The following is a 70,662-nucleotide window of genomic DNA, read 5'->3' on the forward strand; positions in this document are numbered from 1 at the left end:
TTCCAGGCCCCGGATAGCAGGCAGCGAGACATGGCTCAGAGATCCGGTCCCTGTGCTTTTTATCCTGCCAACCTGGAAGGATGGATCATGCAAAGGAGGAGTTTTCTTCGCCCTCTCGGGGACTGGCACGGGGACTCGCTGAGCTCCCAGCAATGTCTGGCCCCCGGGCGAGAAGTGGCGTCTGGATAGGGGGACCAGATCCACGCGAGGGCTCTCAGTCCTTCCGCCTCGTCTTTCCTTGGTTCTGCCCGCAGGCCTTCTGTTGACCTGGGTTTGCAACCTGAGACTCCTCATTTCCAGATCCGGACTACAAGGGTCTTCCTTTGGGGGCACAGGTCCCTCAGAGGAAGGACCGGCCCCTGCTGTAGCGGCCGCCCTAGAAGAAAGCACGCCTTTTTTATCCTGAAATTTGTCGTTAGTTAAAACGCTCATCAGAGCTTCCCTGGTGGCGCAGCGGTTAAGAACCCGCCTGCCAATGCAGTGGACACGGGTTCAAGCCCTGCTCTGGGAAGATCCCACATGCCGCGGAGCAATTAAGCCCGTGCGCCACAACTACTGAGCCTGTGCTCTAGAGCACGCAAGCCACAACTACTGAGCCCACGTGCCACAACTACTGAAGCCCGCGCGCCTAGAGCCCGTGCTCTGCAACAAGGGAAGCCACCGCAATGAGAAGCCCGCGCACCGCAATGGAGAGTAGCCCCCGCTCGCCACAAGTAGAGAAAGCCCACGCACAGCAACACCCAATGCAGCCAAACTTAATTAAATAAATAAATAATTTTTAAAAAACAACCGCTCCTCAAGGACAGTATTTAAACGAAGTGCTAACTGCAACACAATGAGAACTAGAAAGTAATTTACAACACCATAGTGAGAACTTCGACATGTCCCAGCCGAGGAAGATCGCCCGGAAGGCGCAGGGGCGAGCCGAGCTGCAGTCGGGGTGGGAGCTGGCATTTCCGGGAAAGTCCGCGAAGGTTTCCCCGCAGAAGTACTCTGCTCGTTAGTGCAGCGCAGGGAAGTGATGGCTCAGACCCTCATTCACAGGCTCTCCACTTTCGGGAGGGTCGCGAGCTCCTCGCAACCATGCGCCCCATGAGCCCCCAATCTCGCCCGCGGTGACCGATGTGTCCCGGAGGAGCGCACCCGGCTGAGAACACGGAGATGGGGGGGGGGGGGCTTGGGCGTAGGAGGGTGCAGGCGCGGCTCCGGGTACAGTTGCCTCTGAGGGGCGAAGGGAGGGCGCTCGTGGAGCCCCCAGAACTGACCGGGAGGAGGAAGCCCCTTCCCCGGGTCTCCGGAACCGGGAGAACGCCGCTCAGGCGCAAATCAGGTCCTGTGTTACACATGCCAGCTTGGGCGCACCTGTTTCTTTAGAAAACGTATTTTGAGCTCCATTCGAGTTAAGACACACCAGAGCCCATTCATTCATGATTTGGGCATTGTCTGAATGTTATCTTTGTATTGTGAAAAGTACCTGCTCATTGTGAAACAGTTCAAAAGCATAGGAAGAGGTAAAAGTCACCCGTAATCAATCCCTACACCCTTAGAAGATCACTGTAAATATTTTGGAATTCACCCTTTGAAACTTTTTTCCTAAGCATATTTCCTGGGTAGTATATACACACAACACGTAACACAGTGGTATTAAACCATAGCATGCTTTTGTAACCTGTTCCCCCCCCCTTAATATATTATGGTCTATTTTCCATGTTGATGTAGATTTACACATTCTATTTTTTATATATACAGTATATTTGTATGTTTTTATAGGTGTGTGATGACTAAAACATGAGTGTAAGATTTATGTAGTGATATGATTATTTTTGGTAAACATACTGGAAATACGCGGGTGCACCACAAGACTTACGAAAACTTTATGGTTTGTGTATCATTTAAAAATATCTTCACACAGGCTTCCCTGGTGGCACAGTGGTTGAGAGTCCGCCTGCCGATGCAGGGGACACGGGTTCGTGCCCCGGTCCGGGAAAATCCCACATGTCGCGGAGCGGCTGGGCCCGTGAGCCATGGCTGCTGAGCCTGCGCGTCCGGAGCCTGTGCTCCGCAACGGGAGAGGCCACAACAGTGAGAGGCCCGCGTACTGCGGGGGAAAAAAAAAAAAAAGTAAGTTTGGAACTTCAGTCATGGTCAGCCAGAAGACGATCTTTCTTTCCCCCTCCACGATTAGATTAAATACATCAGTATTTTTGGAAGTACTGTCCAAATTGTTTGACGTCCCTTCTGCATTGACCCTGGATAAGGAAGCGTGAAACTTGATTGTCTTTCAGCAGAAGGACTTTAATTGGTAATTATGGAGAGATCATTACTTCCTTTTCTCTTTGGATAGCTGACACAGGACAGGAAGGAAGGTTGGGGTTCTTTCTGAGACTCTAAAGATCCTTTTCAAAAAGCCCATTCCGTTGGCATTTCTTAGCAAATCACAAGCTCATCCGGTCTCCACACTTTATAAAGTTCTCTTTAACACACCCATCTTATCACCTGAGTCACCCGGTAGATTTAGGATTCTTATTCCCAAGCGGCTAGTAAGGCCTCAGGTGGTCTTTGGGTGCTGTCTGGTTTTTTCATGAGAGTCACTTTGATAGGAGAAAGGGGTTGGGGAAAGACACCTGAGTCTGGTGAGGCACGTTAAGGATGCTGACCACACACCTCACCTGCTGTACTGAGACAGAGGGGACCTGGGATCTTTGCTGCAGTGCTTGCACCTGCACAAACATTTCCTCCGCAACAGAATACAAAGAAACTATAAGGAGCTAAAAATAACTACATGCATGTGGCACTTGAGGCAAATTATAAACAACAAGATACAAAAAGACCAAAAACCCAACTGCCACTTGTGAGGTGTCCCAGCAAAAGCAGGGTCCTGGGCAAGATTCCTGCAAAGGGCACCACCAAGGGGGTGGGCAGACCACCCAAGCCCCCCCTCACCAGACCCCTGGACCTGCCCCTACCCTCACCCCATTTAAAAAACCAGCTCCCCCCACACCCTCAGGGAATGAACAAGGGAAACTGTTGCTTGTTTTCTCTCTCTCCTGCTGCAGCAGGAGTCCCAATAAAGCCTTGCCTGAATTTCTCATCCGGCCTTTTACAAATTTCTATTGATTAAAGAGTCCAAGGATCCCGGTTGGGAACTACCATTTTGCGCAGGGCCAGCCTGAAGTGGGAATGACGGTCCCCCCATGCTTTCTTGGTTATGCCCCCATCATCCTCACTGTAAGTGTATTCTAAAATCCCATTAAGTGTATTCTCCATTGAACCCAGCTGAGTGAAGCTGACAGCCGGCCCTGCAGTGCCCCCTTGCGCGACTCTAGGGAAGCTGATCGCCTGCGGCGTGAGCGCCCCTCAGAGCGAGTCTGTGGCCACAGCCCCCTCCGCAGGGCCTTGGGAGGCAAAGCGGCGGACACACGGCGCTCGCTGACGAGGAAGGTCACCCGGCCCCAGGGTTGGACTCCTGCTGCGCGCTCGCTGTATGGCGGGGATTTGGGTGGGCGGGGCTGGGCGGGGTTGGGCGGAGCCTGGACCGCGGGAGAGCGTTGTCCGGCTGGCGCCCTCGGAGCGGCGCGCGGCACCTTGGGGTCTCGGGGCCCGCCGCTCACGGACAATCGGACCCTTGGATAAACATGGTGTGCTCCCCGGGAGAGGGGAGCGGGGCCACGTCCGCGGGCGGACCCGGCGAGGAACCCGGAGCCCCCACCGTGCGGGGGAGAAGGCGGGGACGGTCAGGCCGCGCGGGCTCTTTAAGACCGTGTTTGTGCTAACGCCGATGGTGAGTAACCTGGTCCCAGGTCCCGGGAGAAACGAGTTGGCTTGGTCTAAATAGGCGGATGAGAGTTCAGATCTCTAGGCGTGGAATTAAGGGAAGTTATGAATGGGGGGTGGGGGTGGGGGTGGGGAGGCACATGGCTTTGAGCCAAAGCCCCCAGGTACGTTGTAAATTTTAACAGGGCTGCTGGAGAGGGCGGTGAGACTAAGCAAGGACGAGTTCCAAAGGGAGGAGAGTCCCCCACCTGGCTTCAGCGCCCACGCGGCTGGTCCTTCATGATCCCGGTAAGCCCAGTAGCTTGTGAACAGGTGGGGTGAGTGCAGGAAGCTTCAGCCCTTTGTGGTGGATGGGTAGGCAGAGGAACCCACTCCTGCGGGCTCTCAGGAGGCCTTGGGCATCCGGTTCTTCACGAAGCTTCCTGGGCCAAGAGGTGGAGCTGTGCCTGCCTTTCGGCCTGGCCCACCAATGGGGTATCCGGCAGCCCCGGTAGGACCTCAGAGAGCACAGCAGCAGGAGTGGAGAAGTGGCTGGTGGCACTGTGCCTCCTTGGCCGCCCCCCCCCGGGGGGTTGGCCCACTGGGCACGGGGGTGGAGGAGCTGCTGAGTGGTCTGATGACACAGGGCTGAGCAGAATGAGGCTTGTGAAGTCCCAGAGGAAGTAGGATGCTACATAATCCCGCTTGGCGATGGGCTGACGGCCTGGCAAGAAGAAAGGTGTTGCTCAGGCAGACCAGTGCTTTCTGCCCATGGAAGGGAGCCTCTGGGATCAGCAGGGCACACCTGGTGCCCATGGTGGACTGATGAGTTGGGTGAGGCCACCCTGGAACAGGGTCCCCCTCCCCATCCTAGGAATGAAGAGAGTCCCATGTCCACATTCTGAAAGCCTAAATACCACCCGCACCACGTGGAAGGAAAGCAGTAGAGAGGCTGGGTGGCCCATCCTGCTGCCCCCCTTTTTCCCCAAATCCTCCCAGGCAGGCCGCCCTTGCTCTCTCCAACCCCAGCTCTGTGAGCTTTCTGTTCCTCCTGAGTAGCTGACTTCCAGGATTTGGGGTTCCAGCGCTATGGGGAATACACGCTGGAGAGCAGATGAATCCGGAAGATCACCGCTGACTCCCACCCTCCTACTTCTCTAGATGCAGAGGCCTCCATGGCTGTGATAAGCCTTCTGTTCTTGGCAGTGATGTATGTTGTGCACCACCCCTTGATGGTCAGTGACCGGATGGACCTGGACACACTAGCCAGAAGTCGGCAGCTGGAGAAGCGGATGAGCGAGGAGATGCGCCAGTTAGAACTAGAGTTTGAAGAGAGGAAGCGAGCAGCTGAGGAGAAGCAGAAGGCAGAGAACCTCTGGAGAGGAGACACATCCAGTGACCAGTTAGTGCTGGGGCAGAAAGACAGGGGGTGGCCGTTCCAGGCGGATGGCCAGGAGGGGCCGCTGGGCTGGATGCTGGGAAACCTGTGGAACGCTGGCCTCTTTTGCTTTTTTCTCATCTTTGAGCTCCTGCGACAGAACATGCAGCACGAGCCGGCCTTTGATTCCAGCAGCGATGAGGAGGCGGAGGAGGTCCGTGTCGTGCCTGTCACCTCCTACAACTGGCTTACCGACTTCCCCACGACAGAGGTCCTGGAATCCTTTCACAAACAACACATCCAGAACGTCACCCGGGACCTGCCCTGCACCTGCGAGTTCGTGGAGAGCTTTGTGGACGACCTCATCAAGGCCTGTCAGGTGCTCAGCCGCCGGGAGGCTCACCCACAGTTGGAGGACTGCCTGGGCATCGGGGCTGCCTTCGAGAAATGGGGAACCCTCCACGAGACCCAGAAATTTGACATCCTGGTGCCCATTGTTCCCCCCCAGGGCACTATGTTTGTGCTGGAGATGAGGGATCTGGCCCTAGGCCGCCGCTGTGGCTGTGTGCTGGTCGAGTCGGAATGCGTGTGCAAGCGCGAGAAGCTTCTGGGGGACGTGTTGTGCCTGGTGCACCACCACAGGGACCACTCAGCCCTCCTGGGCAAGTGTAACAGCTCCATCAAGGCGGCTCTCTGCACCGGCTCCTACCTGGATGTGTGTAAGACCGTGCAGTGGTTCCGGAACATGGTGGGCAATGCCTGGGCCCTCGTGGCCCATAAGTATGACTTCAAGCTCAGCCTGCCGCCGTCCACCACCTCCTGCAAACTCAGGCTGGACTACCGCTCAGGCCGCTTTCTCTCAATCCGCCTGGTCCTGGGTGTGCAACGGGAAGACACCTTGGTCTACCTGGTGAGTCAGGCCCCTGACCAGGAACAGCTCACCAGCGTGGACTGGCCCGAGTCCTTTGCAGCCTGTGAGCACTTGTTCCTAAAGCTGGTCGGGCGTTTTGCTCCCGAGAACACCTGTCACCTCAAGTGCCTCCAGATCATTTTGAGTCTCTGGGACCTTCAGAGTTTACCCCAGGGAGCATCCCGCCCCATCCTCACCTCTTACTACTTCAAAACAGCCCTCATGCACCTGCTGCTGCAGCTGCCCCTAACAGACTGGCAGCATGGCATGCTCTCCCAGCGGCTCCAGGACATCCTCTGGTTCTTGGGCCAAGGCCTCCAGAGAAGGTCTCTCCATCATTTCCTCATTGGTAACACCTTCCTGCCCCTGACCATCCCTGTCCCTAAGACATTTCGGAATGCTGAGCCCGTCAATCTCTTCCAACACCTGGTGCTAAACCCCATGGCACATTCACAGGCAGTGGAAGAGTTCCACAACCTCCTGACCCAGGTGAAAGCTCTGCCCTGTGCCTCGCTGGCTGGGGCACATTAAATGTACAGGCCACTAAAAAGGGGGAGAAAGTATTTCTGATTCTCAGGCTGCAAAAGAGTTTATTTTTCAGACACATCAGCAGATACGTGATCTTCGCCTTGCCAGGGGGGACTATGATAGATTAAGGCACTTAGGAGTACATGAAGTGGTCATGAGGAGGGGTCCAGTCTGCAGGGCCTAATCAAGGCTGGGTCTTTGAAGTTTTCTTCTGACTTAACTTTCATCATGACCCAAAGAGGGCTCAGGGTAACAGCTGTGATGGGAGGATCTTGCTGCTAAAGAGTGGAGATCCAGAAGAGGCTTGTGAAGTTGGGTTTTGTAGCAACACTGGAAGTCAGAGAACCAGAGAATACTTCCATTCCAGCTTATTCCTTCTTTTGTGAACGACTCCGAGCACGTCCCTTGTGAATTTGGGTTTTGTAGCAACACTGGAAGTCAGAGAACCAGAGAATACTTCCATTCCAGCTTATTCCTTCTTTTGCGAACGACTCCGAGCATGTCCCTTGTAAACTGGTTTCCTTATTGAACTCAGCCCAACTCATACCCAAGCTGGTAGCACTCCATTTTATCCCAAATACTGTGATGGTAGCTTCTCGTATTTTAGGATCGAATTTTTCAGATTGAAGGTATAACCAAGATGTTTATTTGCCATTTTCTTAATTTAGCCCTATTTTCATATGATATGTGCAATATAACACAGCTGTTTTATGCATCTGAAAAGAACTCAATACTACCCAAATAACTTGACTCACAGACAAATATTAAGTCAACAGTGGCCTGTCCCATATTTGAAATAACGTATTTACTAAAATTAATTACATCGTCAACATCTGATGACCTCCTCAGTGCCTGGAAACATTATAAAACCCTTAAGGAGGACAGTCTTTTGGGGGGCTCTGAGATGAACAATTACGGTTTCTGAGGGGAGCCGCTTATTTGTTAAGTGGAAAGAAGGTTTAGCTACCACGTGTAGCTGTGCTTTTTCTCAGTCTGGTGATGCCTTTGTATTCTCTTTTCAAAGAAGACAAAGGGATTATTTGAACTACGTCTGTGGGTTTGCAAAGCGGGGTCATCACAATCCAGGCCCACTGCCAGGGCTGGACAGGAAGGGACTGTGAAGCAGTTCAGCTCTAACAAAGTCATAATTCTGGAGATATGATTGGTATATTTCCCCCTCTTTCAAAACCCTGGGCATCCTGGGGAGGAGTGTTAAAAAATGTGACTCTAGTTGTGGGTGTGGTTGTTTTGGAAATACCAGTGCTGTTCCTACCCAGCACTGCCAGGAAGATCTTCGGGGGAGGAAAACCTTGCCCCACATTTAATGTGACCTCATTGGGGGTTTAGGTGCTGGCCTCGTAGCCTTTGGTTATAGAATCCACACCCTCCCCCCAGCAAAAATAAATTACAAGTGTCCCAGAAGCTGATGCCAGCCAATATTGGGGGCTCCCACTGCTGCACAAGAGCCGCTGTGTTCTCGCGTTGTCTGCTGATATCTGCCAGGTGCAGCTTTCAAGTGCAGATGCAGTGATGGTTGGTTCTATGCTGGTGGGATTTTGGTGTTTTAAAAACATCCACATGTTTTTTGGGATTTCCCTGGTGGTGCAGTGGTTGAGAATCTGTCTGCCAATGCAGAGGACATGGGTTCGAGCCCTGGTCTGGAAAGATCCCACATGCCGCGGAGCAACTAAGCCCGTGTGCCACAACTACTGAGCCTGCACTCTAGAGCCCGCGAGCCACAACTACTGAGCCCGCGTGCCACAACTACTGAAGCCCGCGCGCCTAGAGCCCGTGCTCCGCAACAAGAGAAGCCACTGCAGTGAGAAGCCCGCGCACCACAACAAAGAGTAGCCCCCCCTCACCGCAACTAGAGAAAGCCCACGTGCAGCAACAAAGACCCAACGCAGCCAAAAATATATTAATTAATTAATTTTAAAAAATACATATGCTTTTTGTTTAGAAAATAATTTGCTGGTGTTTTACTTCCAAATCAATAAAGAAGATTATTTTCTGTATCAGTTGGAATCTGCAATAACAGCAGATCAGCATTCTCACATGCCTGTTCCCAAGAAGTTCACGTTACCCTGATCGCTTCATCCAGTACATCCTGGTGTTTCTCAATGTACTTTGAACCAGTCTGCCCTGTGGTTTCCCAGTGGCATGGCCGGTAACCAGGAGAGAGTAATTCAGAATCTTAAGGAACACCTAAGTTATTCATTTTCATGGTGTCCAAACCAAAATAGCCAAATTAAAATGTCTTAATGTCTACAAACAACATATATAAACTCCAGAAGGCATAGGCCTGTCAGGTAGAAAGAAGGTGGTATGATCTAGGACTGGGTGGTTTCTAGTCTAGTACAAGACAAGGAAGAAAATGTAAAGTTATGAGTGGGCGGAAGAATACAAAGGGAACAGTCCGCAAAGCTTGGGTGGGGCAGAGAGTATAAGAAAGAGTATAGAAAAAACAAGTATTGATGGGAAGAACAGAGCTGTTGTGCTCTGGGAATACTCTTACAATGAAAGGGGAAGCTTCCAGATACTCAGGAAGCTCAATTTTATTCTAAACAATACCTGGCTGGCACCCAGGATATAACAGCGATTATAGTAATGGGAATACTTAGCATTCATTGAGCATTGCCAATGGTCCAGGCACTGTTCTGCACATCTGGTAACTCATTTAATCTTCACACTATAACCCCATGAAGTGGGTGCTTTAACGCCTCCATTTTGCCTACGAGGAAACTGAGGCTCAGAAGGCGTATACATGGCTCATAAGTGGCAGAGCCTGGAAGAAAGTACCCGTCCTAGCAACCTTCCAGCACGATCTTGGGAATAAGATGTAGGGGTTACAGTGCTTTGAAAAGCAAGAAGCATTATATTAATTTAAAGATAAACTATATTAATTTTAACATAAAGGGTGGTGTGTTATTGTTTGGGAATTCTGGAAGATAGAAATTGTTGGTTCTTAGTCCAGTCCTTACGAGGTCAGGAATTTTATATCACATACAAAAATTAAAGGCATTTGCTCAGAGGCCAAAACAAATGCAAAGCCATTTCAACTACATGCCCTGTTGAACCCCAGTGACTTGGTGGTTTATATCATGAACTACATTGATATAAGCCAGCTGCAGGCTGGAAGGTCGGGGCAAATTTCAGCCAAAAGACTGTTCAGGTAGCCAGCTGATGACACTGTTATTCCTCACCTAAACTAAGGCTGTTTGGCATCCATTTTGGGGAATTAGAATCTGGGTGAGTAGTGAAAAATAGGGAAGGGAAATGGCTCCAGCACTTTTCTGGCAGATGAGGGGTGGAGGAGGGGCCCCACTACTTTTGTAGACAGAAGAGTTGAGCTTTGCACGCCACTGATACCAGTGTTGAACGGATCTCTTGGCACCCGCTGTAGTCCTAATCCCCCCAGACAAAGAAGGCATTCAGAACGGGAGGTGAAAGACCTGCCTGCACCAGTCGGGCCTGGCCTACAGAAATGCAGGGGGTGCAGTTGGCACTGCACACGGAGTCCCAGGCACTCAGCTCAGGAGGCTCCACTACAACCACTAGACAGCTTCACACCTCAGCCAATGGCTGATGGGTCTCCTAGGAGCCTTCCTCTGCTAAGAGTTCCAAGCCAGTTCTTCAGAGGCTCTAGATTCAGTGCTACCTGCTACCCTCCCGGCCCCCACTTCTCTTAGATGGTGCATACACGGAATCCAGAGGATCACACCCGTTCCTACTCTCTCAAATGCACTTAGGGAACAATGACTGGCACCCTAGCATACACTGAGTCCGTGTGCTCACAGGATCTATTACCTAACTCCTCATAAAGCTCAGTGCGGGTGTGTGTGTGTGCGTGTCATCATCACTGTTTTATAAATAGGGAAGAAAATGGGGCCCAGAGAGGTTAAGATGCCCAATCCAGGATTAAGCTTTTCTTCCAACTTTGCTCATTCAATACATATTTAAGCACTTGCTGTATCCGGGGCTAGCATCAGGCCCTGGGGAAACAATGGTGAGCAAAGACACGCTTTGTCCTCATGGGGTTGACAGTCTATGGAGGAGACAGATATGAAATAGTCACCCCAGCAGATGTAAAAGGTGAACTATATGGGAAAAGAATCTAAAAAAAGTGGATATATGTATAACTGATACACTTTGCTGTACACCTGAAACGCACACAACATTGTAAATCAACTATACTCCACGGAAAATTAACAAAAAAAACAAGGGTGACAAGTTCCACTAAAGCCTCCAGTAAGGACACTTGAGCCTATCAGGGAAGGCCTCCCTGAGGAAGTGATATGAGCTGAAATCTGACAGGAGTTAACTGGGTGAAGATGAGGATGAAGAGGATCCTACACAGAGGACGTGGCACATGCAGAGGCCCCGTGGTGAGAGCTGGCACCGTGAGGGCTAGTCTGAAAGGAGGCCCAGTGACTGGAGGGCAAGGAGAAAATGGAGGCAAGGTGCAAAGTGAGGCCGGAAAGGCTGTGGGGACCAGGCCCAGGAGGCCCTTGTAGTTAATTTTAGAAGCTCCCTGAGCAATGGCACCTTTGAAGCGTTTTGGACTTTGGAAGGAAACGACAGGTCGGTTTTGTACTTAGCAACCACCACCCGGGGCCCAAGGAGAAGCGGGTCAGAGCAGGTTTTGGGCTGCTGCAGACGAGCGAAAAGGAAATATGGATGAAAAGAGATGCGGGATAGAAGAGATTTTTAGGAAGTAAAAAGAGCCCAGCAATGGATTGTGTGTCAAGAGTGAGGGAGAGGGAGGCGTCCAGGATGACCCCTGGGTGCTGATTTGGGTTCCTGGGTAAACTTGTTTTCTTTCTTCTATCCCACACTGCCTTACACTAAAGATTTGAAGGTGGTCACTGGGAGAACAACTTCGTGCAAAAAATAAATAGGCTTAAAAAGTCGTTTTCGGGCTTCCCTGGTGGCGCAGTGGTTGAGAGTCCGCCTGCCGATGCAGGGGATAAGGGTTCGTGCCCCTGTCCGGGAGGATCCCACATGCGGAGCGGCTGGGCCCATGAGCCATGGCCGCTGAGCCTGCGCTTCCGGAGCCTGTGCTCCGCAACGGGAGGGGCCACAACAGTGAGAGGGCCCGCGTACCGCAAAAAAAAAGAGTCGTTTTCAACAAGGTGGTACTTTTTTGGTTGCCAAAACGACTGAGGGGCGCCGTTGGCATTTAGCGAGAAAATCGTGTCAGGGACGCTGAGCAGGAGTCCCACAGGCCAAGCGTTGTTTCACCCTGAATGCCAATAGCACCCTTGAGAAGAAGCACTGTATAAAATGCCATACGTGTGTTAAGACACTATAGGATGTTCGAGGGATATTTGGGGAAACAGCCCTGGCCTTTTCTCCTGTAATACAGTTCTTGGGATGAGATGAAGCAGAATGAACAGATGGGTGGCACATTACACTCGTCTCACTTCCGACCGTAACCTTAGCTTTTTTGAAAGGGAGGATGATATCCAGGAATCTTTTCGCAAGAATCAATAAAAACGATGGTCTTCATTTAAAAAAAATGTACACACATTTTGCATCTGTTCTTCCCCTGCCTGGAACACTCCTCATTCCGGTGTCGGCTACCTCCCACCTCCGTCCCACACCCCATCATCACTTTCTACCTCCTAGTGTTTTGCTGCCCTTATAGCACAGGTCGCGATGGGAAAATCAAGCTTTGTTTCCTCGGTCACCTGCCTCCCCCATTAGTATATACATTCCTTGAAAGTAGAGCCCTTGCCGTTCTGCTCCACGCTGGGTGGGTCCTAGCGCCCAGTTCCGCGTCTAGCGCTCCAAAGGAGGGAGTTTTCATACTATTTCCGGGGAGGTGGCGGGCGGGGGGTGTCCATGGATCCATTACAGTCCACTCCCAGGACCCGAGCTCGGAGCGCTCAATCCCTGACGTCTTACTTCCACGCGGCGCGGCACGACCCTTTCGGCGCGGAGGACCAAGGCGGTCTGCGCAGGCGCGCCTCTGGCCCCACCCACGGTGGCGTCATCACGGCCGTTATTGCGCTCAGGCGTCTCGGCGCGCCATTTAAAACCAACTCTGGAAACGCGGAGGACAAGATGGGACCTCCCTGGCCCAGTAAGGCTGAGTGGGTGGGAGGCGTGGCGGGAAGGGCCCGGTGCGAAGAGGTGCTCCGGGTGGCGGGGCTGGCGGGCTGGCCTGAGCCGGGAGAGCGGCTATTCCCGGCCTTGTCGTTGGCCTTGTTCTCCGCCGGCTAGAGTAGAAGCAGGCGGGCTGGGGGAGAGGAGGGCCGGCGCAGGGTGGGCGGGCGGGTGCGTTCGGCCAATCAGGACACGGCTTCGGCCCGCGCCGCTCTTGCAGCTGCGAGCCGGATGTGGGACGCCTTGCCCCCTGGGCTCCTACACTTTGCGCGGTGTCTCTTCCTTTAAAAGGAGGTTTTCCTGGAATGCACGTTAGTTCAGGGCCATGGAAGTATTGTGGTTACTGCTGTATGCTTAATACGCATGCATTTATTTTTACATTCATTCAACTGGTGTTGAGTGCCCCCTTCGGGCCAGAACCTGTGTCATGCCTAGATATAGCAAAGAACAAAACAGATAAGATCCCACCCACCCTCTTAGAGCATGTGTTTTAGTTCGGGAGACAGACAGGAAACGAAATAATTACAGATGAGGCTGAGTACTCAGATTGAGAAAAGCAGAGTCGGGGGAGGGTCCCTTTAGATTAGGGAGTCAGGGAAGATCTTTAAGCAGATTCTGGGGAACGTGTTCAGGCAGAAGGAGCAAGTACAAAAAACGGGCAAAAGAGAAAGAGGCTGACCTGGGCGAGGACCAGGATTTTGTAAGTGAACAGTGAATGAGGTCGGGCAGGTAGTCAGGGCCTTTGTAGGTCTTGGTAAGAGGTTTGGAAATTTAGTTACATTTTGGACGTGGTAAGTGACTTACCTGAGTCAGGTGAAAGGGTCAATAATCACGTGGTTAAGAGCTTGACACTCAGGGCAGTGATATGGGCTGCTCAGGGAAGTGGCCTGTGGACTGAGAAGTAAATTTGGTCATCATCATCATATAGATGGCAAAACCATGGGAACAGGTGAGAACACTAGGAAGACCCTGTAGAGAAGATGCTTGAGACCAATATTTAGAAGCTGGTTAGAGAAGGAAGAGCTAGAAAAACGCAGAAAAGAGTGGTGTTGTAGAAGCCAAGAGTGTTTCAAGAAGCAGAGTGTTGTCAGCTGTTTCAAGCGCTGTTGACTCTCAAGAGGGATGAAGCCCGAAAAGTGACGAATGGGTTTGGCAACATGAAGCTGTGGTGGTGGGCGTGGGAGCCAGATCAGAGGGGTTGAAAAATGAGTAGGAGTTGAGGAAGTGGACCCCGGAAGTGTTTTTGAGTTCAGTAACCATCTGCTGAATGAATGGATGTATAATGGTAAAGGGAAGGAGAGAAATCAGGGAAAGACAATTCTGAGAAATAAGGCGTGCCTCTAATTCCCATTTTGAGTTCTCCTCTTAGACAAATTCCTCCTTTACTGCTTTCTCTTTCTGTTTTTCTCTTATCCCAAGGTCCAACTCCCTTCGTTACATTGGTTGCAGTGCCCACATTCAAGTAGTCACAAGTCCTCTTGATTCAGTCTCTAAAAATGTCTCTTGCCTCCTTCCTATTTTTACTTTCTTCTTTTTTGTTTGTTTTGACCTCAGCTGAGAGTTATGTTAATCATACTCTTTAGCTGGTGGGAAGCTATCAGGGAAACATGTGAAGTTGTTCTTGTATTTTTAATTCTCTTTTATCCCCACTCTTCATTCTTTCCCTTCCCCTTACATGGGCAACCTTGTAGCGTTTGTTGTGTGTCACTATTTTTAATGTGTTCCTATAAAATGTGTGTTATATTATGCATATTTTTTTCATATCACCAATTCTGAACCAGCTGAGATGTACATTCTTATTCTCCTTTGGAGGATGAAGGAGCAAACCCTTAGAGCACTTACTTAAAATTTCTCCAGTTAGTAAGTGAAGGAGCTGGAGTTTGAAGCCAAGCCTTCTGATTCTTAAATCTGGAGACTCTCCCCCCAGGTCTCTCAGTTCCTTCATCTCTCCCTTCCAAGGGTCTTGTTTCGTGGCCTACTCTCATAGGCCACAGCCACTCAGCACTGTGGTCACACCCTAGACCTTGTCGTTACCAACAGCTGCGCCCCTCTGTCATCTCAGTGCCCCCCGCCTCTCAATCACTCCTGTCTTTCCAGCTTACTCCCTCTTGTTCCCCGACTCCAACAATCCTCTGACCCAGCAGACCTGTATTCTTCTACTTCTCACTGTCTCTCACCTCTGTGCCCTTGTTCCCCTCCTTACTTAGCTTCCATTCAGTGGTCATTTGGTGTAATCACTCCCTTTCATGTGCCCAAAACCCCTTGCCCTCTTCTTGCCTCCTTACACTTGCTTGACAAAATCACAACTCTGGTTAATCCCAACTGTGCCTACTCGGCTTGCACCCAGTGGTCTCAAGGGGACCCTAAAGCTGCCCAGCATTCATGCTGTATCCCCTGGTTGATCCACTCTCCTTCTAGATGATGATTTCCTATCTTCCTTTCTCTCCTGAAATCTCCAGTACCTCCTCCCCAGCCCTCACCCTTACCTGCTGAGTTTTTGGTTTTTATCTGCTTCCTTTAATTTTAAAAAAATATATTTATTTATTTATTTGTTGTTTGTTTTGGCTGCTCCGGGTCTTAGTTGCAGCATGTGGACTTCTTAGTCGTGGCATGCATGAGGGCTAGTTCCCTGTCCAGGTATCAAACTCCGGCCCCCTGCATTGGGAGCGTGGAGTCTTACCCACTGGACAACCAGGGAAGTGCCTAGCGGCTTCCTATTTTACTAAGAAAATAAAAGCAATCCAAAGATATCCGCGGGCTTCCCTGGTGGCGCAGTGGTTGAGAGTCCACCTGCCGATGCAGGGGACACGGGTTCGTGCCCCGGTCCGGGAAGATCCCACATGCCGCGGAGCAGCTGGGCCCCTGAGCCATGGCCGCTTAGCCTGCGCGTCCGGAGCCTGTCCTCCGCAACGGGAGAGACCACAACAGTGAGAGGCCCGCGTACCGCAAAAAAAAAAATATATATATATATCCACAAGTCCACCAGTGCACCTTCTCCCCTACCTGCATCTTTGCCTGTGTTCTCAGTCTTCTTTCCTTTTGCTATGGATGGACTCTTTGCTCTCAGCAAGGCAGCCCCTTTACCTGCTTGAGTACATTGTTCAGCAACTTTTACCCTTTCTTCTGCATGATCTCTGTGAATAACGGCCCTCTCAAAGATATCTGGAACCTGTGAGTATGTTGTTTTACATGGTAAAAAGGACTTTGTGGATGTTTTTTTTAACATTTTTTAAATTAAATTTTATTGTAGTATAGTTGATTTACAATGTTGTGTTAGTTTCTGCTGTACAGCAAAGTGAATCAGTTATACATATACATATATCCACTCTTTTTTAGATTCTGTTCCTATGTAGGTCATTACAGAGTGTTGAGTAGAGTTCCCTGTGCTATACAGTAGGTTCTTATTAGTTATCTATTTTATATATAGTCGTGTGTATATGTCATTCCCAATCTCCCAGTTTATCCCTCCCCCCCACACTTCACCCTTGGTAACCATAAATTTGTTTTCTACATCTGTGATTATTTCTGTTCTGTAAGTAGGTTCATTTGTACCATATTTTTATTTTTATTTATTTATTTTTTTAAAGGACTCTTTATTTTTTTTTTATTTTTTAGTAATTTATTTATTTATTTTTGCTGTGTTGGGTCTTTGTTTCTGTGCGAGGGCTTTCTCTAGTTGCGGCAAGCGGGGGCCACTCTTCATCGCGGTGCGCGGGCCCCTCACTATCGCGGCCTCTCTTGTTGCGGAGCACAGGCTCCAGACGCGCAGGCTCAGTAGCTGTGGCTCACGGGCCCAGTTGCTCCGTGGCATGTGGGATCCTCCCAGACCAGGGCTCGAACCCGTGTCCCCTGCATCAGCAGGCAGACTCTCAACCACTGCGCCACCAGGGAAGCCCTGTACCATATTTTTAGATTCTACATATAAGCGATATCATACGATATTTGTCTTTCTCTGTATGACTTACTTCGCTCGGTATGACAGTCTCTAGGTCCATCCATGTCACTGCAAATGCCATTATTTCATTCTTTTTTATGGCTGAGTTCTGGTTTGGTATCAGGGTGATGGTGGCCTTTCAGAATGAGCTTGGGAGTGTTCCTTCCTCTGCAGTTTTTTGGAATAGTTTGAGAAGGAGAGGTGCTAACTCTTCTCTAAATGTTTGATAGAATTTGCCTGTGAAGCCATCTAGTCCTGGACTTTTGTTTGTTGGAAGTTTTTAAATCACAGTTTCAATTTCATTACTTGTGATTGGTCTGTTCATATTTTCTATTTCTTCCTGGTTCAGTCTTGGAAGGTTGTACCTTTCTAAGCATTTGTCCATTTCTTCTAGGTTGTCCATTTTATTGGCGTATAATTGCTTGTAGTAGTCTCTTATGATCCTTTGTATTTCTGTGGTGTCTGTTGTAACTTCTCCTTTTTCGCTTCTGATTTTATTGATTTGAGTCCTCTCCCTTTTTTTCTTGATGAGTCTGGCTAAAGGTTTATCGGTTTTGTTTATCTTCTCAAAGAACCAGCTTTTAGTTTTATTGATCTTTGCTCTTGTTTTCTTTGACTCTATTTCATTTATTTCTGCTCTGATCTTTATGATTTCTTTCCTTCTACTAACTTTAAGTTTTGTTTGTTCTTCTTTTTCTAGTTGCTTTAGGTGTAAGGTTAGGTTGTTTATTTGAGATTTTTCTTGTTTCCTGAGGTAAGATTGTATTGCTGCAAACTTCCCTCTTAGAACTGCTTTTGCTGTGTCCCATAGGTTTTGGATTGTCGTGTTTTCATTGTCATTTGTCTCTAGGTATTTTTTGATTTCCTCAGTGATCCATTTTTTTAATAACTTATTTCTTTTTATTGCTGAATAGTATTCAGTCTTATGGATAAACCACATTTTGTTTGTCCATTCACCGGTTGATGGGTATTTGGATTGTTTCCACTATTTGACTATTACAAGTAACACTGCTACAACATGCAGAGAGGGAGAAGGTAGTGTGAAGACAGAAACAGTGAGAGATTTGAAGACACTAAGCTGTTGGCTGGGAAGATGAAGGAAGGGGCCTATTTCTTACAAGATAAGAAATATAAGAAACGCACCCCTAGAAGCCAGAAAAGGCGTTCTGCCCTCAGAGCCTCAGGAAGGAACCAGCCCTACGAATACCTTGACAATATCCCAGAAACATTGGGATACACATTTCAGACTCTAGAATCCAGAACTGTAAGAGAATAAATTCATGTTTTTTTTTTTTTTTTTTTTTTTTTTCTCTGCGGCATGTGGGATCTTCCCGGACCAGGGCTCGAACCCGTGTCCCCTGCATTGGCAGGCAGATTCTTAACCACTGTGCCACCAGGGAAGCCCTTCATGTTGTTTTAAACCACTAAATTTGTGGTAATTTGTCCCAGCAGCAAAAGGAAACTACAGTAAGTCCCCTACATATGAACAAGTTCCGTTCTGAGAGCGCGTTCGAAAGTCCAACAAAATTAGCCTAGGTACCCAACTAACATAATCGGCTATATAGTACTGTACTGTAATAGGTTTATAATACTTTTTACACAAATAATACATAAAGAAAACAAAAAATAAAACATTTTTAGTCTTTTCTTACTTGAAAAGTATAGTAGTACAGTACAACAGCTGGCATACAGGGCTGGCATCGAGTGAACAGGCAAGAAGAGTTACTGACCGGAGGAGGGAGAGAAGGTGGGAGATGGTAGAGCTGCAGGATCATCAGCAATAGGAGACGGAGGGCGAGCTGCAATTTCACTCACACCTGACATTGATGGCACAGGTTCTTGTTCCTTGCTGTAACCAGATGCACGTTGGCATCTTTGAAAGTTCGCAACTTGAAGGTTCGTTTAGTAACATATTGTTTAGTCTCCATGTGTTTGTGTTTTTTACAGTTTTTTCCCCGTAATTGATTTCTAATCTCATAGCGTTGTGGTTGGAAAAGATGCTTGGTATGATTTCTGTTGTGGATTTGATTAAGTTAAGGATCTTGAGATGGGGAGATTAGCCTGGATTATCTGGACAGGCCCAATGTCATCACAATGGTCCTTATAAGAGGGATGCAGGGGGGCCAAAGTCAGAGAAGGAGAGGTGATGACAGAAGCAAGAGGTTGGAGTGATGGAAGGAAGGGACCATAAGCCAAGGATTGTAGGTGGCCTCTAGAACCTGAAAAAGGCAAAGAAACAGATTCTTCCGTAAAGCCTCTAGAGAAAATGCAGTCCTGCTGACACCTTGATTTTAGACTTCTGACTCATGAACTGCAAGAGAATACATTTATGTTCTATGTACCGTTAAGTGTGTGGTAATTTGTTATAGTAGCAGTAGGAGACTAATACAGTCTGTCTGCTTCATTTTTTTCTACCAAGCTGGGGTTTTTTTTATTTTAAAATTAGTTTCTTGACCTCACTTACCTTTCAACTGCCTTCCTCCCATTTCTCTTCTTCCTTTACAGCATGAGTCCTTGAAAACCGTCTCCATTTTCTCTCTCCAATTTCTCTTCTCCCATCTTCTCTCTTTTTTTGTCCCTCCTATCTTCTCTTGAATCTGTGCCTGTTTGACTTTCTCTTTGTCACCCTGCACTCAAGGAAAACTGCTCTTGTCAATAGCCTCTAGGTTGCTAAATCTAATGATCAATTCTCCGTCCTCATCTCATTTGACCTGTTAGCTGCATTTGACATAGTTCATTACTCCTTCCTCCCCTGAAATATTTTCTTCACCTACTTGTGGACTGCCACTCTCTCCTTCACTAGTTACACATTCCCCATCTCTTCACTGATTCCTCGTTTCCTTCTCTTTAAACTTTTGAAGTATTCTAGGACTCAGCCATCTGCTTTTTTCTATCTGTCCTCATTTTTTGGTCTTCTCATCTAGTCTTACGGCTTTGAATACCCTCTCTATGCTTACAACATCCACGTTCATATATCCAGCCCAGAACTTTCCCCTCAACTCTAGACTTAAATATCTGGCTCTCTACCCCAGTTGGATGACTAGTAAGTCTCTCAAATCCAGCAGGCCCCAAACTGAGCCCTGACCTTGCCTCCTTTCCCCACAAATATGCGTCTCCTGTAGTCTTCCTCTCTCAGGTCCTGGTGACTCCATTTCATCAGTTGTTCAGGGTAGTGCTGTAGTTATCCTTCATTCTTCTGTTTTTTCTCATGCCCCACATTTAATCCATCAGGAAATCACATTGGCTCTACCTTGAGACTATATCCGGTGTCTGACCACTGCTTACCACCTCCACTGCCCCCTCTCTGGTGTGAACCACCAGCATCCCTTATCCTGGTTGTTGGTAGTTGCCTTCTAATTGGTCTTCCTGCTTGTCCTTTCAGTTTTCAACATAACAGCCATAGGGATCTTCGTGAAGCATAAGTTAGATCACTTTATTTCTCTTCTCACCACCTTCCAACCACTTCCCTTCTCACTGCTCATGAAAGCCCAAGTCTTTACAGTGGCCCATAAGTAAGGCTCATACACCCCTACCGGTTGTCCCTCCCTTATTCTGACTGATTGGTGCTCCTGCCCTACCAGGCCCCGCAAGTCTGACACCCTGTGACCTCTCTCACTTCCGTGCTTCCCTCTCACTGCTTCCGCCACACGGGCCCCTCAGACGTGCCAGGCATGTTCCTGCCTCTGTACTTGCTGTTTCCCCTGCTTCCATGTAGCTTCCTGCAAATATCTGCACGGTCTTGATTCTGATGTTACCTTCTTGCTGAAACGTTTCCTTGACCACTATATTAAAAATGACCTCCCACCTCCATTCCCCAGTCCTCTTTATTCCCCTTCCATGCTTTACTTCTCCCCATGGCTTTTATCTCCATCTAACATGCCATCCATTTTCTAACTTCTTATTATGAAAGTGTTCAAACATACAGGGACATTGAAAGACTTAGTAAATAGCCTCACACTCACAACTTAAACCCAATTGTTAACATTTAGCCATATTTTTCCTCTCTGTCACACACACACACACACACAATGTTTTGACTGATTCATTTGAAAGTTGCACACACCATGTCATTATCACCCCTAAGTTGTTTCCTATGCATCTTCCAAAAGTAAGGATATTCTTCTACATACCATTATATCATTATCACACCTAAGAAAATAAAAATCAATTCCCTAATGTTCCCTGATATCCAGACTATATTCCAGATTTCGCTGTTTATCCCCAAAATGTTGTTTATAGTTAATTTTTTTGTTTGACCAAGGATTGGCTGAAAGTTCAGACATTGTTTTTGGTTTGTATGACTCTTTGGTTTCTTTTGCTCAAGAAGAATCCCCTACATTTTTTTTCTTTTTTTCTTTTTTTTTTTTGACATTGACTTTTTTAAGAGCTAACTGTCCCATATTCTGGATTTGTCTAAATATTTTCTTTTGATATCATTTAACTTGTTCCTCTAGCCCTTATATTTCTTATAAACTGGAAGTTAGGTTTAAAGTCTTGGTTAAGTTTAGGTTAAGCATATTTGGCAAAAGTATTTTACAGATGATGCTCTGAATTTCATATTTTGTCCCGTAAGGAGATGAGTAAGCTTCGAGTTGTCTCATTTTTAGAGAGGCTACGTCTGATTGTTTGGTTAACGTGGCGACTGCTAGATCTTTCGTTGTAAAAGACATTTTTTCCTTTGCAGTTAGTGAGTAATCTGTGGGCAGTTCTTTGGAATATTCTATTTAGTTTACATATTTGTGTTGCTTATTCTGTCTCCCTGCTGGGATTAGAACCTAGTCTGTCTGACATGATACCCCTTCCCTCACCCTTATGTCAGCATCTTATCTTTTCTCTCTTGCCTGTCATCATGGTTATATATATCTGTTGTTCTGCTGGTTTGTGAACTTATCAGAGGAAGCGACTTTTTCTTGCCCAGTGTTATATCCCATATAGTGCTTTAGGTTTACAGTAGCTGCATAGTGGATATTTGTCCAGATTGGCAGGAAGCATCAGAAACCCATCACCTCCCAAGAAACCCGAACTACAGAGGTTCTAGCCATAGAATATTAGACTTGGAAAAGATCTTGGTGGGAAATGTGCTGTGAACTTCCACCCTGGGACAGGTCCCAGCCCCTGTTTAGACGTAGGAAATGTCCTGCTGAAGGTTTACTGAGCAAGTGTTTTGTTCCACTGCTGTCAGCCACAATGAAGAACTCTCCTTCAGGGGCTCGTGGATGCCACCACAGCACCTCCTCACCCTCAGAGCAGGTGTTCTCCATGGCCCTGCCCAGGAAGGCCCCTCTCAATACTCCTGGCACCCCAGTCCTTGAAGACTTTCCTCAGAATGACGACGAGAAGGAGCGGCTGCAGCGGAGGCGCTCCAGGGTCTTTGACCTGCAGTTCAGCACAGACTCGCCTCATTTGCTGGCCTCCCCCTCCAGTAGGTGAGTGGGCGCTGGGCTGCCTTGTTGTGGTGGCCACCTTGACGTGGGTTACGTGAGTTTGCATCACCACAATACCTTGTGGATTCTGGGTCTGGATTTTGAAAAGATCCAGTGTCGTTGATCCTTGCCAGAGTTGTTTTTTGTTTTTGTTTTTCTTTCCTTTAGGAATGTTGATGTTTCAGCTACGATTCCTAAGTTTACAAACACACAGATTACTGAGCATTACTCCACCTGTATCAAACTGTCTGCTGAAAATGTGAGTATCTCCCGGTTTAATCAGTGAAGATTTTGCAGCTTGATCAGAGAAGAAATCTAGTCTTCTTGATTCTGTAGAGAATGCATGATCAGTGATTGTGCACTTTTATTCTCTAGTGACTCTTCTCCGTGCTGGTGTTTTCATTGTGGTTTTACTGTTTCTTACAGACCTTTGGTGCCCCTCTGACAAGTTGCCTGCCCCCTGCGGTGTGTCACAAGGCAGCACACTAGGGATTAATAGTGTAGTTCTGGAGCTAGATAGTGATAGATAGTAGGGTTGTGGGCTAACTGTGAGCCCTAGATCCAGCCTGAGTTGGAATCCTGTCACTTACAAAGCTGTGTGGCCTTGGCAAGTCACTCAGCCACTGTGCTGCAGGGTGGTCCTCCTCTGTAAATGGGAATGAGAATAGTCCCTGCCTGGGAGCTGTTCTGAGGGTCACTGAGCCCCTCTGTGTCAGTGCTGAGGACAGGACCTGCACACAGGAGCACTCAGGAATTGCGTGCTACCACTCCAGACCGTGAGAATGAGGAAGTACACACATGGATTTAGCTGTGTCACCAGATGTTTGTGGGAATGGGTATCTGTGCTGAGATGTGGGATATTCCTGTTTAAAAGCTGAGCTTCCCATGACAGGGTAGCATTGTTTATGTGAGCATAGGCTATAAATAACAAACCTTTCTAAAACTTTCTGTTTTCAGAAAATCACCACCAAGAATGCTTTTGGCTTGCACTTGATCGATTTTATGTCAGAGATTCTTAAACAGAAAGATGCCGAACCGACCAACTTTAAAGTAAGAAGGATGTTCACCTTCTCTTGCATCTGAATTAATGCTAGTGATTGCTAACCCTTAGCATAGCACAATAATTGAATTCTACAGATACATGAGAGCCTTCCTTGTTTAAGACATTTTATTAGCTACTTTACTTTCTTTCCTTAACTGATGAAATGTAGAGAAAATATCTTTCTGTTATGTTTTTTTTATTCCCTGTGTCATGTTTTTCTTAAGGGCAAGCACATGTTTTATGCAGATTGCTTTGTTTTGCCCGTTCAGCTGCTCCTTTTTTATGATCACCATGAGTACAGCTCTGCTTGTTTGACTAGGTGGCTGCCGGCACTCTGGATGCCAGCACCAAGATCTATGCTGTGCGCGTAGATGCCGTCCATGCTGATGTATACAAAGTCCTTGGTGGGCTGGGCAAGGATGCACCATCTCCGGAAGAAGAGGGCCATGGTGCAGGTACATGGGTTGGGATCTGGATGTAAGGGGCTTTTTTAAAGGGTGTAGCAGGTAGTTATTTGAGTAACATACTGAAATGAAGTCACAAGAAATCACTTCTCTCACTCTGTTGTAGACATGGATGTTTTCAGAATTATATTTGAGAAGATACTCAAACACTAGATTTGTTTTTCTTTGGAAAAGAGAAGGACCTTATAAAAGCTTTTAGATTTTATTTAGACAAGATTTAGTAAACATCACCAACTAGGGAGCTTCTGATTTGGGGGGGTCTTTGGAAATTGACTTGTATCAGAAACCAAATACTTAATCTAGTAGTTTGGTTTCTCCCTAAGCTGCGGATTAGACATGCCTGCTGCTTTGAGGGGATGGCATGTGTTTTAATTACGATCACTCTCTAGAGTTTTGAAGAACTTGAATTGATAAGTTCAGTTACATGCTCCAAAGCAGCCCCTGCAGTGCACCGTCTTACTCCTTGTAGACGGAAGTGCAACCGAAACAGGAACAACCAAGAAGGCTCCAAAGCCAAGGAAGAAGCACTTGTACAAAACCATCGAGCCGAATATAAACAACCTCAACGTCTCCGAAGCAGATCGAAAGTGTGAGGTGAGAAACTGTGTGCCCAGTGTAGTCTCTGACTAATTCAGAGGCTCAGTGGCAGAAACTTGATGCTATGTGCTTGTTCAGGCCTCCAGGGAGTAAAATATTCAACTGGTGTCTCTGCATTGTCATCCTTTAGCTTTACAGCGAAGACTGGCAGGGGTGGGTCCCTGCTTTTCCCTCAATATTTCAGAATGATTGAGTAGAACGAGATGGCAAATTACTGAGAAAACCAGTTGATGAAAATATTAATGTTCTTCTGTAGTACGTGCAGCAGTGTTGATGACAGCTGACATTTACTGTGTGTCTACCAGGCACACCATGCTGCCCAAGGCCCGTGACCTGTGTTAACCCATTCTGTCCCTACAACATCCTTGCTACATTTTATGAAGAGGTAATTGAGGTTCAGGGCTGTGGAGTAACTTGTCCAAGATGATGTAATTAGTAAGTAAACTGGGATTTGAAACTAAGTGGTCTGGCTCCAGAGTCCATGCTCCAAACAACCTTACATGATTTAGCAAATCCTGAGGAATCTACTTAAAGGAATGGTACCAGAGGCCTCTTTGTAAATTAGCAGTTAATTTAAAGCAAACAGATATTGCTACAATTTAAAAAAAAATTGCTATTAAAAACAATTTCAGTGAACATCCTTGTACCTGTTTGCATTCTTCTGGGAGTATATTTGTAAGAAAATTCTGAGACATGAAATTTCCATTGCCCTCACGAAAAGGTTATACCAACTTACTCTCCCACCAGCCATGGACTAGATTATTTCTTTCTCTTACCTTTCTCTTTCTTTCTCTTACCTTAGTAATTAAGGTCACGAGACTGGAATTGATCACCAAGGGAATAAGTGTATGTGGAAAAAGGACTGGGCCCGGATACCCCTGTCTTAACAGTTCAGAGAGCTGAATAAGAAACGTCCAGTAGGTGGGGGGAGACCAGGAGAGTGTGGTATTGAAATGAGTGTTTTAGGGAGGATGGAGTGGTCAACCGTGTCAAATATGGCAGCCTGAGGCCATGGTGAGCTTGGCGAAGGGGCCCTGGGGAGCTGCAGCTCAGACCTCCAAGGAAGGGGTGCTGCTTGGCTGATACTGGTGTCCCTGAGTTTGGAGGAGGGGCTTGGGGGCCCAGGACCCAGACGTCTGAGGAGGGAATGCCCACTGGTGCTGGTGTCTCTTGTTGGCACCCAGCGAGGTTGGTTCCGGGAGTATAAGGAAAAAGTACAAGTTAAATTCAGCTACTGCCCAGGTAGGACCTGCTGCTGCTGGGGTGGTGAATCACTGCTGGGTGACACTCCCAGGAACAGGAATCCTGCAGAAAGAAGTGGGTCCCTTCTCCTTCCTCCAGCCCTGCCATCTCCCTCTAGTGCCCCCTTTTGGTGGAGCCCAATAGGAAGCTGCTGGCACAGCTGAAGTGTGGTCTCCGACCCAGCATCACAGAACAAAGTATAGAAGGTAGGTTTGGAGCTGAGTGGCAATAGCTTACTAAGTGCCAGAGAGACAAAGTCTTATAATATCTACTTCCAAGAAGGTTGGAAGTTACTATGTGTAAAATAAATGAGCTACAAGAATATATTGTACAGCACAGGGAATAGAGCCATGTTACCTGTTACCTGTTACATGTTACCTGTTCCCAACAGGGAACATTTTTCATATTTGCTTTACAAATATGGGAGTACAGGGAGAAAGCAAATATGAAAAATGTACAGGGAGAAAGGGTACAGGGAGAAAGCAAATATGAAAAATGTTACCTGTTGTGAAATCTAGGTAAAAGTTACACAGAGATTCATATTACTATTTCAACATTCTTGTAGGTTTGAAATTTTTCAAAATGAATTGGGCAGGGGGAAATACATGGGAAGGGAGGCCGTTTTTTAGAAGAGTTCTGCTATAAATTGGGGCAGGGTAATGGAATGGCAAATGGAGGGGAAAGTAAGGTCCTGAGTTTTTGTGTTTTTTTGTTTTTGTTTTTTTAAAGAATGATGTAGTATTTATTGACATGGGAATATTTGCACAGTATATTCTTTTTTAATTTTTATTTATTTATTTATTTATTTATTTGGCTGTGTTGGGTCTTCATTTCTGTGCAGGAGCTTTCTCTAGTTGCGGCGAGCGGGGGCCACTCTTCATCGTGGTGCGCTGGCCTCTCACTGTCGTGGCCTCTCTTGTTGCAGAGCACGCGCAGGCTCAGTAGCTGTGGCTCACAGGCCCAGTTGCTCCGTGGCATGTGGGATCTTCCCAGATCAGGACTTGAACCCGTGTCCCCTGCATTGGCAGGCAGACTCTCAACCACTGCGCCACCAGGGAAGCCCTCTTTTTTAATTTTTAAAAATTATTTTTTTTTTTTTTTTTTTTTTTTTGCGGTAGGCGGGCCTCTCACTGTTGTGGCCTCTCCCCTTGCGGAGCACAGGCTCCGGACGCACAGGCTCAGCGGCCATGGCTCACGGGCCCAGCCGCTCCGCGGCATGTGGGATCCTCCCAGACCGGGGCACGAACCCGTGTCCCCTGCATCGGCAGGCGGACTCCCAACCACTGCGCCACCAGGGAAGCCCCTAAAAATTATTTTTGACGTGTAATTTAGTTACAATGTTATATTAGTTTCAGGTGTACAACATAGTGATTCAAAATTTTTATAGATTATACTTCATTTAAAGTTATAAAATATTGGCTCTATTCCCTGTGCTGTACAATATATTCTTGTAGCTTATTTATTTTATACATAGTAATTTGTACCTCTTAATCCCCTACCCCTATCTTGCCCCTTCCCTTTCCCTCTCCCCACTGGTAAACACTAGTTTGTTCTCTGTATCTTTGAGTCTGTTTCTATTTTGTTATATACATTCCTTTGTTTTATTTTTTAGATTTCACATATAAGTGATAACATACAGTATTTGTCTTTCTCTGTCTGGCTTATTTCACTAAGCGTAATAACCTCCAGCCATGTCGAGGTCTAGCCATGCTGTTGCAAACAGCAAAACATCATTTTTTTTATGGCTAAGTAGTATTCCATTGTGTGTGTGTGTGTGTGTGTATGTGTATGTATGTACACACACACATATACACAGCATCTTCTTTATCCATTCATCTGTTGATGGATACTTAAGTTGCTTCCATATCTCAGCTCTTGTAAATAATGCCTCTCTGAACATTGGGATGCATGTATCTTTTCAAATCAGTGTTTTCATTTTCTTCAGATATATACCCAGGAGTGGAATTGCTGGATCAAATGGTAGTTTTGTTTTTAGTGTTTTGGAAACCCTCCATAGTGGCTGCACTAATTTACATTCTCACCAACTATATACAAGGGTTTCCTTTTCTCCACATCCTTATCAGCATTTGTTATTTGTGGTCTTTTTTTTTAAATTTATTTATTTTATTTTTGGCTGCATTGGGTCTTTCTTGCTGAGCACAGGCTTTCTCTAGTTGCAGTGAGTGGGGGCTACTCTTCATTGCAGTTCACGGGCCTCTCATTGTAGTGGCTTCTCTTGTTGCGGAGCATGAGCTCTAGGTATGCAGGCTTCAGTAGTTGTGGCGCACAGACTTAGTTGCTCCACAGCATGTGGGATATTCCCAGACCAGGGCTTGAACCCGTGTCCCCTGCATTGGCAGGCAGATTCTTAACCACTGCGCCACCAGGGAAGTCCCTGTTTATCGTCTTTTGTTTTTTATTTTTTTTTGCGGTACGCGGGCCTCTCACTGTTGTGGCCTCTCCTGTTGCGGAGCACAGGCTCCGGACGTGCAGGCTCAGCGGCCATGGCTCACGGGCCCAGCCGCTCTGCGGCATGTGGGATCTTCCCGGACCGGGGCACGAACCCGTGTCCCCTGCATCAGCAGGCAGACTCTCAACCACTGCGCCACCAGGGAAGCCCATTCTGCCCATTTTTTGATTGGGTTGTTTGTTTTTTTTGATATTGAGTTGTATGGGCTGTTTATATATTTTGGATATTAACCCCTTATCGGTCATATCATTTGCAATTATTTCCTCCCAGTCAAGTAGGTTGTCTTTTCATTTTGTCGATGGTTTCCTTTGCTGTGCAAAAGCGTTTGAGTTTAATTAGGTCTCATTTGTTTATTTTTGCTTTTGTTTCCTTTGCCTTAGGAGACAGATCCAAAAAAATAACTGCTACAATTTATGTCAAAGAGTGTTCTGGCTGTGTATTCTTCTAGGAGTTTCATGGTTTCCAGTCTTACATTTAGGTCTTTAATCCATTTTGTGTTTATTTTTGTGTATGGTGTTAGAGAGCATTCTAACTTCATTCTTTTGCATGTAGCTGTCCAGTTTTCCCACCACCACTTATTGAAGAGGTCATTTTTTTCCCTATTGTTTATTCTTGCCTCCTTTGTCATAGATTAATTGACCATAAGCGTGTGGGTTTATTTCCGGGCTTTCTATCCTGTTCCACTGATCTATGTGTCTGTTTTTTGTGCCAGTACCATACTGTGTAGATTACTGTAGCTTTGTAGTATAGTCTGAAGTCTGGGAGTGTGAATCCTCCAGCTCTGTTCTTCTTTCTTACGATTGTTTTGGCTATTTGGGGTCTTTTGTGTTTCCATACAAATTTTATAATTATTTGTTCTAGTTCTATGAAAAATGCCTTTTTGTTGTTGTTGTTGTTGTTTTTTAATGGGAGAATTAACAGCATGTTTACTTGTTGATGGCAGCAGTCTAGTGGAGAAGGAATTATTGATGACGCAGAAAAGGAAGGGGAAATGCTAGGGTGGTGTTTGAGCGGGTGAGAAGGGCAAGGATTGGACGGCTTGGATGGGGCTTGTCTGAGGAGCACGGTGGCTGATGAGAGGTGGGGCTTGAGTGTGTGCACGTGGGAGCATTCTGGATATTCTCTTCTGGTTGTGCTTCCCCTTCCACCCCCCCACCCCCACCCCATCAGTAAAATAAGCCAGATCTTCAACTGACAGTGAGTATAGAGGAGAAAAGTGTTGGAGGTTTGAAGAGAGGATAAGGTAGTAGGGAGTCATCTAGGAGGATGGGAGAGTGGAGGGACTAGGGAAATGTAGTTTGATGGCTAGACAACACTTAGGGTTTCCCTGAGGGCACTGGAGGATGGATGTACAGTGAGGTCAGTCAGCATGACTTTGTGTCTTTTTTTTTTTTTTTTTTTTTTTTGGCTCTGTTGGGTTTTTGTTGCGGTACATGGGACCTTTGTTGCAGCATGCGGGTCTTTCGTTGAGGTGCGCAGGCTCTTCGTTGTGATGCGTGGGCTTCTCTCTAGTTGTGGCGCACAGGCTCCAAAACACATGGGCTCAGTAATTGTGGCACGCAGGCTTAGTTGCCCCGCAGCATGGGGGATCTTAGTTCCCCGACCAGGGATGGAACCTGCGTCCCCTGTATTGGAAGGTGGATTCTTAACCACTGGACCACCAGGGAAGTCCCATGACTTTGTGTCTTTCTCCAGCCATGACTGGCTGTGTGGGTGCAAGCATGGAGTAGGCAGAAAGTTAGATTTAACAAAGGATTGTGTTTAGCTGAGTGAATGTGACACAGCTGAAAGGGGTGCTGGAGCTGAGAGTGTGTGCAAGGGGGTGGTTGTGATCATTGCTTGTGGAATTTTAGCTGGGAAAAGAGGTGTGTGAAGGACAGTGTAAAGCCATGTGACCAGTAGACTGTAGGGCCTGATGGGACCAAAGGCTTCTTGGCGTTGGAGACGAGAAGGTGTAGTCTGGAAAGACAAGAGGTGGTTGTCAGAGAGGGGCACTTGGAATTGAGCATACAGAGAGGTTGCAGTCCTGGTTAGTGATTCAATTCAGAAAACAGGCCAGGGAGCAACAGGCAGAGGAGGCGGGGGGTCATGCTAGGATCCCATGAGTCCTGGGGTTCTTAGGATGAAGCACAAGACCACTGAAGGAGAGGATATCAAGGACTGAGAGGCCAGAATATCGGGTGGGTCTACAGGGATAGTGACAGTACCAGAAACCACGACAGCGGTAAAGTTGGAGAACAGGAGTGAGTCAGAGCTAATATTAAAATCTTCTAGGAAGGGGGTAGGGTTGTGACCTGGGGACTAGAAGGTGATTGCAACAGGATGGTAGAGTCTGATGTTACATTCAAAGGTGAGGGTTGTAGGAACTGGGGAGGAGAATAGTCTGGAAGCTGCGATGAGGAGCAAGGAAATCACCTGTCTGACGTCTAGGCCAGCGGTGTGAGCTGCGGGAGAGGAAGCAGCCGTGCTGGGGAGACGGTGTCCTCGGGCAATACCGTGTTTCCTTAGAGCAGTGCTTCCCAGGCTTTCGTCATGACACCCCCCCACACACACACACCACTGAGCCTTTTTAGATGTTTTGTTCCTATCCCTCTTCCTTGAAATTAATTCCAAAGGAATACAATTTTGCCAGGTAAGGTCAAGGTTGGAGAGGCACAAATTATTATAATTTCTAAGCTATTTCTCACCTTCCCCCAGGAACCAGTTTCCACCCCCTTGAGAGGATATCGTCTCAGGCAGATGGTAGTGGTGAGGCTGAGCGTGTGGTGGCTGGGAGTGAGGGGCCTGGCTGCGTTCACTCTGGCTGATGGGGTCCGGGCAGGACGGTTCTCCAGCCCGTGCTGGGGTGAGGACTGTGTGCCGATGGGGATGGCTGGGGCAGGGCCTCGAGGCCGAGGCCCAAGAGCCGGGGTAGAGGTGAGGGGGCCAGGCTTTTTAGGGGGGGAGTTGTATTCTTTTTTTCTATCTGTGGGTCAGCATTGGAGGCAGACCATGTAAAGTTCAGGTCCTGATTTTACTGTCTTAGTTGTGTGGCCTGGGAAAAGTCTCCGAATCTCACTTTGTCAAACTAAAAACAGATATCCCTGAGTTTTGTGTTAGTGGGTCAGTATTTGTCAGAGTGCTTTATCCATGGTAATATGTTGTACACATCTGAAGGCGAGCCATAAAATCCTCTCCCACCTAACCTTCCCTTCCCCAATTCTCCTTGTTTTTTCACCTTCCCAGGTAATCTGAATATTTACTTCACCATCATTCTCGCTTGTGCTTTTGGTTCTACACTGAAATGTTCAATTCAGCAGCATGGTTGGAAATTGTCTTTTCCTACCATCTTGTGTCTTCCCAGGTAGACCCAATTCTAGGGAGCCTGAGGAGGCTTGCACTGGCCTCTCCCATTGTTCTAAAGAGAGGACGAAAGAGCAGCAGTGCTGCTCCCTTCAGGCCTGCGGCTGTCGGGCTTTGGTCTGTTTATGCAAGTGAAGACAACAGAATCTTAAAGAAGCACCGAGAACCCCGATCCTGGGAAGCTTTGTTTGCTCTGTAATCTGTGGTAAACGTAGAATAACTGAAAGTTTGGAAGCTAAAAAAGAAGGGGGGGGGGTGGGCACAAACTTAAAATCTGAAGTTTCAGCTATTCATTGAACCTGCATTCTCTTGGTAATGGCGGGAGATTAGACCGCAGGTGTTCTGTGGGTGTGTCTGGACCAGCTGAGAACGCTTGTTTGTATATGAGCTGATCTGTTTTGGACACAGCTCTCTGCTGTGTGCAGAATTCTTGCTGTCACAGGGATTCCAGCCTGATTATGCTCCAGTCCTTCAGACCAGAAGGGTACAAATAGACACAGTGTAAGGAAAGTCAAGGCACATACTCAGGAGACCAGAGTGGGTGGAGGTCAGAGTTTCCGGAAGAGGTGAGACTTGAACTGGGCTGTGAAGGGAGGGTAGGTGTTTGTCAGGTGGTGACAAGAAGGTGATTCTAGGCAGAGGTGTAAGCAAAGGTCACGAAGCAGGAAAAGTTCTGGTTCCTTAGGAAGCTGGACAGTGTGCAAGTTGGGCTAGAGCTGTGGATTTTCTCATACGGCTGAAACAACCCTAGACTTTGTCATGTAGTCTGCTGTCTACCAAGGCCTTCTCTTACTGTTTCTCTTCCTTGCTGAGATCCTTGTTTCAAAAAGTTCATTTATCCAGACTGTACAGTCGGCAATAATTCATTTTCCCACAAATCACTCAAAGATGTAAGTCAAATCTAATTTACATGGAAGAACCATTGTTCTCACACTGACATGATCTAGTTCTAGGCAAAAGTGAGGAAAGTTATCTTAGCGTTTCAGCTTTAATGTGGGTCAGTGTACAGTTTCCGTGTTGACTCTTTGAAAGGCTGAGTTTCATTAACTACATGAGACCTCTAGGGGTGTTGGGGTCCAGGTGGGAAACCATTGCTCTGGTGAGCATTTGAGGAAGGGAATGGGAATAGCACCACTGGTATTTTTAGGGAAAGAAGTAGGAGAGACCAGAGACGGGTTAACTCAGGCGAGGGTTATATTGGTGGCTTTGGGGATGGGAAGAAGTGGTAGGTGGTAGAGACACGCTGGGAGGAAAACCCACCAGGCCATGTAACTGGCCGGGTGAGGGGTAAGGAGACAGGGAGAACGTGGAGGTGCCGTATGTGCTGCTCTGGGACTAGCTTATCGGGAGGCGAGAGAAGACTCTCAGTTCTGGTGAGGTTGGGCTCAGGGTTAAGGGGGCCGGAGAAGAGCCAGAGAGCAACACCTGTCCTCAGAATTAAGGGACCCTCTCTCCATAGTAGCCACATCCTGAGACATGAGGAAGGCCTATGAACCTGGTACCTGACCATTTTCCCTGTCACCGGGCCTCCTGTAGAGTCCCAGGTGGCTTCTGCCCTCTTGCCACACATGCATGTGCCTTGCCCTGTTCTCCTTTGGGGCTTGGTGACACATGGTTATGCCACTCCTGCTCCTTGACCCCAGCCTTGGGGGTCTTCTGACAACCTCTCCCATGTTTAACCTGGACATCTAACCCTGCTGACTCTGCCTGTCCTTTGCCCGGATCTCTTACTTGTGTTCTTCCAAATCTTTGAAAATATTTCTGTTCAGAGGAGTGATGGGATTCTGTGAACAGATCCATCACACAGGCTTTTTAAGTCAGCGGAATTTGTTGTGGTAGCATTCTACTAGAGATAGACGTTTAAAAACTGTGACTGTGGAAAGAGACCAGCAGAAGGATACTGTCCAGGTATATTGTAAATAACCAGATTTTTTTAAAATTAATTTTTATTGGAGTATAGTTGCTTTACAATGTTGTGTTAGTTTCTGCTGTACAGCAAAGTGAATCAGCTATATGTATACATATATCCCCTCTTTTATGGATTTCCTCCCCATTTAGGTCACCACAGAGCATTGAGTAGAGTTCCCTGTGCTGTATAGTATGTTCTCATTAGTTTTTTTTTTTTTTTTTTGCGGTACGTGGGCCTCTCACTATTGTGGCCTCTCCCGTTGCGGAGCACAGGCTCTGGATGCGCAGGCTCAGTGGCCGTGGCTCACGGGCCTAGCTGCTCCACAGCATGTGGGATCTTCCCAGACCGGGGCACAAACCCGTGTCCCCTGCATGGGCAGGTGGACTCTCAACCACTGCGCCACCAGGGAAGCCCTAGTTATCTATTTTATACATAGTATCAATAGTGTATATATGTCAATCCCAATCTCCTAATTCATCCCACACCCACTTCCCCCCAGTATCCAGACTTCTGTTCTCTACATTTGTGTCTCTATTTCTGCTTTGCAAATAAGTTCATCTATATCATTTTTCTAGATTCCACATATAAGTGCTAGTATACAATATTTTTCTCTTTCTGACTTCATTCTGTATGACAATCTGTAGGTCGATCCACGTCTCTGCAGATTGCACAGTTTCCTTCCTTTTTATGGCTCAGTAATATTCCATTGTATATATGTACCACATTTTCTTTATCCATTCTTCTGTTGATGGACATTTAGGTTGCTTCCATGTCCTGGCTATTGTAACTAGTGCTGCAATGAACATTGGGGTGTATGTATCTTTTTGAATTATGGTTTTCTCCGGGTTGCTGGGTCAAGCGGTAGTTCTATTTTTAGTTTTTTAAGGAACCTCCATTCTGTTCTCCATAGTGGCTGTATCAATTTACATTCCCACCAACAGTGCAAGAGGGTTCCCTTTTCTCCACACCCTCTCCAGCATTTGTTGTTTGTAGATTTTCTGATGATGCCCATTCTAACTGGTGTGAGGTGATACTTCACTGTAGTTTTGATTTGCATTTCTCTAATAATTAGATGTTGAGCATCTTTTCATGTGCTTGTTGGCCATCTATATGTCTTCTTTGGAGAAATGTCTATTTAAGTCTTCTGCCCAAACAGATTGACACAGTATAAGCTTGTCACCATTTACTGTGTACATTTATCCATCTGACCACGTACAGCCCTCCTTTTGAACTGGGATGGGATTTTACCTGATCAGTTAGAAAGGCATGTGCAGAGACATTTCAATCCAGTATATGCAGCTGCGAATGAGCAGGGTCCAGTGAATGAGATTTTCTCTTTCCTTGGCCTACATCCCATAATTCTGGGTTTCCTCTGTTTTTGTGCTCAGATTGATCCCATGTTCCAGAAGACGGCAGCCTCGTTTGACGAGTGCAGTACAGCAGGGGTGTTTCTCTCCGCCCTCCACTGCCACGACTATAGAAGTGAGCTGCTCTTCCCCTCCGATGTCCAGACTCTCTCCACTGGAGAACCTCTTGACTTGCCGGATTTAGGTTGGGTGGAAATGACCGATTTAAAAGGTAGGTCCACGTGATGCCTTTTAGCAGAGCAGTTCAGTCATCAGAGAAGCTTCTATATAACCACGGGTGTAGTAAGCCCATCATGCTCTTCTGTTGCTTATCTGCCCAGAAGGTTCCTCTGGAATGACAAAGTGGGCATTTTTGGGGGAGAAACTAAGTTTTCGGCCTGTGTGCAGCATGGAGTCTTCAACAGTAGTAGCCAGTGCTCGTGGTCTGTATGTGCCACGTCCTTCAGGTGCCCTGCTAGCAGTCAGTTCTCACAGTCACCCTGGAGTGTCAGAGTTTTGGACTTGGGAGAGGGGCTTTAAGAGACTTGTTGAGCCAGAGGCCTGTTACTGACCCAGGGGATCCTGAGGAGAAGAGGGCCTTGTGAGCTGTTTTCAGAATCCTCCGTGGTGGTCTGAGAACAGATCTGTCCTGTTGTCAGTCCCTCATACTGGCTTGGCAGTGATTTACCCGCCTCCCACGCCCCCCTCTGGGAGATCCTCTGAGGACAGGCCCAGGGTGATGGGAGGGCCAGGCGCTGTTCTCCTGTGGAATGATTTTCGTGTGTTACATGAAATTGTTCCTCCCCTCTGCAGGGCTATGCAGATGTTATGGGGCCCATTCTCCTCCTGTTTATTCTTGTCTAAAATTTGCTGAGTATAACTATTTTGTACTAATAGTTGTCCAGGTGTATGCACTCAACTGAGGTAGGTAATCTGTACCTAGTTTAATTTGGGACTAGAATAAGTGGCATTGCACAATTGGCTGTGCACTTACTATGTTTTAAGGATGGGTTTTTGATTTCCCAACTCTAGCATAGGGCACAGAGTCTATTTCAGAGTCAAAGTCTGTGCTTCGGGTTTCTGCTCTAGTGTTTTCCTAATTCCTGGGATGCCAGTGTGGAGCCTGCCTCTAGTGTGGGCATGTGCCTGAGTGCACGCCCTCTCCCAGGAGAGTAGTCTGCGAACAGATCGGCTGCCGGCCAGCCTCTTCCCGAGAAACAGGAGGTGGCCGTGCCCCTCCCTCCATGGTGCTGCTCTGGTCATCTTGAGGGGGTGAGGCGTGTCTCCATCCTGCTCTGAACCCTCTTTGTGATTTTCCTGTCCTCCCAGCGCCCCTGCAGCAGTGTGTGGAAGATCGTCAGATCTGCCCTTCCCTGGCGGGGTTCCAGTTCACTAAATGGGACAGTGAAACACATAATGAGGTGTGGTCAATTTCTGGACTTCTGAGGGCTCTGGGCATTTCTCCAACAGCTCGTGGTTTCAGTGAGATGGCCTAAGATTAGTTCTGCCCAATGGGAACCAAAACTGTGGCATCGTTTTTATTTAGCCAGCAGTACAGAAAATATTTCCTTTGGCTCCTCCGTAGGGACTAAGCCCTGGGGCAGGGGTGGGAGTGGTGTTGTGTGCTGCAGCAGGCCCACTAGCCAGCTGGGATTAGAGTACCGGGACCAACTTCGTGTCTGCTTCCCCAGGGTAAGGCAGTCCTTCCGTTCCTGGGTGCACGATTTTTATCAGATTTACTCTCAGACATGGTTGTCCCAGTGGCCTCTGGTCTCTTAGGCTGCTGTCAAGCTTGAGGAATTTCCTCCTCTTCAGGGTTGAGTCCCTTGGCACAGAGTTTCCTGAGAAATTATCATGTGTAAAGCTTTCCTCTGTGTATTTTTAGCCTGGCCCCCTTTAGCCTACTTACTACAAGCTCCAAAATAAATGGTTTCCATGGAAAACTGTCTTCTCTAAACATGTAGTTAAAGGATGCAGATTCCTGTTCCATGTTTTACAAAATGTGCCTAATGACAATACAGCTTCATCCTGTGCCGCACAATATAAACTTCCTCAGCGCTTTGCTGTCGTGAGAACACTGGCTCCGGGGAGGGGGCAGCGGTCCTCCAGCAGTGGCAGGGGTGGTGATGGGAATGCAGAGAACTGGGGGCTCTCTTTGTCCCTTCCAGTCGGTGTCGGCCCTGATGGACAAGTTTAAGAAGAACGATCAGGTGTTTGACATCAATGCCGAGGTGGAGGAGAGCGACTGCGGGGACTTCCCTGTTGGGGCCTTGGAGGACGACTTTGGTGCCAATGATGAACCAGACTACGCCGCAGCTGGGGACCACACGGCAGCTGGGGACCACACCAAGTTCGGGAGCTGGAAGGAGCCCTGCCACGTTCAGAGCTGCCAGTAAGGCGCGTAGGGCCACGGGACATGTTCCCGTAGGAGTTTTCCCAGATTCCCTGCTGGGACAGGCTAATTTTGTCTCTGTGATTGGCTGGGCTTCTGTGCTGTATTGTCACACAGGCTGAGCCATTCTGACTCACCGTGGAATCAATCTGCCTTTGAATGTCAGCTCAGCCACTTATTGGTCATAAACCTGACACTGCAGGAGTCCATAAGCATAGAACTAAAATACATAAAGTGCTGAGTTATAGTAGCTACTCCACTGGTGGCTGTCCTCACCACCTCCATTTTGGTAGCATGGAGGGTGCTCCCTTTTGACACCCTGCACATGGTCTGGCTTTTGGCTGAATCACTCCATATCAGTTATAGACAGAAAACAGGCTTATGTGTTGATTACCAGAAAAAAGTGGCCCCTGCCTAAAGGGCAAAGATGGGTCTGGGCAGTGTTGGTCATTAGATAGGTAGACCGGGGATGAGCAAAGCAAGGAAAACTAAAAAAGCAGGTAAAAATGAGCATATGGGGTGTGGGAGATGGTAGAATTGTTCTCTAGTAATTTAGATTTTTGATTAGTCTAATAAGCGTCCTAAGACAATCTGAACTTTGTTGGCCTTTATTATATGTACTTAATAGATTAGTATTATTTTAATTTTGAATATGATCTGGAAGCAGGATCCCACAATCCTGCAGTGCCGAGGGCCTCTAAAGGTCTTGAATGGGCCTGGGTGTAGCAGATTCCACGAGACTAGAACAAACAGACCCTCTGATAACCCTGTGCCTGTAGCAGCAGCTTGGCAAACCTGGGAGTGGGGACAGGCAAGCTGGTTCAGTGTGTGCGAAACTTTAGAAGTTGTCCAGTGTAATTTCCCACCGAGACAAAGATCCCTTCAAGAGCGTTGCTTGAGTGTCTCCAGGATGAGATTGCTTTCTTGAGCTCACTCTGTCTGCCCATGGGGGGAATGATTAGATTGATAATGCCTCTCCAGATCTGAGTAGAAGTCAAGGGGCTGAAAGTTTGGACCTCAAGGAAAAATTACCCCCCTAGGCCCTTTTAGAACCCTCCTCTCCTGATTTTTACTATTACCAGACCTGTGATTTTGTCCCTTTTCCCATCCTATCTTCTAAGAAGTGGGAAATGGTAGGCAGGTTGGAGGGGTGAGCTCTTTTAATACCATTTTCAAATGTCAGAGAAGAGCTATCACTTTTGCTAAACAATGAGGTGACATCTGAGGAACTGGTGTAGTGAAGGACTTTAGTCACTTCCATTTTGTTATTTTGTTATAACCGTATAACCATAGATGGTTATTTTGAACAAATTTTGAACAAATGTCTCCATTTCTCTCCCCAGTTCCAGACAGAACAAAATCTTAGACCCCATCCTACTGAGCGAGCACATTAGGGGCAGGGGACTTAGGTTCTAGTCTAGGGTTTTGTCCATCTTGAAATCCTTACCGTGGCATAAGGATAGGGAGCTTCCCGGGAGCTCAGCAGGTGTTTGCACTGAGTGAAGCCTGACCCTGCCATGGATGGCTGTGAGATGTGGGACAAGTGGCATCATCTTTGGGGCCTTTGTTTTCTCACCCATAACGTGAACGGTTGGGACTAGATGATAATAGTAGTGCCTGCTGTTTACTGAGCTCCTTATTATCCTGACTTCGTGCCAGACACTCTGCCAGGTGCCTGACCTGAGTTAGTTCACATAATTTATATAATATATAAAGTACAATCACTTAATCCTTACAACAACCCTATAATTAGGTCCTGTTATCCCCATTTTACAGGTGAGGAAACAGGCTCAGAGAGGGTAGGAAATGGGGTGGAGCTGGGAGTTGCCCAGCACCCTTGGCCAATCCTGGCTGCATGTAATGAGCTGTGGATGGAAGGGTCCACCCCAGAGCGCTTAACTGGGGAGACCTTTAAACTGCGGGTAGTAGTGCAGCATGACTGAGCTGGTGTTACGTTGAAGGAGGGGACTTGTGGTTGTGGGGGTGGGTAGAAGAAACAAAGACTCCCTCCAGAGGGCAGAGAGAAGCCTGGTGGAGGGGTGGGCTGTGGATTAAGTTAGCTGGTGAGTGGGGGAGTTGGGACCAGCAGGGTGCCTGCCACATAGCATTGTGTATTGAAAGAATTATTAAAAGGCTAGAGTTCAAGCCCCAAGGGCCTCAGTCTGGTTCTGGCCCACAGACTCTCAGAAGATGGGAGCCAAGCTCTTTAGAGCTTTGCCTGTAAGTTCCCAATAAATTGCCCTCCCAATCGCCAGCGCTTTAACAGGAGAGTATCTGAGAATTGAGTGGGGATGCTCCTGAAGCTGTCTTCTTTCTCCCTCTGGGGAAAATGCAGTACAGTGCAGTACAGTTATTACTTAACAACACAGGCTAGGTAGTTACAGACTAGAAGTGGGGATTTTTAAGTATATTTTAATTTAATTTTTAAATTAATAATTTGGCTGCTCTGAGTCGTAGTTGCGGCACGCGGGCTCTTAATTCGGGCATGCGGGATCTCGTTCCCTGACCAGGGATCAAACCCGGGCCCCCTGCATTGGGAGCGAGGAGTCTTAACCACTGCGCCACCAGGGAAGTCCCTAGTATAGTTTAATTTTAAAAATTAAGTTTTCATCACACAGTAAATATACAAATACAGTTTACTGGTTTTTTAAAAAAGATTCTGTAGATAAAGGCAAATTCCTTCTTTTAAAGCTTTTTTAGCTTATTACATAGGCTTGATGTAAAGGAGATTTTTATATATGGCTCGATACAGGTGAAAAGGTCCTCGCTGTGTGAGGTTTCCTCACTGCCATTACCTTTAGAGGGCATTACAGCAGCACTAATAGGCTTTCTGACCTGGCAGGGGCCTTTAGGTGAAAGCTACCTCACACATTCTAGTACCTTGCAGAGGGGGTGAAAAACCAACCCCAAATTGCCATGCTGGACAGGCCAGTTAGGCACTTCACACGCAGCAAAGAATAAAGCTAGATGGTTTAACAGATAGATTATAAGGGGGGCCCCCAATCATGTGGGGAACATAAATTAGAATAACATGTTTTTCACTTCCAGTAGGAACTACAGCAGCGTTAGTGGAGCCCTCATTTATGGAAGCATGGTGAAGAAGGAACGCGGTTACCATGTCATGTGGCAGGAAGCCTTGCGTGTGGAAAGACCCTGAGGCTGGGATTCAGGGGATGGTGTCCAGCTCCCAGTTCTGGCTTTTACTAGCTGTGCAGTCTTATATAAAAACTCAATTTCTTTCTGTTTTCTTGTCTCTCAAATGGGTAAACTTCATTTTATGAAGCACTTTGAAACATCTAAAGTACTTACATAGATATGATCGTATTATAAAATGAAGAGAAGCAAAAGCACTGATTAAGTAAAAACGAATGGCTTATTAATGATGAAGTATTTATGCTGGACTTACTCTTAGAAATGTTGCCCATTTGTGGAAAGGTAGGTAGAGTCTGCAGCTGCGTCATATGCTGCTTTACGTGTAAATACACAGTTGTCTTGTATATATCAACATGTGCAAGACTGTACATGTTAAAACATGATTTCACATGTGTTGCAGAGAAGAAATGACTCCCCTCGGGGATGGAGACATTTGGAGCTTGTGTCCCCTTCTATCCATGAAACCTGGAGAGTATTCCTACTTTAGCCCCCGAACCATGTCGATGTGGGCTGGCCCGGATCACTGGCGCTTTAGACTCCGGCACAAACGTATGTACTTCTAGACGGAACTCTAAGAAGAGATAGTGCAGATGGCCAGCCAGTCAGCAGTTCAGCCTAGGAAGGGAAATGCCAGTCACTGTCTTGTACCTCCTGACAAGCTGTAGAAATACACAGATAAGCAGCCTCCTGGTCGGACAGTCAGTTGGCCTGGCCTGGGATGAGGGATCAGTTAAGACCGAAGCCTGTGAGTGGGAAGAGGGAGTGCCCAGAGTCAGGAGAGCTGGCTGGTGACTTTGTCCTCCCCCAGCACCCGTGTGACTTCAGACAGTGGCTAGAGGTGGGAACGCGCCCCCAGGCTCCAGAGGGCCACGCGCGTACTGCACCGGCAGCACTCCGCAGCCCTCTGAAGTGCTGTGCCAGGGTTAAAGGTTTGCATTCTCTTTGAAAAGAGGTGATTAATTAGCATATCTTTTGAGTAGTTTTCTTGTCAAAAACGCAAATTATAGCGATAAATATTAGGTGTATGATTTGCCTTTCCTAGTGCTGTTACGATGCTCAGACACAAATGCTGCCTTGTGGTTGGTAAGGCTGTCAAGTGATCTTGCAAGATGAGTAACTGGGCCACAGAAGTGAGCAGCGTTGACATCTGTGTTCATTTCTGCAGAAGATACTACCTCGCAGTCAGAGAACAGAAAGAAGAGCACAAAGAAGGATTTTGAAATCGACTTTGACGATGATATTGACTTTGATGTATATTTTCGAAAAACAAAGGTTTGTGGTGGATTTATTATCATTTGTGCTTTCTTAAATTACTCTTTGCACTCCTCTTTCCCTTTTAGATGTGTTTTTTTTTTTTTTTTTTTTTTTCTGCGGTATGCGGGCCTCTCACTGCTGTGGCCTCTCCTGTTGTGGAGCACAGGCTCCGGACGTGCAGGCCCATCGGCCATGACTTACGGGCCCAGCCGCTCCGCGGCACGTGGGATCCTCCCGGACCGGGGCACGAACCCGTGTTCCCTGCTTCGGCAGGCGGACTCTCAACCACTGCGCCACCAGGGAAGCCCTAGATGTGGTTTTTAAAAATTCATTATAAATTTAACTCTTAGAGTAAATGGATGGCTTCATTCTCCCTCAATCCCTGGAGGAATTAAGAAATAGTCCCAAACTCAGTGGTAGAGAGAATCAATATGAATAAGGTCTAACAGAATCACTGCTTTACACAGAAGTAGGAAGATTAGTGCTGCTCACACCCTTCCCAAGCTCCTTCTAAAAAAAAAAAAAAAAAGTATATATACGCTTTTTATTAAAGATGCCTAAAAACTACCTTTTTTTTTTTTTTTAATTAATAGGCTGCTACTATTCTGGCCAAGTCCACTTTGGAGAACCAGAGTTGGAGAGCTACAACTCTTCCTACAGATTTCCACTATGAGACTGAAAATCTTGTCCAGCTGCATCTCAAACCAGGCACCAGGGTAAGGCTGTTCTTAGGTTCCTTGAGGTCATGTTGTTGTTGAACCTGTTCTTAGCATCAGAGGTATCAAGTGGCGGGTAGTGTGACTGTCAGTGCCCTTCAGGAGAAGGAGAACGCGTGAGGAGGAATTCATGTTAGCCCAGGGGAGTCACTGGGAGATCGCATGGGTAAGGCAGAGCCGGAGGGAAAAACTCACAGGACAGATGCACACCCAAGACTTGGAAATACCTCAGCTGGTTGGACTGCTGGACACTCTGGCCTACTTGCCGAAATGCAAGGGGGATAAACAACCTTTTGTCAAGGCTTTCACAAGCTGTTAGTTATTTCTTGATTCTTTCACCTTCTCGTGGTAGTTGTGGATTTACTAGCCAGGTGCTTTCCCCAGCCCACATTGCCTCCCCATGATCAAGGTGTAGATGTGAGCCCACTGTGACATGCAGGGCGACGTAGGTGCCAGTCCTCGGGGGGTCCCTAGCACTGAACAGCCTGCCTGCTCTCCTGTGACTGCTCAGGTGAGCTCTCTAGACCAGCCAGTGTGCACCCCAGTTGCTATTCACTTCATTTGCCTGTGGCCTCTCTGGTGATGCTAAGCAGGAAGAGGGTGTTCCCGTTGCCAGGGTAACCAGGCAGTGGGTCAAGCTAAGTTCTGTTTTATCTGGACCCTCTATTCATTTGCATTCCTGGTTGTTTTAATCTTGTGGTGTCAAGTATACAAACAGTCTACAGTCTCCTCTTCCTTATTTTGCCTGTTTCTCCACAAGGCTTAATGATGTGTATACAGTTCCCTGAATTCACTGATATCTCACATTCTGTTTTTATAATCCAACACTCATAATTTTCTTTATAATCAATACTGTTCACTTAGCAAAACTACTCTTAAAAATGCAGAAAGAACTAATTGACTGTTACATGTCGATTATACCTCAATTTTAAAAAGGAAAAAAAATGCAGAAAGTTACAGGGTTGCAGCAGTAGGTAGTAACTGTGGTCGTGGCTCCGTATCGGTTCGATGCCAGCAGCTGCTTAATCAGAAAACAGAGCCCTGGGGTGGAGGAGCGGAGCCAGGCTGCTGAGGAGCCGAAGGGAGAGGGAGGACGCTTCCTCCAAGCCCGGCCCAACTCCAGCTGCCTTCCATGGCCACACGCCACCGTCTCCTTCCTCAGGCCCTTACTATGAACGTTGAAGAATGTGGCTGAGTGGTAATTTGCATATCCAGATATGAAGGCTGCAGAACAAAGTCATTTGATCCTTGCACTCCAGGAGTTTTCTGTGGTTTTTTTCCCATAATTGTTTCTTATAGAGGAAAGAACTGCTTCTGATTATCCACAGGGACAAATTTCCCTGCATGTGTAGTAGGGCAGCCAGGCAGCAGGATTCCGAGATTCCTCACCTCGTCCTTCCAGTAGAGCTACACTAGGACAAAGGCTATTAAACACTGGAAAGTAAACACTGGACTATTAAACACTCAGTCTGGCTAGAGACTATACAGGTCAACCACCCATCCAGCTTAATATCTTAAAGGGTGATTCTAATAGCAACTAGCCAGTACATGAGGGGGTCACATACCCTTCCTGAAATATTTCTTGTAGACTATGGACAATTTAGAGTGTGTCCAGAGGACAGTATAATTCTAAATGGAGAGGGATCTAGAAATTGTGTCATATGAAGGAAAGTGGAAGAAAGTGGGCATTTCTTAATAAATATCTATTGTTTATTTTGGGATTTGTAATACAAAACCACTGAGGGGCTTGGGGGGGCTACTTTTGGAGTATATATTTATATTAAAATATTCAGTGTGCTTCTGTAAACTGTACACACGTTTAATTCCATTTCCTTCACCCCAAAGACACACACCCCGGATGAGGATCAGTGGCCTAAGGGCCTGCAAATCTGAAGGGCTCTGGTCGACAGGCACTTCCAAAAGAGGAGGCAGACTTGTTCTGTGAGGCCCTCAAAGGCGGAACAAGAGCCGCAGATGTGGTGGCAGGGAGCGGAGCTCGGGTTTGTCCCTGTAGCTGTGTGGGGAACAGTGGTGGCCCAGGAATGGGACCAGCTGCCTGCGAATTAAAGTAGTGATTGAGTTTTCTGTCAGAATTCTTCAAGCAGCAACAAGTGGACTTCTTTTCAGATAGTTGTAGGTGCCTTTGTTTTTAGTGAAGGAACACTTTTTCAAATAAAGTTGTGTGCAGACCTAATTGCAAACCTGCTGCTCTGGTGTATTTGGGATGGAAGGTGGCTCGGAGCCCTGCTGCACTGGGCTTGCTCTAGAGTGGAGTTGTGTGGTTAGTTGGAAGTTGGCTGGATTAGATGACCTCTCAGGGCCCTTATAACCCTAATGTTCTGGGACATGATCATAGGAACTAAGGTTATCTCCCTAACCTAGTTTACTAGCTGCTTTTCTAGAAATTGCTTTCTGCAGTTGTTTTTTCCTTCATTCTAGTTACTTAAGATGGCCCAAGGCCAGAGGGCAGGGACCGAGCACTGTGAAGAAATTGAAGACTATGATTACAACAACCCTAATGACACCTCCAACTTTTGCCCTGGATTACAGGTAAATGGGGGCAAGAGCTCTGTCCTGTCTTCTAAGCAGCAGGGTGTTTCCCTCCTGCTTCCCTTCTTGTCCTTTCCTGTATGGCAGATGACTATAGGAAATTCTGAATCAGGTGGGGGTTTGTGGATGCTTGCCCTGCCCCAGGCATCAGAGAACTGAGCAGAGCTGAGGCAACAGCCAGAACCTTGGCCTGCCTTACTCTAAGCTCTGTACACAGGAAAAAAGGGGACATACTCCAGTAAACCGTCAACATGCGGATGGAGTCTTGAGCCTGTACAAAGCACTTATCTTGGCTCTTTTGGGATTTCAAAGGAAAAGAAACACTGTTCTTACTCTTAACGAGCTAATATTTTTTGGCTGGGGAGACATAGCACATAGACATGTGAAGACGGTGTCCTAATGGGGAAACAGAAAGTGTAGGGGGTGGATCTCAGGGGACCAGGTTTGTAGCTCTGATTTTGGTTCTCACATTGTGAACTTGTACAAACTACTCCCCATCTTTAGATCTTAGTTAGACTAAATAATCTCAAAATCCCTTCTATGACTCTATGAATGAGATAGCAGATGGAAATATAACAGAAACGGGGGGAATATTAGGCTCCATCTGTGTCCCTGCAAGTGAGGAGAAGGGAAAGAGTTGGAAGAATAGCTTATTCACCTTATTTTCTTGCTTGGAAGAGAATTAGGTTGTTACATTTTAGTAAAAATCCAGACTGGCCTCTCGCCCAGTGCTCCTCAAGCTCAGTAGGCCTAGGAGTCACCCAGAGAGCCTGTTATCCAGTTCCTGGGCCCCACCCCAGAGACCTGGCCTGTTCCTGCTGGGCTCAGTCCAAGGATGACTTTCTCACTGGCTCCCAGCAGGACCCCTGCTTGTGGCCAGCCGACAGGTCACGTCTCTGGTGTTTCAGGAGTGCTTTCTGTAAAAGGAAACCCTCAATCCATTAGGAGCAGAGGGACACTGGCTGTTGTGATGACTGAATTCCTTTCGGCTCTCACTCCAGAGGGCTTAGTTCACAGATGCCTCTCTAGTAGGGTATATGTGCAACAGGAAGATGACTAGAGGACCGAGAAGTCCAGTCTAGGTTTGACTCAATGCCACGAACTCTCAGGTGCGCTGCTCTTGCTGTGTACAGAATCTGTTTCAAGGATATTTCTAAGCCCCTCACACAGCTCTGCCGAATTTGAAGAGCTATTTCCTTGCTCAGGCTGCTGACAGCGATTATGAAGATGACTTATTTGTGGGACCAGTTGGGACCTTTGACCATTCTGGCCATCCACCTACGACAACACAAGACAACGATGACGCGCCTGAAGTCCAGGGATTAGATATCACCACTTACGGGGAGTCAAATCTGGTAGCTGAGCCCCAGAAGGTAAAGAGGAAGCCAAGAATTGTATCTGATATTGTTTGCCTGAGATCTGTTTGATTTGTATCTTTCATGAGAGTCACATTGGTCTGAGCTTGATTTTTTTCCTTCTCGATTTTAACCCATTGCTCTCTAAGTGGCTGATTCATTCATTCGTTCATTTATTTATGTATTTATTTATTTATGGCTGCATTGGGTCTTTGTTGCTGCGCGCGGGCTTTCTCTAGTTGCGGCGAGCGGGGGCTACTCTTTGTTGCGGTGCGTGGGCTTCTCACTGCGGTGGCTTCTCTTGTTGTGGAGCACGGGCTCTAGGCGCGTGGGCTTCAGTAGTTGTGGCTCGCGGGCTCTAGAGTGCAGGCTCAGTAGTTATGGTGCACGAGCTTAGTTGCTCTGCGGCATGTGGGATCTTGCTGGACCTGGGATCAAACGCGTGTCCCCTTTATTGGCAGGCGGATTCTTAACCACTGCGCCACTGGCCTAATTATGCTAATTGTGTTTGTGTGGAACTAGCCATCTCTCCAAAGATTGTGATAAGCCATATGACTAGGGGTGAGCCAGTCACACAAGCAAACTATGTGAATGAAGGTTGCAGGCAGAGAAAATGGGTTTCTCTGCTGGTTGGGTAAGGCTAGCTATTTGGCTCTGGAAAATCTAGGCCAGATTCAACTCATATTAAATTATCATACATCAGGCATCTATTCCCTACCAAGTGACAGGCTTGGTGCTTTCATATATATTTGATTCACTTATCTCTTACACTGGAATTCCAGGATATCCTTAACAAAGACTGTACTTGATCAAAAATAAATTAGATTGAAATGAGGGACTCTGTGTATATCCAAAGAAAGCTCTGTAACTTTGTGGTATAAACTAGATTTTTTCATTATTTGAACTCCAGACTTTCTTTTTACAAAGAGCTGGTGGTAAATGCTTCTTTCTTATGCTTATTTTTACTCGTCACCTACCTATTTCAGGTAAATAAAATTGAAATTCAGTATGCTAAGGCTGCCAAAAAGATGGACATGAAGAGGTTGAAGCAGAGCATGTGGAGTTTGCTGACAGAGACCCCCAAGCAGGCGGATGCAGAGGTAACGGGTGCCACTCATTCTGTAGGTGCCCAGCAGGGAGGAGGGTGCGGCTCGTGTCTGAGCTCCTAGATCAGTAGCGCTAACGTGGAAGGCATTCATTCAGAAATACAAGAAAGACATTGCACCCCTGAAATGAACCAGGTATATGAACAGGCAGGTCACACAAAAGGTGATGCAGATGGTAAACTAGTGTATGGGACATTTCTCAACCTTGCCCGTAATCAAAAAATACAAATGACGGCATCTTTATGCTGCTTTAAAATAACAGCTTTAGCAATTAAACAACATTTTTCAGGATGGAGTTAGAGGAAGAACTGGAGTACTTATTCGCTGCTGGTGCAAATTAAGTTGATAAATAACCCTTTTGGAAAGCAGCTTCTAACATCTCAGGTACCCTAAAATGTTTAAGCTCTTTGATCTAACAATTCTGATTTGGGAAAGTAGGAAAGTAGTTATATATATTATGTATACATATATATGTATATATATGATGCTGATTAACTTGTTCCAACTAAATGGAACTCTGGTTAACTAGAATCCTTCCATCTCCTCTTCTAGACTTCTGCTCAGACAATGTTCTGAGCTTTCCAAACTCACACATTCTATTATATCTTCCCCTGCTGGTTGAGAAGTGAAAATGCATGATTTGATTAAGGACCCTGAGCTGTATAGTCTTGGATGTCAGATAAAGCTTCAGTCATATTCATAAGGTTTTATCAATTAAAGTGGGATGGGATGCAAATATAAGAGAAATGTACTTTTTAAAAAGTAGGAAGAGGGCTTCCCTGGTGGCGCAGTGGTTGAGAGTCCGCCTGCCGATGCAGGGGACACAGGTTCGTGCCCCGGTCCGGGAAGATCCCACATGCCGTGGAGCGGCTGGGCCCGTGAGCCATGGCCGCTGAGCCTGCGCGTCCGGAGCCTGTGCTCCGCAACGGGAGAGGCCACAACAGTGAGAGGCCCGCGTATCGCAAAAAAAATAAAAATAAAATAAAATAAAAAGTAGGAAGAGGGTTCTGTTTAACCTTTGAATTTAAATGACTCATAATACGCTGTCCTCCAGGGATTCTGGTTAATATAGGTTTATTTAAACAAACAACTCTTTATTATGACAATATTCAAAAGTAGAGAGAAAATAGTATAGTCAATGACCACTTCAGTGCCCATTATCAATGTTTCATCTATATTATCACCCAGTCCTGTCTGCCCGCCCACCCCCGACCCCCGTTGATGTCAGTGTTAGGGTCTAGGGCTGAGGTACTGGGTCCCTCTATGGATCCTTTTTCTTCAAAATGTACCGAAGAAATTGTTTTGGTTTCATTCTGATGTAGGCTTTTCTTTTTAGAGATACAGCTTTATAAGCTTATGTTGCTCTCTCAAAAGTGAACTGGGCCTAGTCTGATCTCTTAAGTGTCCTTTCTTCTGTCAGGCAAACCACAGAGAAAATGGAGAAGCAGGGGACCCAGTACAGGTGGCTGACAAGAAGCTCAGTGGGCTCACAAAGGACCTGCAGAAGAGGTGCCTGCCAACAGACCCCTCCCCTCCCCCTCCCCTCTCCCCTCCCTTCTCCCCCTCCCCTCCCCTCTCCCCCACTTCCTCCTCCCCCTCCCCCTCTTCCCCCAAGCCCCCTCCTGCTCCGAGCCCCAGCTGAGGGAGCGCCAGCCCAGGATGTTGGTATGACAGACCCCTCTGCACACAACCTGCCATTTTCACACTTCTCACAGTTTTTGTTTCTTCTCTGCATTGATAAATGAGTTAATGTAGCCCACCTTTAAAAAGGCATTTTTCTGCACCAGTGGCTGGAATGGAACAGGAAATATTTTATTTCCAAATAAGAAACTGGAAAAACCTGCTTCTAAAAGGCATCTGAATTGTTTCTTTATTTCTCATTAGCTTATTCACTGACCATGTGTATTCATACTTGATGAAAGAGCCTTTGTTCCTGGAATTGCAGTGAAGCTAAATACTTACTAGCCTCTTTGTTTTACAGCCTGCCTCCCCTCATGGCTCAGAACCTCTCCATACCTCTGGCCTTTGCATGTCTCCTACATTTAGCCAATGAAAAGGTGGGTAAATCTGGTAAGCGTAGACGTGTTCTCTGTGTCAGCCTCCTGGAGCTTTTTATTATTCATGGGCGGCCTCATAGGACATCTAAAATACAGCAACTTATGTAGTAAGTTCAACCCAGAGGATTAACCAGACACCTAAAAATAACTTAGAAAAAGGCCAACAGGTATGATTAGAAATGAAAATTATGAGGAGCACCCAAATGGGAAAATTTTAGATGCTGAAATTGTGATCTTTCAGTTCCCAACTTGAAACATAAGGTGCTTTTGCATCACTGGGTGTCAAAGGCTTTAAAGGCCAAATCCTGCCAGTGCCAACGTCAGGACACGTGGGAAACGTGGCGGAGAAAAGAGGGGAGAGATGAGGCTGGATGGAAACAGACTCGGGGAGAGCAGAGACTTAGAGGCAGCACCAGCAGTGCTGAGCCGCCATGGGCTGGGAAGGCGTCTCGGGACTAGAGATGTCTTTCGCAGGAGGGAGGCAGCAGAAGTGCTGACTGACAGTGTGCAGGGCCAGCCGACGGCTGAGCGGCTGTGGGGCAGTCACTGAGGAGCAGGCGAGACCCATCTTCTCAGGGGCCTGTGGACGCTTCTCGGGAGGCACCCCAGCGAGGCAGCCAGCAAGCCTGTGCGTTTGGTGCTGCTTGAGGCTTGGTGTCCTTTAGTGTCCCCAGGACTGTGGGCTGGGCGGTAGCACATGCCGGAGCATCACCAGTGCTGGGGCTAGACACGTTCAAAGTAACGCTGCTAAGCTTTTTGTTGTTGTTGTTATAAATTTATTTATTTTTTATTTTTATTTTTGGCTGCATTGGGCCTTCGTTGCTGCACGCGGGCTTTCTCTAGTTGCGCAAGTGGGGGCTACTCTTCATTGCGGTGCGTGGGCTGCTCATTGTGGTTTCTTCTCTTGTTGCAGAGCATGGGCTCTAGGCGTGAGGGTTTCAGTAGTTGTGGCGCACGGGCTCAGTAGTTGTGGCTCACAGGCTCAGTAGTTTCAACACACAGGCTTAGTTGCTCCGTGGCATGTGGGATCTTCCCAGACCAGGGCTTGAACTCGTGTCCCCTGCCGTGGCAGGCAGATTCTTAACTACTGTGCCACCAGGGTAGTCCCTGCTAAACTTTTCTGAGCGACGTTGGAATCCCACAGCATCCTAGTGGGCGTAGGTGCTGGTGGACTCTGCCACTGGGTGTGTTCCCCTAGCCCGCGCAGTTCCCTAAAATGTCGGGTGCCACCAAAGCTCAGAAACTTACCCTGAGTCCAAATTCTAAGTGTTAGTGACGTCACTCAGTCGCAGCAGCTGGAGGATCAGTGCTGCCCTGGGCCGCATGTCTCTGCTGTGAGAGAGCAGCTTTAGCACCTCTGCTCGGTTCCCAGTAGACTGGGGCCAAGCAGACACGCGGCTGGAAAGCATGAGTGACTCCAGGCTTCACTGAGGCCCGTGTGCTCTGGCTCTGGCACCACCCCGCCTCCCCCAGTGGCAGAGCCAGCTTCTCTTGCTTTGCTGTGACCAAATCTCTCTAAGGGGCCCCAGGCTCAGCATTTGAAGACTCAGGAGATGGCCCAAGACCATGACCTGTTGGGCTGAGCTTTGGGCTATTTGAGAAGATCTGACTGGTAACGCTGGCCAACAGTTACCAGATAATCTGCAGGGATCTGGGGTAACTCAGAGCTTAGAGCCACCAAGAGAAATCTTACAACACCTTGTGCCGGAATGTGACCCCTTTTAGGCCTGCCTGCTCCCGGTTTTTCACTCCCATCTGGACTCTTCATCTACCGCTCTGGTAACGAGCTCCCCCTCAGCTGTCACCCGGGAGGTGAGGTTTGTGCTGTCCATCTTTAGCAGGAGAGGAGGTGCGCCACCACACCATGCCCGCCTCCAGTGCCAGGCGAGGGTGCGATGGTCCTGGTGCAGTCAGGCTTCCGCGTGAGGAAGGGCTTCTGATGGCTGTTTAGCCCTGAGGGGACGGTTGCCTGGGGCTGGTGGAGGATCCAGGGGATGGGAGGATCGGGGAGGCAGTGGGAGCAGGGAAAAGGCCTGTGCAGAGACGGGAGGGAGAGCGTGGCCGTCATGGCCATCGCCAAGGGTTGAGGTTCCCGAGCAGTGAGGGAAGGGCCTGGAGAAGGGCGTGCATGGCAGGGCTGTTACACGTGTGCCGTGGCCCCTGGTGGCCTCCCCGTCACTTCCCACAGCTCCTTCCAGGGCCGAGAGCTTAGCTCTTAGACCGTTGACGGAGATTGTTGCAGAAATCAGAGCAGGCTTGCTTTGTGCCCCCTGCAGTTGGCAAGGCTGTGGAACCAGCTTCTTCACGCAGATTATATTTGCTGTGACACTTTCACGTATAGTCATGGGACAAACCTCGTTCTTGGTAGTCGCCACCTTGTTACTCCAGGGTTTGTTTTCTGATTCGTGTATCCTGTGGATACCAGAGTTCACGTGTGTTTGGTCTTCCTTCAGAATCTAAAGCTGGAAGGAACTGAGGATCTTTCAGACGTTCTGGTGCGGCAGGGGGATTGAGTCCGCGGGCAGAGAAGCCCTTGCTTCCTCAGTGACCAGGATGCCTGCACTTGGTGCTTCAGTGCCGTGGGCTGCTGGCGAGGCTACAGCGGACCGCGCTGTGTGTCTGCTGCTCTTCTCTTCTCTCCTTCACTGTCTGGGAACCAGCTGCCTGACGCTCTGTCCTTGATTAAAGTTTTCTGTTCTGTGGTGACCACCTAGGAGGGAGGAGAGGGTCCTTACTATCCTTGATGAGGCAACTGTGTCCATTCTTTGTATCCATGTATAGTTTGTCTGCTAAATTGCTCTGTTTCCATACTTTATTCTTGTAGAAAGGAATTTCCCAGTAGGCACTTGTCTTTTAACAGCTACCAAATCCATGTGTATAAAATACATCATAAGTGTGCTTATAAATGTATATATAATGCTTAAAAATAAAATCATTTGGAATAATTTGCTTGGTAAACTATTTGAGTGCCCACAACATGAGTATCAGACCTAGTCCTTATGCTCAAGGGGGAGGCAGACTCGTTAGCTGGACAAGAGACCCATGTGTCAGTATAAGGCAGGAAGTGCTTAAGGGCTGAGGTGATTTGTCTTGTAGCAGAGTGGGGATTTCAAGATTGGGTCCATTGGGCCCATCAATTCTGCTAAAGGGTGATTACAGTAAAAACTGCTAACATTAAGTGGCTACTTGAGTACCTTCTGTGGATGACTTTTTTCAGCCTCCTTAGCATCCCTGTGAGGAACGTAACTGTTACGGCTCCCATTTACAGAGGAGAAACAGGTGCACAGAGGTAAAGTAATTCACATAAGAGCAGACAGCTGTCAAGAGGCTGGCCTTGAACCAGGACATCTGCTTCTAGATCTTTATTAGCTGCCACACTATACGTGCTCACGTCACAGGCTCAGTACTTGTAGATGTTGATCCAGGTAACTCTGTCCTTGTAAGGCCCTGGGTCTCTGCCACAGCATCCTGTCACCATTCACTGGGCAAACAGAGAGCTTGAATGATAGGTCAGCGCAGTGACGGGATATAATTGGAAATTACTCCTGATAATAAAGAACTTGCTCCTAGGCCAGAAACGACACAAAACAAAAACCAAGCCCTTCCCCTTAGGAATGTGCTTTCCAAGTCGTGGCCAAAATGTTAGCCACTCTGCTGTATTGAGAGGATTAGACTTGTGGACATGCTTTAGTAGGAGAAGCAGTGATGCCGAGTGAGAATCCATACCCTGTCCTGGACTTCCCTGGTGGCGCAGTGGTTAAGAAACCACCTGCCAATGCAGAGGACACGGGTTCGAGCCCTGGTCCAGGAAGATCCCCCATGCCACGGAGCAACGAAGCCCGTGCACCACAACTACTGAGCCTGCGTTCTAGAGCCTGTGAGCCACAACCACTGAGCCCGCGTGCCACAACTACTGAAGCCCACGTGCCTAGAGCCTGTGCTCCGCAACAAGAGAAGGCACCACAATGAGAAGCCTGCGCACTGCAATGAAGAGTAGCCCGTGCTCACCGCAACTAGAGAAAGCCCGCGCACAACAATGAAGACCCGACGCAGCTAAATAAATAAATTCATACCCTGTCCTGCTGGGGCTGAAGCCTCCAGCATCTTTTCCCAGGCCGGGGGAGCGCTGGTCCTCTTGCTTTGCTCTTATTCCCAGGATTAGAACTAGCCAAGCCTGCTCCTTCTCTCAGTCCAGCATACTTCTCTGTAGTGGGGTCTAGGCAGGGACCGAGCTGCCGATAAAATTGGCAAGAGTGGTAACAGCTTCTTCAATGAACTCCCCTCCCCTCCCCTCCACCCTGCTTCTCGCAAGCTTCTCCCTCACTTATATGGTTGCTGTGTCAATTCATTTGGCTGCATATAATAAAAAACCCAAATAAGTGGGCATGTGAGATAGTTTATTTCATGTAAAGTACATTAGGAGGTGGGTAGTCCAGAGCTAGTGTGGCGGTTCCATGAACTCATAAAGAGACCAAGGATCATCCCAGCATTCCAGCTTCCTCTCTGCCATCCCTAATGTGTAACCCTCATCCTTGTGTGTCAATGTGGCTGCTGGAATCTAGCCATCACATTATATTCTAGGCAGCAAGATAAGGGGTTGTGAGGGGAAGGCAACCATTAACCTACTTTCTGTCTACAGATCTGCCTCTTCAGGACATTTCATATAAATAAAATCATAACACAATATGTGGTCTTTTTTTTTTTTTTTGGCTGCCTCGGGTCTTTGTTGCAGCACATGGGCTTTTCTCTAGTTGCGGCGAGCGGGGGCTACTCTTTGCTGCGGTTCACGGGCTTCTCATTGGGTGGCTTCTCTTGTTGCAGAGCATGGGCTCTAGGCACACGGGCTTCAGTAGTTATGGCACTCGGGCTCAGTAGTTGCGGCTCACAGGCCCTAGAGCGCAGGCTCAGTAGTTGTGGTGCACAGGCTTAGCTGCTCCGCAGCACGTGGGGTCTTCCCAGACCAGGGCTCGAACCCGTGTCCCCTGCACTGGCAGGCAGAGTCTTAACCACTGCGCCACCAGGGAAGTCCCAATATGTGGTCTTTTGTGACTCGCTTCTTTCACTTCAAGGTTCATCTATGTTGTAGCACTTCATTCCTTTTTATGGACGAATAATATTCCACTGTATGTCTGTACTGCATTTTGTTCATCCATCAGTTCCTGGACATTTAGGTTGTTTCTACTTTTTGGCTACTGGGAATAATGCTGCTATAAACATTCAAGCACGTTTCTGTATGGACAGATTTTTAACTCTTGTGGATATATACATAAAGGTGGAATTGCAGGGTCATGGTAACTCAGTTTAACCCTTTGAGGAACTGCCAGGCTGTTTTCCAAACTGGCTGCACCACTTTTACATTCCCACCAGCAGTGCCCAGATAAGTGGTCCAGTTTCTCCACATCTTTATCAATAGTTGTTATCAAGTCCTTTTTATTATTAGCCATCCTAGTGGGTGTGAAGTGATATTTCACTATGGTTTTTTTTTTTTTTTTTTTTTTTTGCGGTCCGCGGGCCTCTCACTGTGGTGGCCTCTCCCGTTGCGGAGCACAGGCTCCAGACGCACAGGCTCAGCGGCCATAGCTCCCGGGCCCAGCCGCTCCGCGGCACGTGGGATCTTCCCGGACCGGGGCACGAACCCATGTCCCCTGCATCTGCAGGTGGACTCCCAACCACTGCACCACCAGGGAAGCCCCCACTGTTGCTTTTAGGGCCTGATTCCATAGGTCTTCCCTCTGCCTGCAAAATTTGGAGATTGACCAAGGATCTGGGCAGAGATGGGATCATCCTCTCCGTGACTTCCTTGTTAGGATAGAGATTCCCCCATCTTCGAGCTCCTCCACCCCCTCTGGGCTCTGTCCTTCCAGTCCGTCAAGCTTCAGATTTTTTTCCAGGTGAGATGCAAGTAGCTGGGGAATGCACCAGGGGGAGGAGCATCAAACTCACAGCTCTTGCTCCACATAGCTCTCTCCCAAGAGTAAGCGTCTCTTCACCAGGTGTCCCCCCATAGACACCTAGTTGAACTGTCAGCTGGGGAAGGCAGCTGATGCTCAAGAGTTTCTATCTTTTTTCTTCTCACACTGCCAGGATTTCTCCCTTTCAAATTCCCAGCTGCTTTCCCTAAACCAGAACTCTGAGCTCTGGCCCCTTTAGCCAGTAACACACCATCTTGCCCAGCCATAGCTGTGCAATCGGGCAGCTCCCTTGGGCCAGTAAACCACAAATTTGCAACACGTACATTTTCCAGTTACAGTTGGGGTTTTTTTGTTTTGTGTTTAATTAAAAATCTCTTCTGATTAATATTGTTAAAATGGCCATGCTACCCAAAACAATCTACAGATTTAAAGTGATCCCTATCAAATTACCCATGACATTTTTCACAGAACTAGAATAAATAATTCTAAAATGTATATGGAACCATAAAAGACCCAGAATTGCCAAAGCAATCCTGAGGAAAAAGAACAAGGCAGGAGGCATAACCCTCCCAGACTTCAGACAATACTACAAAGTTACAGTAGGCAAAACAGCATGGTATTGGCACAAAAACAGACATATGGATCAATGGAACAGAATAGAGAGCCCAGAAATAAACCCACACACCTACAGTCAACCTTTGTCAAAGGAGGCAAGAAAATACAACGGAGAGAAGACAGTCTCTTCAGCAAGTGGTGTTGGGAAAGCTAGACAGCCAATGTAAATAAATGAAATTAGAGCACACCCTCACACCACACACAAAAATAAACTCAAAATGGATTAAAGACAAATATAAGACATGACACCATAAAACTCTTGGGACATAGGCAAAACATTCTCTGATGTAAAGTGAACCAATGTTTTCTTAGGATAGTCTCCCATGGCAATAGAAATAAAAGCAAAAATAAACAAATGGGACCTAATCAAATGTACAAGCTTTTGCACAGCCAAAGGAAACCAAAAACAAAATGAAAAGACAACCTACAAACTGGGCGAAAACATTTGCAAACAATGCTACCGACGAGGGCTTAATTTCCAAAATATACAAACAGTTCATACAACTCAATAATAATAACAAAACACCCAACCCAATCAAAAAATGAGCAGGGGCTCCCCTGGTGGCACAGTGGTTGAGAGTCCGCCTGCCGATGCAGGGGACACCGGTTCGTGCCCTGGTCTGGGAAGATCCCACATGCCGCAGAGTGGCTGGGGCCGTGAGCCATGGCCGCTGAGCCTGCGTGTCTGGAGCCTGTGCTCCGCAATGGGAGAGGCCACAACAGTGAGAGGCCCGCATACCGCGCAAAAAAAAAAAAAAAAAAAAATGGGCAGAAGACCTAATTAGACATTTCTCCAATGAAGACATACAGATGGCCAACAGGCACATGGAAAGATGCTCACCATCACTAATTATTAGAGACATGCAAATTAAAACTACAATGAGGTACCACCTCATGTTGGTCAGAATGGCCATCATCATTAAAAAGTCTACAAATAACAAATGCTGCAGAGGGTGTGGAGAAAAGGGAACCCTCCTACACTGTTGGTGGGAATGTAAATTGGTGCAGCCACTATGGAGAACAGTATGGAGGTTCCCTAAAAAACTAAAATAGCGTTACCATATGATCCAGCAATTTCACTCCTGTGCATATATCCAGAGAAAACTATAATACGAAAAGATACATGTACCCCAGTGTTCATTGAAGCACTATTTATAATAGCCAAGACATGGAAGCAACCTAAATGTCCATCAACAGATGAATGAATAAAGAAGATGTGGTATATATATATATACAATAGAATATTATTTAGCCATAAAAAGAATAAAATGATGCCATTGCAGCTACATGGATGGACCTAGAGATTATCATCCTAAGTGAATTAAGTCAGATAAAGACAACTATATATCACATGAGGAATCTAAAAAATGATACAGGGATTTTCCTGGTGGTCCAGTGGTTGGGGGCTCAGGTGTTTCCAATGCAGGGGGCCCAGGTTCGATCCCTGGTCAGGGAACTAGATCCCACATGCATGCTGCAACTAAGAGTTTGCATGCCGAAACTAAAAAAGATCCCACATGCTGCAACTGAAGGATGCTGCATGCTGCAACAAAGATCCTGCACATGGCAACGAAGATCCCACGTGCTGCAACTAAGACCTGGCGCAGCCAAATAAATAAATATTTTTTAAAATTAAAAAATGATACAAATGAACTTATTGACAAAACAGAAATAGACTCACAGACATTAAAAAGAAACATATGGTTACCAAAGGGGCAAGTGGGGAGGGATAAATTAGGAGTCTGGAATTAACAGATACACACTACTATATATAAAATAAACAAGGACCTACTGTATAGCACCGGAAACTATTCAATACCTTGTAATAACCTATAATGGAAAAGAATCTGAAAAAGAACATGTGTATATGTATATATATATATATATATATATATATATAAAATATATATATATCTCCAAGTCATTTTGCTGTACACCTGAAACTAACACAACATTGTAAATCAACTATTCTTCAATTAAAAAAGAAAAAAGAGAGGGCTTCCCTGGTGGCGCAGTGGTTGAGAGTCCGCCTGCCGATGCAGGGGACGCAGGTTCATGCCCCGGTCCGGGAAGATCCCACATGCCGCGGAGCGGCTGAGCCCGTGAGCCATGGCCGCTGAGCCTGCGTGTCCGGAGCCTGTGCTCTGCAACGGGAGAGGCCACAACAGTGAGAGGCCCGCGTACCGCAAAAAAAAAGAAAGAAAAAAGAGAAACGTACATAGTAGTACTCAATAAATGTGTGTTGAGGGCTTCCCTGGTGGCACAGTGGCTAAGAATCTGCCTGCCAATGCAGGAGACACGGGTTCGAGCCCTGGTCTGGGAGGATCCCACATGCCGTGGAGCAACTAAGCCCGTGCGCCACAACTACTGAAGCCCGCGTGCCTAGAGCCCATGCTCCGCAACAAGAGAAGCCACCGCAATGAGAGGCCCACACACTGCAACGAAGAGTAGCCCCTGCTCTCTGCAACTAGAGAAAGCCTGTGTAGCAATGAAGACCCAACGCAGCCAAAAATAAATAAACAAACAAACAGATGTGTTGAATGGATAAGTGATCCCTTTGTAAAACCAAAAAAACAAGATGTGACCATCAGTGAACAACCACAGAACACAAGATGTGTGTGTGTGTGTGTGTGTGTGTAATCATAGCTCTAAAAGGACCCAGCAATGGGAAGCTGGGCCAGACCCCTAGCCTCTCTGTGCCTCAGTTTCCTCAACTGTCAAATCAGCATAATCATCCCTTCTTTGCCTAATTCACAGGCCTAGTATGTAGAGAGGTGGTCTGGGGAAAGTTGAAGTTGTACAAGCATAATATGATACCTGTTAGAGGACCTTCTCCAATAATTTTACAGACGTAATACTCTTTTATTTTTTTTTTTTGTAATACTCTTTCTTAATCCCCTGCTGAGGCAAATAGGAAGTTCATTGCTTCCTACTAGAATTTGCTACACATTTGCTATTCTGTAAGACTAGGACTCCAGGCTCCGAGTTTCCAGGCCAGAGTCCTGTTTCCTAGTGATGATTCAAAGCAAAGAGGAAGTCTCCGTTTACTCATCAGCACCTCAGATGTGCTGGGTGCAGTGTTGACATCTGACTAAAGAAGCAACCCGCCCTCCTCTGGACTGCACCATCAACACACTGTTCGCCTTGGATTCTTGCGACAGCCCTGACTTCATCACATTTTTTTTTTCATTAAAAATGATTTACGAGGGATTTCCCTGGTGGCGCAGTAGTTAAGAATCCGCCTGCCAATGCAGGGGATATGGGTTCGATCCCTGGTCTGGGAAGATCCCACATGCTGCAGAGCAACTAAGCCCCTGCGCCACAACTACTGAGCCTGTGCACCGCAACTACTGAGCCTGCGTGCCACAACTACTGAAGCCCACACGCTCTAGGGCCCAAGTGCCACAACGACTGAAGCCCATGTGCCTAGAGCCTGTGCTCCACAACAAAAGAAGCCACTGCAATGAGGAGCCCGCGCACCGCAACCAAGAGTAGTCCCCGCTTGCTGCAACTAGAGAAAGCCCGTGCGCAGCAACGCAGACCCAATGCAGCCAAAAAAAAAAAAAAAGATTTAGATTTATGAAATAAAAGGTTGGTATTGCATTTGTGTCCCTTTGTAAGATTTTCACATGAATAAATCCTCAAATCAGGGAGGGAAAAACTCTGTCAGATTAAATGGGACAATATCACATTTGTATCTCTCTGTAGCAGAGCTCTCACAGGCCATGCAGGGTCTCTCTCTCAGTGGGTTGATATCTCAACCCTGTTCATTCTGGATTAAATGTCTCTTCTTGTTTATGATATCCCTGCCCCATCTCAGCAATGACACTTCAGACTTTGTGTGGAGCTGCAGTGGGCAGTTGGGGTCACATTTCCAATGCAGATAAACTTCCTTTGTTTTTGGGGGATGGTTGGCTGGAAAGTTTCCTTCTGGAGCTCTGCTACACAAGCTTACTTTATTTCCCCAGGAAGGAAACAGAACAGTCTTCCAAATTTCCCTGCTTGCCAGGAGGCTCTGGGGCAAATTGTTCAGATCTTCTGAGTCCAAGCCCAGAGTTATTTTTCCTAACAGAAATCTTTTTCCTAGAGATACTTTTCCCTGGATGAGAATGAATGGAATTCGTTTATAACTGGGTTTGCCCAAGTGGGATCTGGTGCCAGTTCCTCAGGAATTAAAAATATTGCAGAACCAGAGGACAGGGGGACCCTGCCCTGGAGGGCAAGGTGGAGGGATCAGAGCTGCCCTCCCTCTTGCCGAAGGAGCCACTGGGGCAGGAACACAGGTCATGGGGAGAGAGTGGGCACCTGTAGACGTGAAGGTGGAAAGTCCCCGTGTGCCAGTAGGAGAGGCGGCCAGTGTGGAAAGAAAGGAGGACACTGAGACGGACATGCTGAGCTACATGGTGGGCATCCTTGCTACACTTTGTCAATATGGAAGCCCAGCAGGAGAAGGGATAAATTGGGAGACTGGGATGGACATATACCCACTACTATATTTAAAATAGATAACTAATAAGGACCTACTGTATAGCACAGGGAACTCTACTCAACACTCTGTAATGACCTATATGGGAACAGAATCTAAAAAAGAGGGGATATATGTATATGAATAACTGATTCACTTTGCTGTACAGCAGAAACTAACACAACATTGTAAATCAACTATATGCCAATAAAAATTCATTAAAAAAAAAAGGAAGCCCAGTTGGGAAACCATCTCTCTGTTCTTACAGATGAATAAGAGCACTGAATTCATGGTCCTGCCTCTGGATCTCAGTCACCTCCTATGTGAAAATCGAGATGGGCGTTGTTACAGCAAGTGTCTAGTCAGGCGACAGAAACCTGATACATGTACAGGGAACTTGCTTGTAACAAGAACTGCTTACTGGGTATACAGAGTTGTTGATATTGAAAGGGTAAAAAGAGAACTCACTCTAAGGTATCGGGTAAGTAGCAACTCCCAGAAGCAACCACCCCAAGGGCTGGGAAAGCCAGGGAGGGGAACAAAGTGAAAAACTCAGAGACTTCGAAGAGGGGCTCCACAGAGTGGAAACTCTGACCCCCCGAGGGGGTGCTGCTCGGCTGATGCTCGTGTCTTCCACAGGACACGGTGAAGCTGGGTCTGAGGGTTAGAAAATCTGCAAAGTGCAGCCTCAGGAAGGAACAGCCGCTGCGGGGGGTGGGTAAGAAGGGTGGCTGGGGACCCTCACAGGGTGGGGAGGTGGGTCAGGGGCCAGGTCCCTTTCCCTCCAGCCCTGCAGTCTCCCTCACATGCCTCTCCTAGGCATCAACTGACAGGGAGTGGCTGGCAAGGCAGAAACGTGATTTGCGGAGCACCCGACGCAGCATCACCCGGCAGAGAATAGGCGGTGGGTTTGGAGCTGAGAGATGGTTACTTAATATCTGACACAGGGTCGGTCTCATCTCTAAGGATTTCTAAAACCCTTCCTTCTATTGCCAAAAAATTAATCAGCAGTCGATCTAAATAGAGAATCTTACTGGAGCCAACCTGGGGATTGTAACCTGGGAGATAGTCTTTGAGAAAACTCTTGAAGACGGTTCCTCCTGTTAGAAGTCGAAGGCACAGTCGTGTACATTTTCAAGACAAGGGATCCTACATCAAGTAGCACACTGACATTTTACATAATCTTCACTAAAGACCAGATCTGCCTGTACAAGGTGAAGTAGGTGACCATGACCCCTTACAGGATTAGGAAGGAAAAATGCATCTTGTAAGGAGTTAAACTGCTGGCATGAGAAGAAGGATAATAAAACACTGATCTTTTCGGTGGAGCAAGCATTCCCACCTTTGAGGAGGTCTGATTAATGCACAATGCAGATGCACACTGCGCATGAGGGAGGGCCCAGTACGGGCAGGGAATACGTTATGCTTAAATTTTCTTGTCCTGCAGTAAAATATAAATTTTATTCCATCACTTCCTACTTTTGTTTGAAATAGTATTTATTTGTATTTGTTTACCTACTCTTGACCACGGAGAATAGGTGAATATAAGTATACATGTTGGGTTGGCCAAAAAGGTATGGAAAAACCCAAATGAACTTTTTGGCCAACGCAATATAAATAAAGAGAAATGCCCATCTGCCTTTGCAGGGCAGAGACTGGCCAAGGGTGTTCCAGGCTGACAGCAGGCGCAGAGGCACTGGGTGAGGGGTGCGGACCTGGCTGGGGCACCGCAGCACTTTGCCATCCCCGTCCCCAGGCACAGCCTCCTTCCCTCTTCCAGCTGCCCCACCCTCTTCCCTCATCTTTTCAAGCCTAGAACATCTCTCCTTTTAATCTCCACTACGGCGCCAGCAGAAAGCTCCACCTGCCCGGCCCCGTTCATCTGGGTTTCCCTTCCGGCCTCTCTCCCCCGGCTCCCCTCCGCTCCCTCTTACACTCTTGTGCTTCGGAGAAGCCTGTCTCGAGGCCCAGACAGGAGCCCTTGTGGGCCCTGTGCCCCCTTGAGCCACCCACCCTTCCCCCACCTCAGAGGCTCTCCTGGTGAAGGCGCCCCCGGGGGACCTCAGACACCTCCACCGTCTGCCTTGGTTCCCCAGCCTCCCTCCGAAGGACTCTTGCCATGCACCCCAACTCCAGGGAGAGCCTCAGGCCCCCGACGGTCCCGCTGGGCTCCACCCACATTCCCTGCCAGCCTCTGCTCTAGCCTAACCTTGCCTTCCACTGCCAGGGCTGGGGGCCCGGGACCACGTTATCTGTTCTCAGCAGTCGCGCCCCTTGACTCAGGGTGCAGAGTGTCCCGGGGGCTGCTCTCCTGCCCCCTCCATCCTCCTCCCCACAGGCCTTCTCATCGCTGGGGTGCTGGGGCCCCCGCAAGCATTGCTGCTGTCGGAGGGAACCCTGCTCTTGAGACAGGAAGGAGGTGCTGTCGGAAGTGCCCCTTCCTTGTCACCCACCGTTACCGCCAGGCCCTGATCCAACACGCCTACAACTCTTTCCAGTTTCCTCATTCTTTGAGAAGGGGACAGGATCCTGGGGCAATGACTGCTGACACTCACCCATTACCCAGCCCCTCTTCCTGACAGCGTACCCAGCTGGAAAACTACATTTCCCAGACCCCCTGCACCTAAGTGGGTCATGTGACTCAGTTCTGGCCAGTGTCTTGTCAGTGGGACCAACAGAAAAGTTCTTTAAAAGAGACTGTCCTCTGTTTCCTCCTAACCACAGTTTAGACTGTGGGTGTGAGGTGATCCTGAGGCAACCTTGAGCGTGGAAGCCACATACTAAGGATGCAGAAGACACAGAAAGACAGAAGGAATCCAGGTCCTAGTGACCCTGGAGCTGCCAAGCCAGGCCCCCAAGGCCTATGATAGGATCCTTTTGCTGTGAAAACAAAACACATACGGGTTTCAACCACCGTGACCTCGTCCTTTCTGTGAAATGCAGCAGAGTCTCACCCTCAGTGACACAGAGGCAAACAGGCAGTTCACCCCAGAGGACGTACCAAGAGCAGGTGAGAAGATGCAGGCCAGCATGGGAAGACAAATCAAGGCGGCAAAGGGATCAAACCACAGGGAATGAAAGATAATACCATCAAGGGTTCGCAAGATTGTGGCAAAACGGGTGGAAGTGTAAGCTGGTGCAGCCGCTTTGGAGGACAACTGGGCGGTAGATATTTCATAATAGAAACACACACACCCTCCAACTCAACAATGACATTTCTAGATCTTTTTGTAGAGACATACTCAGATGCACAAAGAGGCTGGTAAAGAATGTTCTTTACAGCATTGCTTGAAATATCCAAGTAGCTAAATGTCTATCTACCATGGGTGAAGTTGTTAAATCAACATCCATATCATGTACTAACATGCAGCAGCTTAAATGAACATCCTGAGGTAGAAAGAGATCCAAGACATACTGTTACGTGAAAAAAAAAATTGTAAAAAAGTATACTGTTAGGCTTCCCTGGTGGCACAGTGGTTGAGAGTCCGCCTGCTGATGCAGGGGACACAGGTTCGTGTCCCGGTCCAGGAAGATCCCACATGCCGCGGAGCGGCTGGGCCCGTGAGCCGTGGCCACTGAGCCTGCGCGTCCAGAGCCTGTGCTCCGCAACGGGAGAGGCCACAGCAGTGAGAGGCCTGCGTACTGCAAAAAAAAAAAAAAAAAAAAAGTATACTATTTATGTAAGAAAATAAACAATATATTTTTGTATATATGAATATATGTGTTATGGGTTGAATTGTGTTCCTAAAAGAGATGTTGAAGTCCCTCAGTATCTGTTAATGTGACCTGCTTTGGAAAGAGGGTCTTTGCATCTTAACCATCAAGTTAAGGTGAAGCCGTTAAGGTGGGCCCTAACCCGATGGGACTGGTGTCCTTACAGAAAGAGGACCACCTCACATCCATTAGGGTCGCTGCTATCCAAAAAAAAACCCAGAAGATAAGTTCTGGCGAGGAGGTGGAGAAACTGGAACCCTATGCACTGCTGGTGGGAATGTAAATCGGTGCAGCCGCTGTGGAAAACAGTATGGTGGTTCCTCAAAAAGTTAAAAATAGAACTACCGTATGATCCAGCCATCCCACTTCTGGGTATGTACCCCAAAGAATTAAAAGCAAGGTCTTGAAGAGATATTTGCACATCCATGTTCACTGCAGCATTATTCACAATAGCCCAAAGGTGGAAGCAACCCAAATGTGCATCTGGGATGGCCACACTGAAAGTTATCTTGACGCAGAATGGAGGGAGTCTCCTGGGCCTGGGGGCTGAGATCCACAGGCAGGCCCTGGCTCTGCCACCAGCTCTTTCTGTGACCTGGGCAAGTCACTTCCTGTCGCTCTGACCCTCGGCTCTTCATCTGTAAACACGGGGGTTGAATGGACCTCTTCCAACTGGCCTGATTTTCATCTATTGAAAACAATGGCCCCAGTGTACCAGCCAGACAAAAGCATGCCTTTCGTGCCTCAGACTCATTCAGCCTCAGGAACTGCGGGGCCCAGTGTGGCCCAGGGACACTGATGTCAGACCGGTGACGTCAGCGTCCACAACTGGCTGAAAGGACCCGTGCCCTCCAGGCTCAGGTTATAACTAAACGGTTATCTGAAAGGACACGTGAGGCTGGAATGAGGGTCTCTCCTCTGCTTTCCTGCATACAATGCAGTCAGCCTTGTGCCCAGCGCCCACCAAGCAGGCCCTGCCCTCAGGAGTCCTGCCCCTGTGCCTCTCTGCTCAGTTGATCCAGGCTGGCCCCGCCCACAGGGCACTGAGAATCGGTGGGGCTCCTAGCTAGGCTGGCAATGGCCTCAACTTGGCCTCCTACAGTCCAGCCTCCTTCTGCTTTGTCCTGTCCTCTTGTTCTCAAGAATGACTCCATATGTCTGAATCCTGCTGTCCCTGGTTTCCAACTGGCCACTCTGCCCTGGAGTGCATGCAGACCTCTGGAGCCCAGAGCCTGTGCTCAGGGCCTGCGTGAGCCAGTGGATGGGGTCAGAGGGCCAAGGAGGGGCTCCTCCCAAGAACTCGGGGGCAGCCTTGGAGGAGGCGGTGTTGGGAAAATATAATAAAAAGTGAAATCTTCTCCCAACCCGTAACACTCCACAAAGGTAGTAGAAAAAGAAAAACAGTTTTATTATAGAATAAGCATTAAGCCAGTGAAGGAAATCAGAACGTCACTCCAAAATAAGCCTTTTGACATAAAAATAATTTGGAGCTGAAGGCAATGAAGAGGCATCAAATGCGGAAAAGCTGTCTCTATCCTCCCTTTTACCTAAAGGCAGGTTATAAATTCTCCTTTTACTGGAGACAGACTCTTACCAGCCCAGAGGTGGTACCAGAGGAATCTGCAAGCAAACCTCACTCCATTATTTCCTCCCACATGTTTACCTTCCCACAGTTTGGAAGGCTTTCCTTTGTCCTGTCATTTCTCCACAAGTTGATTGTTCTTTGTTGAAGATGCTCTATAACCCAGAGTTCTATGCCACCACTTTGAGTTACTCTTCACGTGGTTTTCTCCCCCTGTGCAGGCTAATACACTGTTTTTCTTTGTTAATCTGTCATTTTTTTAAAAATAAACATTTATTTCAGTTATTTATTTTTGGCTGTGTTGGGTCTTCATTGCTTTGCACGGGCTTTCTCTAGTTGTGGCGGGTAGGGGCTACTCTTCATTGTGGTGTGCAGGCTTCTCATTGCGTTGGCTTCTCTTGCTGTGGAGCAAGGGCTCTAGGTGTGTGGGCTTCAGTAGTTGTGGCTCATGGGCTCTAGAGCGCAGGCTCAGTAGTTGTGGCACACAGGCTTTGTTGCTCCGCGGCATGTGGGATCTTCCTGGACCAGGGCTTGAACCCATGTCCCCTGCATTGGCAGGCGGATTCTCAACCACTGCGCCACCAAGGAAGCCCTAATCTGTCTTTTTGTTAAAAAGTCCCAGCTGAAAAGTGGTGTTGGGAAAGCTGGACGGCTGCATGTAAATCAATGAAGTTAGAACACTCCCTCACACCACACACAAAAATAAGCTCAAAATGGCTTAAGGACTTAAATGTAAGACATGACACCATAAAACTCCTAGAAGAGAACATAGGCAAAACATTCTGTGACATAAATCACACCAATGTTTTCTTAGGTCAGTCTCCCAAGGCAAAAGAAGTAAAAGCAAAAGTAAACAAATGGGACCTAATCAAACTTACAAGCTTTTGCACAGCAAAGGAAATCATAAACAAAATGAAAAGACAACCTATGGAATGGGAGAAAATATTTGCAAATGATGTGACCAACAAGGGATTAATTTCCAAAATAAACAGCTCATACAACTCAATAACAAAAAAACAAACAACCCAATCAAAAAATGGGCAGAAGGGACTTTCCTGGTGGTCTAGTGGTTAAGAATCTGCCTTCCAATGCAGGGAATGTGGGTTTGATCCCTGATCGGGGAACTAAGATCCCACAGGCTGTGGGGCAACTAAGCCCGCACACTGCAACTACTGAGCCCACATGCTCTAGAGCCTGTGTGCCACAACTAGAAAGACCGTGCGCCACAACTAGAGAAGCCCATGTGCTGCAACTAAGACCCAACACAACCAAACAAATAAATAAAAGAAATATTTTTTAAAAATTGGGCAGCAGACCTAAAGAGATATTTCTCCAAAGATGACATAAAGATGGCCAACAGGCACATGAAAAGATGCTCACCATCACTAATTATTAGAGAAATGCCAATCAAAATTACAATGAGGAGGCTTCCCTGGTGGCTCAGTGGTTAAGAATCCACCTGCCAATGCAGGGGACACAGGTTCGAGCCCTGGCCTGGGAAGATCCCACATGCCGGGGAGCAGCTAAGCCTGTGTGCCACAACTACTGAGCCTGCATGCCACAACTACTGAAGCCCATGCGCCTAGAGCCCATGCTCCGCAGCAAGAGAAACCACTGCAGTGAGAAGCCTGCACACCGCAACGAAGAGTAGCCCCCACTCACTAGAACTAGAGAAAAAAAAGTGAGCCTTAATTTAAAGACAAATATAAGACATGACACCATAAAACTCCTAGAAGAGAACATAGGCAAAACATTCTCTGACATAAATCGTACCAGTGTTTTCTTAGGTCAGTCTCCCAAACAATCGAAATAAAAGCAAAAACAAACAAATGGGACCTAAGCAAATTTACAAGCTTTTGCACAGCAAAGGAAACCATAAACGAAATGAAAAGACAACCTACAGGCTGGGAGAAAATATTTGCAAATGATGCGACCGACAAGGGCTTAATTTCCAAAATATAAAAACAGCTCCTACAATTCAATAACAAAAAAACAAACAACCCAGTTGAAAAATATGCAGAAGACATAAATAGACATTTCTCCAAAGAAGACATACAGATAGCCAATAGGCACATGAAAAGATGCTCACCATCGCTAACTATTAGAGAAATACAAATCAAAACTACAATGAGGGGGCTTCCCTGGTGGCGCAGTGGTTGAGAGTCCGCCTGCCGATGCAGGGGGACACGGGTTTGTGCCCTGGTCTGGGAAGATCCCACATGCCGCGAAGCGGCTAGGTCCATGAGCCATGGGCACTGAGCCTGCGTGTCCAGAGCCTGTGCTCCGCAACGGGAGAGGCCACAACAGTGAGAGGCCTGCGTACCGCAAAAAAAAAAAAAAAAAAAACCTACAATGAGGTATCACCTCACACCAGTCAGAATGGCCATCATTAAAAAGTCTACAAATAATAAATGCTGGAGAGAGTGTAGAGAAAAGAGAACCCTCTTACACTGTTGGAAGGAATGTAAATTGGTGCAGCCACTGTCGAAAACAGTACAGAGGTTCCTCACAAAACTAAAAATAGAGTTGCCATATGATCCAGCAATCCCACTCCTGGGCAAATATGCAGACAAAACTATAATCTGAAAAGATACATGCACCCCAATGTTCACAGCAGCACTATTCACAATAGCCAAGACATGGAAACAACCTAAACGTCCATTGATGGAGAAATGGATAAAGAAGATGTGGTATATACATATACAATGGAATACTGCTCAGCCATTAAAAAGAAAGAAATAATGCTATTTGCAGCAACATGGATGCAACTAGAAATTGTCATACTAAGTGAAGTAAGTCAGAAAGAGAAAGACAAATACCATATGATATCACATATATGTGGAATCTAAAATACAACACAAACGAACATATCTATGAAACAGAAACAGACTCACAAATATAGAGACTAGACTTGTAGTTGCCAAGGGGGAGGAGAACTGGGGGAGGGAAGGATTCAGAGTGTGGGATTAGCAGATGCAAACTATTATAAATAGGAGGCATAAAAAACAACAAGGTCCTACTGTAGAGCACAGGGAACTAGATTCAATATTCTGTGATAAACCATAATGGAAAAAATATGGAAAATAATATATATGTATAACTGAATCACTTTGCTGTACAGCAGAAATTAAACACAACATTGTAAATCGTCTACACGTCACTAAAAGTTTTTTAAAAATGAGCCTTAATATCAAAAGTACGCTGGTGCAAAACTAGAATTTAGTCTTCTCTGTCAGAATGACAACGTTTTCTCGGACTATTGGTCTGCTCTTAATAAGAGATTGTAAAAGATCTTTTCTTTACCTTTCGAGTAATGTGCCTACGACACCAAGATCTTATGTCTTTTCAGAATAACTTCCCATGCTTTATGCTAATCTTTTTCATGTACTCAATTATTAAAGAGACCCGAGACTTCTCACTTTTAAAAGAGCTAAGGGTTTTTACACTTTTGACAGTTTTGTCTTCCCAAATAAATTTCGAAATGAAGTTTTGCGGCCTTGAACTAACTTTGGGATTTCGCAGAGGGCTCCTGGAAAATCTCAAAGGCTTTGTCCTTTCACCTTGTTAAAGGAGAGCTGTTAAACTAAGTAGGTTTGTTTGACACGTTAAATTGCATGAAAAGGCATTATTAAATAAGAAGAGATGCTTTAAGCTTTCCTAGGTTATATCTGTATGTGCAAACATTATTAATATAACTATTTCAGAAGTTGTATAAAGTTCACAGAAATTTGTTAATACCCTGCCATCCACATGATATGTCCTGGTATAATGCTATCATTCATACTTCTGGTTATTAATTTTATTGTGTGTCATAGAAACAACCAAATTTTCTTGTCAAATAAACTATCAAATATTTAGAAGCTGATGGGATCAAGAAACTGCTAGGCCAGAATCAAGTAGAACAAGAGTTGATTACATGGGACTGAATAAGCTGATCAAGGATGATTAGGGTTATTGTTTTGGAACATTGCTGGTTCTTTAAAGTTCTATTTTTCAGACATAAGGAATCCCTCTCACTTAGGCTATCTATAACTTATAACAGTTTATACTTTTTTTTTTTATTGCATCAGGTCTTAGTTGCAGCAGGCAGACTCCTTGGTTGCAGCACATGAGCTCCTTAGTTGCAGCAGGTGGGCTCCTTAGTTGTGCCATGTGAACTCTTAGTTGTGGCACGCATGTGGGATCTAGTTCCCGGACCAGGGATCAAACCCGGGCCCCCTGCATTAGGAGCTCAGAGTCTTAACCGCTGTGCCACCAGGGAAGTCCTAGCTTATACTTTTGTTAACAGAAATAAAACACTTATCTTTTCTCCCTACCTGATCCCTCCAGAACTTAGAAACTCTTACTGAACATTCTTATTTCCATGGCAATATAATTATTTGCATAAGTTCAATAAGAATCTGTTCTCTTTTTAATGTATATAGTCATCTTTATTATAATTCATGAATATATTAGAAACTGACATGGATCTAGAGTCTCATGGGCATTTGCTTTCCACTCGTTAGAAAAATCCACTGCTGGGGACCTTCCCTGGTGGTCCAGTGGTTAAGACTTTGCCTTCCAGTGCAGAGGGTGCGGGTTTGATCCCTGGTTGGGGAGCTAAGATCCCACATGCCTCGTGGCCAAAAAAAACAAAAACACAAGACAGAAGCAATATTGTAACAAATTCAATAAAGACTTTAAAAGAAATGGCCCACATGAAAAAAATCTTTTAAAAAAATCCATCGTTTACTTGAGAATGGTTTAAAAAAAAAAAGCCAATATCTTAGTGTCATTATGACAAGTCTTCACCTCATAGGAAATGTGAAAGGGTCCCTGGGCACCCCAGTCATGAGACTATACTGTCTTAGCAGACCTGCCCACCCTCAAGTGTCTTCTGGAATTTCTTATAAATTTCAATGGGCACCTGGGCAACAGAACATTCTATTACTCTGCTGGTTTTTAAGGTGCAGTTCCAGGGTTAAATACTGTGTCCATACTTAACATTTTCAAGCTGTTCAGGCTTATCTTCCAAAAAGAGTGTATTACTATTACCAACTCTCCCTGCCAAATAGAGGACCCAAAAGCATTAAATGTTAACTGCAAAGAAGTTAGGTGAGGACCCTCTTCTCTCCCCAAATCAAGTTATTTAGATTCCCAAGCGAATGCAAGCACTGCAAACACAGGGCAATAGTCTTTCCTGAAAAGATGTTCTCCTTTTAACGGGGCATAATTGGAAACACTGGTTAAAGAACCAAGGTTTTGAGTGGAGTGTCATATTTCAGAATGGTGCATAGAATCAGATATGACCAGACAGTTCTAAGGAACCAAGGTTGACTGTGGAGCCAAGGCTTACAAAGGCCTCT

The 70,662-nt window shown here is 47.0% G+C and overlaps 2 protein-coding genes across 5 annotated transcripts; both read left to right on the forward strand.

The window, feature by feature from the left end:
• Positions 1–3,630: 3,630 nt before the first annotated feature.
• ITPRIPL1 (ITPRIP like 1) lies at positions 3,631–6,969 on the forward strand. Of its 2 annotated transcripts, XM_081254869.1 has the most exons (3): positions 3,631–3,781; positions 3,960–4,062; positions 4,915–6,969. In XM_081254869.1, the coding sequence occupies exon 3, from the start codon at positions 4,929–4,931 to the stop codon at positions 6,570–6,572; it is 1,644 nt and encodes a 547-aa protein (XP_081110995.1). In that variant the 5' UTR covers positions 3,631–3,781; positions 3,960–4,062; positions 4,915–4,928; the 3' UTR covers positions 6,573–6,969. The 2 variants fall into 2 exon arrangements, with proteins under 2 accessions (XP_081110995.1, XP_081110996.1); XM_081254870.1 differs by lacking the exon at positions 3,960–4,062.
• A 5,590-nt stretch (positions 6,970–12,559) lies between these two features.
• On the forward strand, positions 12,560–51,974 carry NCAPH (non-SMC condensin I complex subunit H). Of its 3 annotated transcripts, none has more exons than XM_081254234.1 (18): positions 12,560–12,654; positions 21,818–22,037; positions 22,203–22,293; positions 22,992–23,084; positions 23,396–23,531; positions 24,010–24,134; positions 34,489–34,678; positions 35,776–35,867; positions 36,615–36,838; positions 40,392–40,540; positions 41,157–41,263; positions 41,839–41,961; positions 44,401–44,511; positions 45,717–45,884; positions 46,853–46,966; positions 48,393–48,481; positions 48,954–49,029; positions 50,755–51,432. In XM_081254234.1, exons 1-18 carry the CDS (start codon positions 12,636–12,638, stop codon positions 50,953–50,955), a joined length of 2,328 nt encoding a protein of 775 aa, XP_081110360.1. In that variant the 5' UTR covers positions 12,560–12,635; the 3' UTR covers positions 50,956–51,432. The 3 variants fall into 3 exon arrangements, with proteins under 3 accessions (XP_081110360.1, XP_081110359.1, XP_081110361.1); XM_081254233.1 differs by having other exon boundaries at positions 12,569–12,654; positions 21,794–22,037; XM_081254235.1 differs by lacking the exon at positions 50,755–51,432 and adding an exon at positions 51,483–51,974 and having other exon boundaries at positions 12,570–12,654; positions 21,794–22,037.
• The last annotated feature ends 18,688 nt before the right edge of the window (positions 51,975–70,662 follow it).

The sequence above is a fragment of the Mesoplodon bidens genome (assembly GCF_964165515.1).
Source record: "Mesoplodon bidens genome assembly, chromosome: 14".
Classification (NCBI taxonomy): Eukaryota; Metazoa; Chordata; class Mammalia; order Artiodactyla; family Ziphiidae; genus Mesoplodon; species Mesoplodon bidens.

Excerpts from the sequence above, each read along its gene's own strand:
- ITPRIPL1 (XM_081254869.1), top strand. The coding sequence starts at position 4,929 with ATGGCTGTGATAAGCCTTCTGTTCTTGGCAGTGATGTATGTTGTGCAC.
- NCAPH (XM_081254233.1), top strand. Across the intron at positions 24,135-34,488 it reads AAGCAGATCGAAAGTGTGAG|ATTGATCCCATGTTCCAGAA; the intron begins GTGAGAAACTGT and ends TTTTGTGCTCAG. Across the intron at positions 49,030-50,754 it reads TACATTTAGCCAATGAAAAG|GCCTGCCTGCTCCCGGTTTT; the intron begins GTGGGTAAATCT and ends GACCCCTTTTAG.